General features: G+C 38.0%; 2 protein-coding genes across 2 annotated transcripts; one reads left to right on the top strand and one right to left on the bottom strand.

Moving 5' to 3' along the window:
* Positions 1-17,579: 17,579 nt before the first annotated feature.
* On the top strand, positions 17,580-28,034 carry LOC139739558 (mitochondrial import inner membrane translocase subunit Tim23-like). Its single transcript, XM_071650161.1, has 7 exons — positions 17,580-17,712; positions 22,255-22,319; positions 22,787-22,880; positions 23,402-23,483; positions 24,450-24,508; positions 25,342-25,452; positions 27,380-28,034. The coding sequence occupies exons 1-7, from the start codon at positions 17,628-17,630 to the stop codon at positions 27,499-27,501; spliced, it is 618 nt and encodes a 205-aa protein (XP_071506262.1). The 5' UTR covers positions 17,580-17,627; the 3' UTR covers positions 27,502-28,034.
* Positions 28,035-45,980: 17,946 nt separating this feature from the next.
* Positions 45,981-68,973, bottom strand: LOC139739577 (rhodopsin-like). The gene is made up of 4 exons (XM_071650181.1): positions 68,768-68,973; positions 50,217-50,350; positions 47,852-47,930; positions 45,981-46,998 (listed from the first exon to the last, which is right to left on the bottom strand). The coding sequence occupies exons 1-4, from the start codon at positions 68,971-68,973 to the stop codon at positions 45,981-45,983; spliced, it is 1,437 nt and encodes a 478-aa protein (XP_071506282.1).
* Positions 68,974-72,089: the final 3,116 nt, after the last annotated feature.

Here is a 72,089-nt window from a genome sequence, read left to right as displayed (position 1 = left end):
CGAACAGACCATACTGGCTAAGCTTGTTTACGCACGTCCACGTCTACTTACGAATACTGTAGAGAGCCACTCCATTATCGCAAGGGGACCGACCACTCATCAGAAATCTAGCGCGATGGACTTAACCACTTCAAAAATGTTGAATTCTAACTTACTAGTTCGCAGAGTTTGGCAAGTCTTTTTCATGCAGTGTATAACTAGTATCATTCTTATATGCTAGTAAGTTGAAAATTCACACTTTCTTTGCCACTTCATATTTTCTCTGGTCCCCCAATCGCGAATTTAACCACTCGCGAAAATGTGTGACAGCGGCAATTTGCGAAAATTTATGTACGCGAAAATTATAGCGTATACAGTACATGTATCACTATATAAAAATGAACAAGTTTGGAAATTTTTGAACACCAAGATCATCCTCTACATACGTACTGTACAGTCCATCATGCACATGCAAGGAGAAAACTGTTTAATGGATCACAAATTTTGCAAAACATGATGCAAAGCACAGCAGCTTCTGGAGCAGATCACCATCAACAGATCCCCGGCACGCTCTTCATGCTCCAACGAGTGGGCGGTCGTCACGTTTGTTTATGTTTTCACGTCGGCAATTAAAACTCCATGGAGAATTACCCCTGCCTACATTGTACACATCTACATGAGTGGAGAGCCACACTACCTTGATGAAAAGTGAAGCCTTACAACCAGTTTCTGGGTCAAAACCTTGTGCGTTAGCCTGAGTTTGGATGTTTTGCGCAATAAACTAGAAAGGTCACGAGGTAGAACACCCAAGAGACAACACCTGAAACATATTGTGCGCATTCCCTGAGCGTTTTTAATGCACAGTTCCATTGTTGTTGTTTCTGGTGGTGATGTGCACATTTTATGCATGGATAGACCGAGTACATGCTCTTACGACAAAATAGTTTGTTCATTGAAGAAACTGTGTTTTAAACCAAGCACTGACATTCAACCCTAGACATTGCTAGAAATTTTCAAATAACCTTATAATTCTGTTCTGACATTCTACACAACTGCATAAAAAAATGAGAAAAAAAATCCTACTTATACATTGCCTACGTTTCATCATGGAAAACATCAGGTTAACACATACAGTTTTATGAATCCAACCCCTTGTCTTTGGGTGTCGTAGGGTTAATCTGGAACCAAGCAGACCAGCACACATACCAGTATGCCAATCAGAAGAGGCAGAAGACCAAGGCTAGTGGAAAAGGGGGGGGGGGGGGGGTCTCAAATCAGTGCATCATTCCAATCTGACATTAGTGTCATTCAACAGACAAATCAATAGGATGTCAATCACAATCCAAATACCAAGATTTTTTGCGCATGTTCAGACCTACAGACAGTACCTTGATACATGTACTACCTCTCTATCAGTGCACTCAAAATGTATTACATGCAGTGTATGTCATGTTCATAAATCATTGTGTCATTTAGTCACCATGGAAGGTAGTTACCCTGGTGTCTCCATAGGTTAAGAGTTGTTATGTGTATAATTATCCCATATGTTTCTCTTGTCTTTTTTAAAATTGTTGCCAAATGTGTGTAAATAATGTGATTTTGATTTGATTTAATGAAACATATAAATAGAAAAAAAATGTTACGACCTACAGAAAGATCCCACTGATTCCTGATCACGATGATTTGCAGACCAAACTGTACATGCCCCAAATCTACCAAAATGGTGACCCCCGCCCATCCGTTTGTGTGCTGTTTTGAATGATGGGATAAAAAATTTCAAGATATTATACTCCAGCATTTATATGTACTGTACCAGGAACATGTACTCACCGCAGTACAAATTACAATTGTATCATGATAATTCTGAAATAATAGTAAGATATCTTGGAATTTTGATTGTAATGCTGATTGCACTATTTAGTGAGATTTTTATGTACAGACTGGCAAAATTCTAAAAGATTTGGATCGCGATGCAGATCTCCAGATTTGTATCCCGCTGATTTGTGTTCAGTGTGAATCCCACTATCGTATAGAAACAAATACACGGTAGGCAATGTATCATGATCAGTCACCCTAGAATAAACAACCTTGACCGAGGACAAGTTTTACAGGTTGCAGTATTTAAAGTGCATACTGCATACAAATGCATACTCGGTCAAGGAGACAGCTTTACATAAGACATCCCCATGGGCCTCCTCTGAGAGGCGTTCGGTCACCTAACTGAGTCAAGTCACATGCAACGCCGTGGATATGGCAAACTGGGCGTGGTCACTCCAAGGGGGGCATGTCAGCACTGCCCTGGTCAGAGGGATTAAAGATCATCCAACAAACTCTTGCAGACACCAGAGCTGTACAATATAGAGTCATACAGTATATGTCAAAGATGAGGGGGAAGTGTGAGATTATGGTCTTATGTCAGAACTTCTGAACGATTACAAGGGAAAGCATCATGGTTTTCCAACACTGCCACTTAACATCAGTACATCCAGAACACTCTCTGATAAACTTTCACTACTTTCACAGTCAAAGCAGTATTCTGTACAAATACAAGAACAGGTTTGCATTTGCTGGTACTTGAAAACAAAATATATTTGGCAGTGATCAATTACATAATACTCCAAGCTGTACTCATGTGTACATACAATTTCAAGCAAAACCAGTGATAAAAATAAAATAAATGTGCACTATTTATCTACAGATAACTGGCACTAAGTAAAATGCTGTTTCATCGTCATCATCATCATCAGTATATGCTGAAAATATGTGCATCTCTTTCTAAGTATGGTTAGCCTGATTCCTAGTCACATGCTACATGTAATTATGACACTTTCACCTTATAATCATGACGAACTAGAATGAAGCGGTATTTCTATTATAGACCCCTGCACATCTGAGACAAAATGCAATAAAAGAGTTCTACATGTTTTCCTTGCTTGTAAACAACCCTCTCATCTACATGCGACAAGAAACGTCTCAAACGCTCATCAATATGCAGGAGGCAAGGAATACCCCAAAGGATTACACATCTCCGCGTGATCCACCGACGGTGAGTGTATTCTCTCCCGCGCCCCGTCCGTGCCACGATAAACAAGCTTGCCGATTACTCGCGAATGAAGAAATCCTCCTCTCACGGATTCCAGGCTGCCTGCGCCACTGCCTTATCAAGTGAAGTGCAGCTCCCGCGGGAAATAAACATTGCAGTACTCGAGGAGTTTGAAACAAGAGGCGAAAATGATCCAGGGGGCAAAATAGTCCACAACTTTGTACAGCTCTTTCTAGCCTAGGCAGAGAACAGCAGTCACTCCTTCCGAAGACCCTGGGAATGATTCAAAGTCATTAACTCATTCAAGACCGCGTGCTAAAAAAATGCCATTGGCATTGTGTGCTTCAGGCTGGTCGTCACAAAGATACTGACGGACTTAAACTGCTTACCAGCACATGGTCACTACTCACTAGTAACTACTCACTACTCTTTTCTCAGCAACGCTGGGGGGTATAACTACACACATGTATGTAAGTCTTTGGAAAAACTTAAATTTCAGGGACAGGATTCAATTTCCTGAAAGTTGCTTTTTGTCTGTACCTTTTCTGATGGGAATAGGGTACCTATATTAAACATTTCTGAAAAGCATTTGATAGCTTTGACCTGCAAACGCCAACAACTGCCAACTACACATGTCTGCTCCTCGGGTCAAACTGCGCAATAGAAAGCGCTCTGCACAGTGACTAGGCCTCCCAACCGACTCATGACAGAGTTGATAAACGCAACAACTTGAGAAAGGCGATCCAAAAGGCATCTGCAAAAACTATGTTTTGATAGTGGGTCTTGAAACATGTTTCAAATATTAGAAAGTTGATAAAACATGTCTTGATAGCAGGCACTAAACGCTTTCAAAAATGAGAAAGTTGATAAATACAGCCCTAGACCAAAGACAATGAGAAATACAGTAGTTCATCACAATGGACCCATAGACAGGGCTGCCCACATTCGCTGATTAAAATAAGAGAGACTGCAGAGAGTAATCATGGAAAGACTCGCCCATTACGCATCTCAACATGGGCTGAATAATTCCTAAATCAAGGAGATTTTTACATTCTCTTATCAAGACATGAAGAAATGTTTACGTTTTCAGGAAGTCTCCTGTAAATTCAGGGAGATGGCAGCTCTGCACTGGATATATGCACATGCCCACTGTGAGCTTAAACTTGACAATTTATATTTGCCATCTTTTACAGTGTACGCTGAATGTTATCATCTGACAATTTAAAATACCATAGAGGAAAGTGGGACGCTCACGGTTAAAAAAAAAAAAAAAAAAAATGAGGGAGGGCTGTCTTTCACTACCGGTAGACGTGAACCATCGCTCCTTTCAGTTACCATAACAACATACAAGGCCATCTGGTAAGCTACTCAACTGGATGAACGCTTCGCTAATCATTCCCTAACAGCAAGAGGAAACATACAACAGCTTTATAAAAGGAGCGCTGAAAAGCCAAAGTCTCATCAGAGTTTGCTACCGAGGCCACGGCTCATCACAGCTCCGCAATAATCCCCGCTGCTGAGACAATATTTTGGCCGAGGATGATTAAACTATGAAGTCTCTTTACACCCAATAAACTTGCTAGTCTAATTAAGATACACTATTTGTAAGTTAAAGGCCATTATTAAATACTCCAATGTAAACACACTGAACACTGAGAATACCTGATTCTCAAGGACTCAGTTATATGCAATGTATTTTCATCAATAACGGAAAGTACTGTACCTTTGATTAAAATACAAACAAACAAACATACTATCATATCCACAAGTTTTCATAAACTAATTACAACCTAGTTGTATGATCTTACACCAGAAATTGTGAAAACTCCACAACCTGTATTAGTGGTTTAACAGAAGTTTGGACGTTTTCTACACATTATCACAGCATATGTCAAAGATAACACTTCCTCAAATTGGCCACAGAAGGGACAGACTGCAGATGAAAATTATAAAATTTGATTTAATAAGAACTTGCATCACTATGGAGGACTTTTTACAAAAGTTGACAACATTCCAACAGACATTTCTAAGTCATCAGCTCTCTCGCTTTTGTGATTTTATTGCAACCTACATTCAGCTCTACCAGTATGAGTGGTTCCCTTGACAACTCCAGTGTTATTGTTTTGTTTCATTTGTTACATTTGTACGTTGCAGAAAACACGTCAGAACTATTAAAGGCAATACATGGTTCATAGTAGAATTTTACTGAAAAATGGAGACATACTGTATGCATAAAATAAATGAAATAATGCTGTGATAACACAATTTCAGTTGGGTTACGACGAAAATGCAAAATAATGTATTACCTAAAAAGATATGCTGGAAGTATTGCAAATCTCAGAGCTTACTACCTGATTAGGGTTGCTACATATACAAAGTGTATGTTTAACATTCGATTACATTGATTATAGTACACTGACACTGTAGGAATACGAAAACGGAATATGGAATGCAGCGGCATGTTTACTGTGTACATGCAATTCAATACTACAACTACAGTTGTAGGGCACGTTTCACTCATCATGTGCTAGTAACATTTTACCAACCCACTGCTGAACAGGTTATAGGGTGTGTCAGGAACAAAAGTTGTGTACTTTGATCAAAATCATTTTACACTTTTGATCTCAAAATACTCCATTTCTTGGTATGTTTCCTTCCCTTACATTTTCATTTTTGTTTCTTCTAAATGTTAACAGACTGAGAAACTAGAGAAGAAGATGACAAATCACCCCCTCCCCAGCCCCATTCTGACCTTTTTCTTCTCCTTTTTTGTTTTCCAGGACACCACGACACAATTGGACATTTACACTCATCAACCATGCCAGCCTACATGTAGATACCAGTATTCTCTACAAATCCAAACCCCTGTCATAAATTCAGAAATCTCTTCTAGAGCATAAGGTTGTCTGTTTGATACTGTTCACGCTTCACACTCGTTAGTGACTTTGTCAGGTTAATCCAGGTGACATCATACTTGAGTGTCAATCAAGTAAAAATGGGTCATACATCACCAGGCAAAGGCCATCTCATGGTTTCATTTTGACCCTCCTCTTGTACCTCCCATTTACTGTAAAACCAGAAATATTCGCGGCATCAACGGCCCTTTTTGCGGCATGAAATTTTCGGGAATTGCCCCTGGAATTCAGTGCAAATAGTGCAGACAAGAACTTTCGCAGGCAGTTTAATTTCACAAATCTTTGACTCCTCGCAAAATTTGTGAAAATTTCATTCATGCGAAAATATCTGGGTTTTTTTAGTACCATACCCACATGTGTTCAAGACTTTCAGTCATGAGCAGGTAATGGTGATAAGTGCTGTGACATAGCAAGGGCCACCAAACTTTTGGTTTACGGAGCGTACTTGTAATCACTCTCCATGGATCTGTCTTGGTGAAACAGCCAGCATACCTGTTGCACTCTTGGGCAGCAAACCTGTCCACAATAATTTACCTTTTGCAGATGAAACACAAACCCAGCATTAATCAATTCTTTAAATTAGTTCTAACATATCAGTTAGGGATAGAAACAACCACTGTAAAAATTTGAATCCGTATAATCGATACTAAGTATTGTTAAATACACAAAATGTGAACAATAGTTACAACTGTATAACAAAAATGTTTCGAGACTAAACAGTCTACAGTTATGGTTTATTGAGAAAAATACTGAAATCTCCTTATATTTTAGGCTTTATTGCAAAAATTTTATATGGTAGGATGTTTTGTGATACGACAGACCTGCACATTCGATATGCATCAAATGTGATATCTTGAATTTTTTTTAAATCACTGCTCCCAAAGGTATAAAACAGGGCCTTTAAGAGGTATGGACAAGTACTTGTACCTGGGACATGGCTTCAAACACAAAGAAATATTGTGGAAATTCAAGAAGGCTTGCTTCATTCATACACACTTCTTCACACAGGTAAATGCGGCTACACATCCCTTGTGGTTCGCCCAAGATGACTTAGCAATAGTCAACAGGACGGTGCCAACTGGGTCTGTGACACATAAGAAGTGTCACAAACATTGTACACAGGTGTGACTGTTACCAACAAGACGGACCACACTTTGGCATGGTCCTGTCATAATATATTTCAGGCTCCAAAACTATAAAACTCCACAGGTTTTACACAGTGCACATGCATAGCACTCCTTTCCGAAGTGTGGTGTCAATATTTTTCATGTTAACCCAAATACATGTGTGGATTGAGTGAATGCAGCAATATTAGTAGTAACATTAGTGAAAGTTTGAGGAAAATCAGGACAATCCGTTCAAAAGTTACGAATTTTTAAAGTTTTTGTGTGGCCATTAGTGGATGAAAAGACTACTACAGTTTTCGATGTCATATATGAAGAATGATATAATGAAAATAAAAAGAACATACAATCTAAATATTTCCGGTGCTTTTTTCTGCGGCTCTCACCTCTCCATGCACGAATCAGTCCTATGAAGCTAAAGTCTGACATAATTTTACAAAGATTCGTAACGAGAAAAATAAAATCAGAACTAACCTGATCTTGTGCATATACATGTATTCCAAATTACTATTCCACACCAATAGAGAAGGTGGGTACTCAAATTTGTCAGCAAACTGATCACTTTGTAGGTATTACGGTTCACTTTCTTCATGAATTCCGATGTCCAAAGACTTTTGGCGCTTTGCCTGAAATCGTCCTGCTGCATCCAGCGCGGACAGCGCGCAAGCTACGAGATTTTCAGAGCGACCTTACGCACGCACGGGAGCATATACTAGGTGTTTCAAAAAACATTTCCCACTTTTGATTTTTAATAATTCAAAAACTATAATAATATCAGATAACACTGTCATTGATATGAGTGATAGCTGAATAGTGTACAATTTTGGTGGAGGTGGTTTAAATATGAAAGCATAAATCAGTTTCATGAAATCCATGATTAATTTCACAGTTAGGTTCAAGATTTTGCTCTATTTTCAACCCTCTGTACAAAACTTTCACTTTGCACAGGGGCCAAAGGGTGTGTGTATGGGAGTGTGTGGTTAACACCCTGACAATGGTCCTGATCATGAACAATGACCAGGGTTTGAATGCTTTCATGAGAAATTCCACTATCACAATCTAGTCTTTATTTCAGCCTCTGGAAGTATCTGTGTACAGTCAAACGCCTGCCACTACTGTTGTTGAGTCGCGACAGTGCTCTCCCTACTTCTGAAAAACAAAATTACAATGAATACCTTCTGTTCTGTCATAAACATGGTGACAGGAAGCAAAGAAAATCAATTACAGTATACACTTGTGTATAAGGAGCCTCAAATAAATCTACTGTGAAACAAAGTGCCCCAATGAAAAATGCTGCCGAACTCTTTACCAAAAATGATCTCTTTTTATCGAAAAAGTGACAAATTTGTCAAACTATTGTACTACATAGTAGACATTTAAAATGAAGAACTTAAGATCATTTACAATGTATGCTTAAATTTATATCCCAAATTTAGTGATATGTGAAGCAAAATTTGAAAATGATTGCCAGCTGGAATGAAATGTGATGTTTGCAAGCATATATCTATGGAAACATGTGCTTACTTTTTACATGTGCATGCATTTTACCCTTTACCGTGCATGAATTCAGACTAGCACTACCCAGGGCAATCCACATGAATTATTGATTAAGCATTCATGTGCCTGGGAGTGCAAGAGTGACGCCTAGTCAACAGGTGGTTCAGGCATGTCCATTGTTCAGGGCCATTGTCAGCACACACTCACATACACATCATTGGTTCCTGTGCAAAGTTCAGTTTTTGTACAGAGGGTTAAAATTTGACCAAAATCTGAAACCTTACTTCAAAATCAATCTTAGATTTAATGAAACTGATTTATGCTTTCACATTCAAATCACCTCCAACAAAATTGTACACTATTCAGCTATTACTCATATCAATGAAAGTTTTATCGGATGAATCATTTTTGAAATATTAATGATCAAAAGTGGGAAATGTTTTTTGAAACACCTAGTAGTTTGTATGCAAAACAATGCAGCTTGACCACGCATGTGTATTATGTACTCGCCTACTGGTTTTTATGGTAAGTTTTACAACACGGAAAAAAGAAAGGGGAAAATGTTCCCATTTTTTTTTAAACAGGGCATATATTGAAACAGAAAGATCTCTGTTATATCTCTAGGATGTCTTTTTTAGTCAGAGAATATTCACATTATTGCTTTGATGAAATAAGGTACGAATACAACGTCCACATGGAAAACATGAAAGAGTTTTATCTGTGCATTTTCTCGCCAGAACACATTCCATGGCTTGCATTTATTATCAAAATATCTCTCAATCGGACATTTCTCGCAAATCGCTTTGATAAGAATTTGTATTGGTTATGACTACATTGTCCACAACGGAAATAAAAAAGATTTCTGTCTACGCATTTTCTCGCCAGAACACATTCCAATCCCATGGCTTGGATTTATTATCAAAATATCTCTCAATCATATACATACATCATATACTCTCTTTGATTTTTTATTAAACTGGCCTGTCACTGCACAGCTGCATTGCGCAATTTGACCCGAGGAGAAGAGGTCATAAGGTGTGCATTGTTCATAACTGAAGTACAATATTACAAAGCCGTTTCAAAACAGCTTTGCGTTTATCAACTTCCAAAAGGCTTTTATAAACAGGTTTCTGAAAACCTGTTTAGGAAACCCGTTTGGATAGCCACAAATTTGGGGCTTTCGAAAAGGCTTTCCTAAAGGGCTTTCAAAACAGCTTTGCGTTTATCAATTCGTAAAAATTCCTTGAAAGCTGTTTGGATAATCTGTTTCTGCCGAGAAAGGAGAGTTGATAAACGCATCCTTTCGTAAAGGCTTTCCTAAAGGAAGCCTTTCAAAACAGCTTTGTGTTTATCAACTCATAAAGATTCCTTGAAAGCTGTTTGGATAATCTGTTTCTACCGAGAAAAGGAGTTGATAAACGCACCCTACGTCTACTGACTAAATTACATTGCTAAAACGTTTTTAGGACCGTAACGTTTATAGACCCGACTACTGGTCTATAACCCAATGGCAATACTTTTGGTAATCATGTAGAAATGTTACTATCCACAGATACATATTGTACTGGTGTACTCATACGTCAAATAGGCAATAGAGCCGTAAGCGTAATGTATTGAAGTTAGAGGTGAGAAAACGACGCTTTACTTGGCTTCTTGGCTTACCTAGAGAGACAGTCAGATGACTACACAGGAATTAATGTAGGTCTATTTCGAACAAAAAGATTCACATAACAAGTCGTCATCCCTCTGCAAGACCTTCCGTGTCGAGTTTGCAGACAATATTTTTCACACAAAATTATTGTGCGCTCTCTCGTCAGTTCCGCTCCACCATCACATCATCCTACACGATTCCACACTCCACAGCAGATACTAGTTATAGTAAACGCACGTGGGTTGTCGACCGGGTAGCGCTAACACTTCACGTGTACCTTCTCCGTGTTTTGTGGGTGCGATGCTGCCGCAGCCTCGCTAGTAGCTCCCCAGCGGTGTGATACAGCGGCCGTACGGGTTCTTCCCCACGTTTTACACGAGCATGAGAGATTGTTACTGGACCATGTGTTTACACACAGTCATGCCACCCTGCGCCTGACTACGCTCCGTCGCATGATTATTACGTAGATCACTCCGAGGTGCATCTCCCTGCATAGATTTCGCACGCGAGCGCGCCATTCGTGCGGTGATATCAGGCCGACTTCGTGAGTGACTCCACACGAGCAATGAGCGCAGGAAAAGATTCTTGAGCGCAATTATGAGGTGCGTCGCTGTTGCGCACAATCGACTGAAGCACCTCCCTGACTGAAGTTACTGTCTAAAAAACAGCGCAATTTCATCGCTCAAGGCATGGTACCATTTTGTCAGTGCCGTGGACTTGCGCCATCTTGTGTCAGAGTCAGAAGGAGATACTTTAGTGGCCTCACGCTCCTTTTCCGGGCTGCCATATAAACCTGTGTTAAATGCAGCATATTCCATGAATCATAAAAAATCAATCGAATCATAGAATTTTTTTTTTAAATTGAAGCAGATGAAGGGAAATTTTCTCTGCTTTCAAGCAAACAACATATTTTGGGATGTTGTCCAGCTCTAAAAAAAGTTAAAGGACAAGTTCACCTTCATAAACATAACGATTGAGAGAATGCAACAATATTAGTAGAACACATCAGTGAAAGTTTGAGGAAAATTGGACAATCGATGCAAAAGTTATGAATTTTTAAAATTTTTGTTTTGGAACCGCTGGATGAGGAGACTACTACAGCTTGTGAGTCATATGCGTACAACAGTATAAAGAAAATATAAAGAAAATTCAACATATTTTCACTTTTTTCGCATAATAAAAGAGCACTTGACTTGCCTCTTTCTAAAGGCAGGGGGAATAATATTACCCATAACATTTGTCGGTAACGAGTCGGGGGAATGTGTACTTTTTTCATAAGATGAAATTTTGTGAAATTCTCTTTATATTTTCCTTATATTGTTGTACGCATGTGACATCTAAGTTCTTCACACACTGCAGTAGTCTTCTCATCCAGCGGTTACTGCACAAAAACTTCAAAAATTCATAACTGTTGAACGGATTGTCCGATTTTCCTCAAACTTTCAATGATGTGTTCTACTAATATTGCTACATTCTCTCAATCCTTATGTTTATGAAGGTGAACTTGTCCTTTAAGAGCCTCCATACGAGACTAGTCATCCAGTCACTCTCAAAAATGATAAAAATAGCAAATTACCTCATACATCAATAAAAAAATTATTAAAAATACAAAAACCCTGATTCATTCAACTTCTTCATAATCTGCAGAAGCTCCTGTCCTCAAGCGATGTCAAACACTACCAAAAGTGGCAATTTTCCACTTGACTGATTTTTAATGATTTTTTTGGTAAAAAATAACATTACCTCATCTTTGTACTGCCTTCCCGGTAGGCAAGTTGAATTAGGAGCGTGAGGCCTAGTACTATTATTGATGACACGAGTAAGAAAAAATCTCTTTGCAATGAAGTACTAAGTAAACCAGTCTGCAACAACTGGTGTCGAATTCAAGTTGTATGATCTACTGATTAAGCACCCAACAATCTTAACCCGTGTTCTATAACCTGTTACCACAGCAACTTATGTCAGCCTTTAGCAGCATTCTCAAAATGACGCTGATTCAAACGTCTACCTCCTGACTGAAGTGTTCTTTCACTCAGGATAGAACAGGTTGTGAATGACGCAAACATTATAGTTAACAACAAAATTTTGGCTGCTATGGAGTCTTGTTTCACTTGTTCTAAGTTCTTTATTCATTAATCTCTTGTGTGTATGTGTGTGCGTGTGCTAGTGTGCGTGTGTGAGTGTGCTTGTGTGTGTGAATTCTTTTATGAGTGGTTGCGCTTATACATGGACGGCGGAACGGGGGGGGGGGGGGCTCGGCCCCCCACTTTTTGTGCACTATACATAGGAATACATAAGGTGTAATCACTTTGTGCCACCCCACTTTTTTCTACCTCTGAAGTACGTAAGTGGCACTAAAAAGAAATAGATAGAGATCTTGAAGTGTGAGCGCGGTAAAAATATGTTTTTACGCTGACGACCCCCCCCCCTTTTTTTTTTTTTGCTTGCCAGCTGAAGAAACCCGGAAGTGGAACTTGTGGAAGGAGAAAGATGAGCTGAAGACCCTTTTTCTTTTCTTTTCTTTTCTTTCTTTTTTGCTTGTTAGCTCATGAAACCCGGAAGTGGCCGCCCCCCCCCCCTCCCACTTTTGAAAACGCTCCGCCGGTCCTGGCTTATTAGGTAGTAAAATTGTAATGGGTAGGGGTAGGAAGGAAAGGATATGTAGTTATGTATGGGCGGAGTAGGTCTTTTATCTTTTTTTAGGGGGGGGTAGTTCATAGTAAAGCAGTATCATGGTTAGAAAGGGTAGTTAGGTTATTATAAGGAGAATTGTTTTTGGGATGTGTTTTATTTTAGATACAGTATAGGTGCCTACTTCCATTCTTTTTTCTTCAGTAATTGTCAGTACCATTCTATTTGTTGAATTGAAATATTTATTATGAAAATGCATTTTTATTTCAGTTATCCTAAAAACATATTGTCTTATGTTTGTAATGTACTACCGAAGTGAATTGATGCTTTTTGTAATGAATATATATCATTTGAACAAACAAGGTGTGTGTGGGGGGGTGTGCGTGTGTGTGTGCTGCAGTATGTGGCTGGTATTCTAAGACTTCAGAAGTTTACGAAGACACTGGACGCAGGGGCGGATCCAGGGAGGACCGCAACCGGCGCACGCCCCCCCCCCCCCTTTATTTTTTATGTGGAAACAAAAGAAATAAAAAGAAAAAATGGGGGGAGGGGTACGTGCGCCCCCCTTTAATTTTGTAAACGCGCCCCCTCTTTACGGAATTCCTGGATCCGCCCCTGGCACGGATTTTGTCATTGTCGTATACCAATTTGCCACGAACGATTCGTGTTCAGCCTTTTTTTTTTTTGGAAGCACACTGCTGTGTTGAGTAAACGCGTGTGAACTCATGAACGTTCTACAATATGTATCATAAGATCGAAACTTACCCACAAATTGAGAATGCCTATAGGTGATTATTATAGGCCTATTACCAAAATTACGCATACACAGAAAGAAGAGAGGTACAGTGGTAACACAGATTGGAGGGATCCATAGAAAGTCAATAACATATGCCATATTTATTATGGCTTACACAATACTATAGAATATCATTCAGGAGGGACCTAGAATACTGAGAAGGTGATTGAAGATCCATATTATGAACCAAGAAAATTGATGGAGGAGTATAGCTAAAAGAAAAGAAGTTCGAAAATGCATAGTGTCCTATCAGTATTGGAACCTGGGCCTATACGTACACATAATTATAGCAATGATAACATACCAGAACTAACAAAAGGAGGAAACTCACCCACCAATCAACATCCAAGCTCCTTAAATATTCATTGTTTATTAAAATAATTCCCTTCAGCGCGGGATGGTACAGTCGCCTCACCAGCTAGTCCCCGCCCCCGCTCTCTCACTCTCTCGGACTGCGCTTCTTCCAAACACACACAGTCCTCTTGAAGAATCAAGCATCATTATGTGTTTGGAAAGTAAAAGAAGCTCGGGACCTGATCGTATTGATAACGTCAATTTGAAAAAATATAAATGAGAATATTGTTGAACCTTTAACTTATATCTTTAATTTGTCATTAAGCAGTGGTGTTGTTCCATTACGAATGAAAATTGCCAAAGTAATCCCAATCTTTAAGAAAGGTAATAAGGAAGATATTCGTAATTATAGACCAATTTTATTGTTGTCATCGTTTTCAAAATTGTTAGAAAAAGTTGTTTATTCTAGACTCCTTAAATTTCTTTATTTTTATGATATCATTTTTCATTCACAAAAAATCCTGTAACTCTAAGAAAACTCCTCGCATGCCTTGGGTTACACGTTCTTTATTGAAATCAATATATAAGAAAAATAAGGGTTTTTTTATCAATATAAGTATAAAAAACACCAGAATCAAAGCAAAAGTATACCCGATATAGGAATATTCTTACTATTACTTTGCATAGTGCAAAGAAAGAGTTTTTTGTAACCAATTCAAAGCTATACATCTAATGACATGAAAGGAACTCGGGAAGTTCAACTCACAGGACCAACAAAACTTACGATTAATGGTCACCAAACTGGAGACAAATTCATTATTAGCGAGTCATTCAATGAATACTTTCTGAATGTAGGGAAAAGGTTGTCAGAAAATGTTCCAAACACCACAACGAATTTTTTTTGACTTTTTAGAAAGTCCGAATTCTGAAACATGTTTTTTTTTTTTTTTTTATTCCAGTTACGGAAGAGGAGGTAATTGATATTATCAGTAACTTCAAGACAAACAAGTCCCTAGGATGTGATGGCCTCACAAACAAACTAGTGAAGAAAGTCGCTGTATTTTTCGTGAAACCTCTCACTCACGTATTCAATTTATCTATTTTTAACGGTGATGTACCACAAAATATGAAAATTGCAAAAGTAGTATGTCGACCTATCTTCAAGAAAGGAGATCCTCAAGAAGTAGGTATTTACTACCGCCCTATTTCTTTGCTCACAACCTTTTCCAAAATCCTTGAAAAGCTCATTTATGTTCGTTTGATCAAATTTTTCAAAGCATACAACATCACATGCGATACTACATTTTATTGATAAGGTTGCCTCGGCAATTGAGAAGAACTTACATATTGTAGGTATATTTTAGACTATTCTAAAGCTTTTGATACCATTGATCATAATATCTTATTGTACAAACTATCCTATTATGGAATCAGGGGAAAGGCTTTGGAATGGTTTAGAAGTTACCTAACTAATAGAAAACAATTTGTTTCTTTAAATGGTGCGGAGTCTACTTTGCGATCTATTTCTTGTGGTGTTCCGCAGGGGTCACTGCTTGGTTCCCTACGTTTTATTTTGTATATAAACGATTTTCCCAAATCGTCACAACTTCTTTCTTTCATATTATTTGCCGACGATTCTAGTATTTTCTTCTCTCACAAAAATCCACACCAGCTATCCTGAATATTATAAATTCAGTACTGAAATCTGTAGTTACATGGATCCATGCAAACAAGTTATCTTTAAATCTTTTGAAAACCAACTATATGCTATTTAGCAATTCATTATCATCTTTACCAGGCCATATACTCTTTAATAATGTGCAAATAGACAAAGTCACGAATACAAAATTTCTTAGCCTACATATAGATGACAAATTGAATTGGAGAATGCATATATGCTATTTAAGTAAACTTCTTTCTAGAAATGTTGGCGTTATCAATAATATAAAATCTATATTTCCAAAGAATATAATAGAATATACTATACTCAACCCTTGTACTATACCCTATCTCAATTATGGCGTTCTTGCCTGGGGAAACTCAGCAAAATTATACTTGGATAAATTATTATTACTTCAAAAACGGGCAGTGAAAATTATTTCTGGTGCAACATCACGTTCTCACACTAATGAACTCTTCTATTAAAAATAAATTTCTAAAATGTCTAAAAGTACAGGATATATATTTTATAAATCTAGGATCCATTATGTATACAGCTCGAAGAATTCTGAATTTCCACAGGTTATTTCGTCACTTTTTGTAATGAATGAATAAGTGCACAATTACTGCACTCGGCAGTCTTCTTCTTACCACCTGCCATCCATTATAGAACCAACTTTAAACACAATACACTAAACTTGCTTTCGCTGGACCAAAATATTGGAATTCTTTAGCCTATTCTCTTCAACAAACCACAAGCCTCAAAACATTCAAATACAAATTAAAACTAAGTCTTCTGAGTAAATATGTTACGATGTAACTAGTTTTTATAATCCTATACCAGATATCTAAACATTTTTACCCTGTAATCTTATATCAATTTTACATGGTATATTATTCATGTGGAATTCCTTTTCATTTTAATGCCACTGATTATTTTTTCTCTTTCTTTCTTTCTTTCTTTCTTTCTTTCTTTCTTTCTTTTTCTTCCTCCTCTCTACCCCCTTCGGTTCTCACTTTATTTCCTCTATTTCTCTCGTTCTCTCGTTCTCTCCCTCTCTTTCTCATTCATGTTTACTACCTTTAAGATGTAAATATGTACAAGTTATGTAGATATGTTCCAGGAGTCTGTATATATGGAAGAGTTTTATCGGTTTTTGCGAACAAACTCCTCATGTTATGTTCTCAATTACTCTGTACATAATAATGAATATTACTCGTCATGGTGACCTACAAATTTTACACGCTATGCTTTTAGTTGGGTCACCCCATTTCCGTTTGTATGAGTACCGTATATTCTGTCAATACATGCTGATATATTACTGTAATATTATGTGTCAATATGTAAACAACAATGCAAAGTAAAAATTGATATGAAACGAATTTCGGGGTTAAAAAAAAGTTGGGGTGGGGCCCAAAGTGGTGACACCTTATGTACTCCTTTGTATGGCCCATGAAAGTTGCAGAACAGTGATTGAATTAATATATGTCATCTATCCAAAGACAATCATACATCTCCCGTTTGTCTTGCAAGGCTAACAATGTGGAGGTGTACGACAGCAGGTTGTCGCAGTCAAGAGATGATGCAAGTCATGCACATTCGAGGTTGGTAGCTTACTTCAGTTTTTTCTTTAATCCTTGTATTAGTTTAAAAATTCAGTTAGCTAGTCGGGTATTTGCACTAACTTGTGTCTTAATTTCATCTTTCTGAGGTCTAATGTACCTTGAAATATAGAAATTGGTGCTCAAAACACAATAAAAGGTATATATTTTGGTGTGTCTGCAAGAATTAGAATGATGATCATAATTTCTTAAGCACTTTACTTATTTTGGTCTGAATTTCAGACTAACTATTACATGCCGACTAAATGCCGACTAAGATTTGCGTAACACGACCTAGCTCATGCATTCTGTAATCCACTCCAGTATCGTGCATGTGCTATGTCACGTTCCCATTCCCTGCTTTTCACGTTGTGTTATACCCAGCCGGCGAAGTGCGAGTTTAGTTTGAGTAATTCTTACGCCGATTGCGGCCCAAATGGATCAAAATTCATTTCCATCATCTGGCCTCTTTGGCTCGTATGGGGCATATTCTAGCAGCGACCCATCTTTGCAAGTCCCAGGTAAGATGCCTTCTTCCACTTTGACACTCAAGAGACTTTTTCCAGACATCTAAACCTGATCTATGTTCCAAAGCAAAGCCACTACACACGTCATATAGAACTAACGTTGGCACTGCACTCCACGGACACGATCTACAATATGTCGATGTAGCCACTCGTATGTCTTCATCCGTAGACTGGAGTCATCAGTACTACAGAAGTCTAGTCTTCTGTACTATTAACTAGGCTAATAGTAAAGTATCGATAGATCTAGAAAATTAGACATATTTTCTACTAGAAGGGCATTATCCTGATCCTGAAATCGTCCACCACTCCATTCACTGACATTCATTTTGTCATAGCCGATGAGAACTACAGTCTACACAGTGACGGTCGGTCAGTACACGCAGGTGCACGTCTACCCTCTTGTAGTAAATGAGATTTTGATTTTGTCATTTTCAGCGGTGGATGTACGTTTCCTTCATGAATATCTTTATTTATTGTAGAAAACTAAAATATGAGGAATCCCCGTACACTTGTAGTCTATGATATTCATTCAATAATCGGTATATGCATTTTTTTTTTTAATTACATGTACCTCTATGTCAATAACCCACCGAAATCTGTGATTAAAATCAGGTCTGTAACAGCGTCCGTATTGCTTCACTCCTCATCTTCTGCGTGTTATTTGAATGGCAATCATTCTCGTATACTACAACGTAGCGAGTCGGAAAAGTTCATATGACCTTGTCAGAGCGGAAGTGATGACCTTGTCGGAGCGGAAGTGACCCGTGCAAAGGTCAAATCATGAGAGCAGCACGTGTGGAAATACATGTATGTAGCAGACGACAAGCTTTATGTAACACACAAAACACACGGGCGTACGTAAAATGTTACCACGGTACTTCTGTTTGAGCGTTCGTGGTAGTTCGTTGATTTTGTGAATCATCGCACAATCTACTCCGAAAAATTTAACACGCAGTGCAATGGGACTGAGTAACCAAAGCACACGTGACTCATTTCAGCGCTTCCTATCATTGGCTACATTCTTGAACCCATTTTATAATACTGCCCGCGCCGGGGTTACCATTGCCAGTGCAGTGGCATTGCCATGCATTAATTTTATGGCCTTCATACAAACAGTATGATTATGCACTGGAATATGTATTCAAACTAAGTTTACAATTTTAAGTTTACTTGAAGTTCAAGTAGATTCTAAACCTGAATTATATGCAAGATCTCACAATGTATCTTTTCATTACCTCCGCCAAGGAAGGAGGCCGGAGGTAGAGTGTCAACGACAGTCTAGATCTAGTGACTCTAACTTATGTTTTCTTTTTGGACTTCGGCGCTTGTTTGTTTGTTAGCATGTCTGTGTGCAAAATAACTCAAAAAGTTTTGAATGGATTTGAATGAAACTTACAGGAAAGGTGGAGAATGACACAAGGAACAGATGATTAGATTTGATAGTGGTCTAGGAATTTTTATGGATTTATATGAATGATATTTGATTTTTGGTAGGTATTAAAGGTCAATGAAGTTACGCACTTTTGAGGTTTGCATACAAATACATGCATGAAAGTGTGTGCTTTGCTCGCGCAAGGCGCTGCACAGCTGGAAGCTGATGATGTAACAAAAGGCTTCTATTTTGGGTACCGTAAACTGGGGGGACATTGGACAGGCGGGTGACTTTGGACAGTTCAGAAAAAAAAGATTGTTTCACTTCCATTTGTTTTGCTGTTGGTTTTTCTGAAAATATTTTTGTAGGTTATGAAAGGGGGATATGTGAATATTTTAATGACTGCACTTCTCTCGTATATCGCATTACCTTATATGTTTTTTGGGCTTTTCTTTGCAGGGTCCATGGAATGCTTAAATTTTGTGGCCGTCGAACTTTTGGTACTCTAGGAATACAGAACTATGGAAGCTCAAGCTTATTTGTTGGATAGTGAACATGAAGTGGTCATGAACCCACCTGTATACTCAGGATACCTGACCACCCTTACAAATTTCAAAATAGGTCATGTCCAATTTCACCCCTGGATTTGGGGTCACTTACGGGGTGACTTTGGACACCACAAAAGTACCAAATGTTCGACGGCTATGCAATGTTTTTTCTTTCTTTTACAGATGAAATAGTTAGTTAGGATGGGGAGATCATGTAAAAGATGATCTAGGTCAAGAGACTATAGAAACTCTTCAGAAGAAAGCATGAAAGATGCTGTGAAAGCTTGCAAAAATGGAATGTCGATCAGGAAAGCATGCGCAGAATTTAACGTTAAAAGAGGGGCTTTGTGTAACAGACTGAACAATTGGCACACAGGCACACAAGATTTCCAGTAGACATTGGTTTTCATTTTGTGAACCTAGGTCCAAGAATTTGAGCAAATATTTCCTGTATTTGGTTTTACTTTTGTGATTCCTAGGGCGAGGAAAAATTTGTATTTCCAGTAGACATTGGTTATAAATTTGTGATAACTAGGGCCAATAAAAACCTTGTGTTTCTAGGAGACAAAATTTTGTTCTTTCTTTCCAAAGGCATTTTGTTAAAAATAAAAATGTGTTATTTTGCAAACATTTCAAACTGACATAAAGTTACAATGAACAACATTCAAAGGAAATTACGAAATTTTCTTGTAGAACTACATACCCCGGTACTTGAATCTGGCCAACCTCAAGTGTACATGCATTTCTTGGGGTAAAACCCCAAATTATTCTCTAAAATGACATGAAAATGATCCATGACCCATTTAAATAGTAGTTTACCTCATTAACATCTGTAGAATTTGACAACTCAATGATGGTACATGTACATTTTACAATACCTCACTTATCCATGTGATCAAAGTTGCTTACTATCCTACATTGTAACTGCAAGAAATTTCATGCAGTGCCTTGTTTAAGTAGCATCCTTTTTCATTTTTGTTCTAAACTATAATAAATATTCAGGTTTTTTGAAAATTCAGATTTTCAAATGTAGGGGTACCAGTAATTCTAGTATTAGTATCTTGAAAAAAATTGTGCAAGCAAATATCTGTGAATGCCTCTTTAAACTGAAATTCTTCACATGTTCATTACTGCAGAATTTTGCTTACCATACACAATGTATAATTCATTAATGTGTATTTTGTAAATCATGTTTGCTGGTTGTTATGAAATATTTCAACATATTAGAGTTGTTAAAACTTTCTTAAAAACTTGTTAGTAGTCAAAACTACCCCCATAGGGAGTTTATCCTTGGACACTCGACAATCCTGCAGGGTATATTGACATGGTGTCTATAGTTGTCCAAAGTTGCCCCGAACCCCGGGGGCACTTTGGACAAACTTTGACCAAAAAAAATTAACATGAAATAGAATAAACTGAAGAAGTCTCTATATGGCATGATATCCTCTTTAGTAGTACTTGTTAATCCCCACATTAACCCCAGAATTCCTTTGTTCTTAATGAAGATATTAATAAAAATAGTTCAAATTTGTCCAAAGCCACCCCGGTTTATGGTACAACATGTAATTGGGTGATTTTCAGCATGCATGGTGCATGGTGGAAATCACTGATCTCTATGGAAGAACAAGATCAGTGGTGGAAATGAGCTGCTTGGCAGAGGTCTGCACTCTCAGAGTGCTTCTCTACCTCTACGTGTAGTTACCTCCACCAAGGGAGGAGGTTATGTTTTCATCAGCATTTTTGTTTGTTTGTTTGTCTGTGCACAAAATACACACCCAAATCAAAACGTTGTAAACAGATTTGGATGAAACTTACAGGGAAGGTTAAGAATGACACAATTAACAGATGATTAAATTTTGGTAGTAATCTGAGAATTTTTTGGGAATTTATGAAGGAGTTTTGATATTTTGGCAGACAGGGTCAATGAACTTTGGAGTTCAAACTGAACATTTTTTGAAGTGTGCATACGCGCACCAAAGTGCATGCTCTAGTTTCTGCTAGGGCGAGGCGTGTTACGCAGCTGGAAGTTGATGACAAATAACAGAAGGCTTCTATATCGGGAAATTGGGCAATTTTCAGCATGCATACGTAAGGGTGGAAATCATTGATCTCTATGGAAGAACAAGATCAGTGGTGGAAAGAGCTGCTGGGTAAAGGTTTGTGCTCTCAGAGTGCTTCTCACTTACTCTAGTTTTTTTTTCTGTGTGTGTGTTCTGACTATCCATCTGTCTCATATCTTGTTATATTGCATTTGCAATGTCTTGTAAAATTTGAATAGATTTCTTTTAAACACAATTGTGGGGACAGTACAAAATAGACCCAACAGTACAACAAGTACATGTATAATGTCACTTGTGATTTAAAGTCCCACCCTGCTACCCCCGGACAGTACAGTGATGAACAGAGAAAGGTACGTGCACACATTGCATTCCTGTCTGGATCAGAGTTAATATTTTTGTGTGTTGATAAATTCACAAAGAGCACCAGACTTGCAAAATTTGCAGAAAGATAAACCTGTTGAAATGCAATGTTGTATGGGCATGCAGTAGTTTGTGTGTGTGTTTTATACAAAATGATATGTCGTTACCTTGTTAATTCCTGTTATCTCATCTACAGTCACTGCTGGTACTGGAGGATCTCTGTCACCATTTCTGAATGTGGATCCAATATACCTGAACCAGGTGAGTCAGCTGCAAACAGACTTAGCCATCTTATCATGAATTTCCTCCAAACCCGTCTAGTGTACAGTATGATTATATTGTACATTTACAGTGTCTAATGCTAGGAGGATATTTGCTGAAATGTAATGCCAGTAAACAAGGAAAAGTGGGGAAATTTGACCTGTTGTTACCCGAGTTGAATGCTACCTTCGTCAAGGTCCTACTGCTGCTGCTTTGTAATTGGTAGATCATCATTGGACTAGCTGTGCATGTGAGCTAGGTTCTGTTATCAGTGTTTCAAAGGGAGTTTGCTTTTCTACTGTAACATGTCAGTATCCACCACACCCCCCCCCCCCCCATTTCCACAACTTTAGCAGCTTGAGCATTTCTGCTTTAAAATCACACCCGTTGAATTTGTACCTACTACCTCAAATTTGTTAAGAAAGCCAAAGAAGTCTGAAATGTTTCTTTCATTTCTGATCATTCAGGGAGATTCGCAGTTCATCATTCCAAATGGTCAGAACAGGACGAGAGGGAGGCTGGAGTTGGCCTTCTCACAGATTGGTGGTTCCTGTATGGCAGGTTAGTGCGTATCTCGCAGTAGTGTTATGATGATGATGATGATGATGATGATGATGATGATGATGATGATGATGATGATGATGTTGATGGTGGTGGTTGTTGTGATGGTGATAATGATGACAATGTAGTTAATAGTGATGATGGTGTTGATGGTAAGGCTGGTGTTGATGGTGATGAATTTTGTTATTTAATAAAAAAAATACATACTGGTAACCTTCTCTTCTCAAATATATTAGAACAGTGCTCAAGAGTACAAAAAAACAACAACAAGCAAACAAACAAACAAATGCTTGATGTGTCTGTTTTGCTGAATTTGGTTAATTTGGTTTGTGCTTTGCTTCCTGGTCCAAATGCAATGCCGCTTTGGAAAACCACAATAATTTTCATCATGTTTTCCTCAATTGAGGGTTAATTCTCTGGAAGTTTTGTTGCTATCATATGCACATTGCATAAATGTAGGGAGTAAAGAATGCAGAGTATGATACAATACCCATGTCTGGATCTTAACCTTTTCCCAACAGGTGCAATATATGGGGCACTCAATGGCCTGAGAATTTCAGGGCCTGAAACGAGAGAACTTGCAGGAAGAGTACGAATGTCACAGTAAGTTGACCAGCCATTCTAAGGTGCGGTAAACTCTGGTTTCAATGGAGCCAGGCGCTTAGACGTTTCCAGAATGAGTAATGACAATCTTTCCCTCATGCAGTGTTTTACTTTCTTTCATTTTTGATGATCTCGACATTTTGATTGAATAAGTCACATGTCAGAGTGAAAGGAGACATCTATCCTGGGGGCAAATACATCGTGTAATTGCAAAAAAAAAAAAAAAAAATCAAAATCAGGATCAAAGTTTCATATTATGTTTGATATACTTAAGCGTAGGAAATAGTGAAATGGTACAGATGAAAGTCAATGCACTGTCCTTCCAGAAAATTGCAAGGATGTTTCCTTTTCATTGTTTGCTGCCCGTAGTTTCTGGTTCTAAATATAGAAGTGCCTTTAGTGCCTTGAATTCAATGAGCATGAAATGTTTGTTGCTGTCTATGCAGAAAATTTCTGACTGAAAGACAAACTTGACAGTGATTGGTGCAATCCTGAAAAGAGGATCACAACATAAAGCTGCCAAGTATTGCTGGACTGGTGGCGTTGGAAGAACAGGCTTACTCTATCAAAGGGCCCAACATTAGCAGTGACCCGATGTCCAGGGGCCACCAGAAATAGATGCCAGGCCACCATCTTTTTTCTTTAGAAAAGATGTGTTAGTGGCCCAATTGGGCTACCAAATTTCATTGTTAGGCAACCAAAAGAAAAAGCTAGTGTAGGGCCTTGCTGTATCTCAGTGGAATTTTTCATCTTGTATTATGCCTTCTGTTGAAATCTGTGAGCATGGAGTGACATTGAGTGAAATTGTTGCCAGTGTATTTTAGTTTCATTTTCTTACAACTAAAACATGTGGTAGCTGATCAACTATTTCAGTTGATACAGATGTAAATACTACGAGCATCTAAGTTACGCCAAAACAGTGATGCAAATTCAACAATTTTTAACGTATTGCCTCTCTTCTTTCAGGATGATCACATTGGTTACGAAACAAGGGGCCTCCTCAGCAAACGCAATAGGTGTTGTCGGTAAGAAATATATGTCAAGTGCTGGAGTGTGGTTGTGTTGCAGCACAGTATTTCTTGAGACATCCAGAGTTGTTTGATTATGCAAATACCTGTGTATCATCTGTAACATGATGCAGCACAAGTTAAGCTACAATTTTTTCTCTGCAGACTAGGTCAAACTTACAGAATATTGCCATCCTTGATTTTGAGTGTGTGTGCTGAGCAAGTTTGCATGCAGTTATTTTTGTCCACTGAATATTCAGCATTGGCATTTTAGGATCTGTTGCTTGTTTGTTAATGTCCTAAACTTGTATGATCACATTTATTAGTGATGGCATTGGTGAAATTCTTATTTGATAACAGAGAAGCTTTAAGATGTGTTTATTCTTTGTCTTGCTCCCATAAACTGCAGGGGCTTGAAGAAAATCTGACTTTTCTTTTTAGTATTAAAGTTTTCTATTGGAGACCCTTATCTCTTAATTAAACATATTGAAAGAGACCCAATTTGTGGCAAATTACCATTCTTTGTGGCTGAATTTTGTGAATTTCACACCAATGCTGAAATTCCTTATGATTTTGAAATGGCATTTTGACTCTACACCTTCTTTTAAACAAAGTTTTTTTTTTTCATGTCTTGGTCATGAGGATGCATATGGTGTACTTTTTCTTTTTGACCAAATGGCTCAATGAGTGAAATTCATATTCCATCAGAATAAAAACATGAAAGGCAAAGGTAACCGTAGGTACATGTATTCCTGACGCAAGGAAAACATGAGGCATATCCGTGAAAATTCCAGGGGGAGCGATTTAAAAGACTGACGACAAGATTCTCTGTTTCATCATTGTGTCCGCAGCTCTGATGTACAGTATTCTCGGCGTTGGCCTGTCGTGGAGTAGAGGCACTGACGATGAAGTCAACACCATCGGTGCAGCGACTCTGACCGGCCTCCTCTACAAATCATCCGGTAAGATTGGCGGGAGGGGGTGGGGGTGGGAATGTCTGTTTGTGGTCATGCTGAAGAATCGGGATGCATCCGTAGCATTATACATATATCTTGCTCACCTTTTTTTTGGTCTCCAATAAAATTGCCATTTGTGATTGCAGTGACTCTAGTTTCTTTCAGGAGAAAGCATCCCTTGATAGAAAGGGGTTCTTGGTATAAAGCCAGATCTCTGATATCTGGTCCCATCTTCGGCAAGCATATCTTCCTTCACTCTGTTCCCCACTATTCATGTCAATTTGGAATGCACGAGACCTAATGGGCTTGCAAATTATTGATGGAGATGGAAAATTGTATGCTTGTAATCAATTAGCCAGGTTACCTCCAGAATGTACTTCCTCTTTGAGAGAGAGAGAGAGAGAGAGGAGTTGGATTTTCACTTGTTTGAGAGAGACGGTCGAGTAAAGAATGCAATATTGGCAATCGCCAAGCCATGGGGCGATGAGATGATGCAAGATGGAATAGATAGTATGTTAGGTTTGGGCATTGCTTACCTTTGTTTGTGTGTTACTATGTGTTCCCTCTTTAAAGAGGGAAGCACTCCAACCATAGGATATGACAAAAAAACAAAAACAACAACAAACAAAGAACAAATGAACAAACGAGCAAATACAGTAGGTCTCTTGCCTGAGTGAGGCACAACTTGGGCATGTAACTGATTCTACATCACTCCTCATTGCAGAGAGCAGGCTCAGTAGATAGGCCCAGACCAAACACATCCTGGAAGATGTGCAATAATGATGCCAACCCTTGTGTTTTGCCTCGGGGTGATTAGCAGTGGTCTGCAAACGGTATCACGTAGCATATTGGGCCATGTGAATGAATGAAATAAATATGCAGCCAGATCATACCAAGCTCTTGTTTAATGAGATACTGACTGATACGAGTTTCAGTGTAATGCTACGTATACTGTACACGCCATATATTTAGCAAATCTAAATTTTCGTGAATCAGGACTTCCAACGATTTCGCAAGTGGTTAGATTCGCGATTGTGGACTTCTGTACTGAACGGAGCAATGTATATGTGTGCGTCACATTCATATCGGAATCAGAGTCATTGTTTTCTTGTGTGCTTTAAAGGACAAGTTCACCTTCATAGACATGTGGGTTGAGTGAATTGAGCAACAGTAGTAGAACACATCAGTGAGAGTTTGGGGAAAATCGGACAATCCGTTCAAAAGTTATGAATTTTTGGCGTTTCTGCTCAGTCAAGGCTGGATGAAAAAACTATTATAGCTCGTGATGTCACATGTGTACATCGTTATAAAGAAAGAATAAAGAAAGTTCAACATATTTGGGGAAAATCGGACAATCCGTTCAAAAGTTATGAATTTTGAAGTTTCTGCTCAGTCAAGGCTGGATGAAAAGACTACTAGAGCTTGTGATGTCACATGTGTACAACGATATAAAGAAAGAATAAAGAAAGCTCAACTTATTTCCATTTTTCTCGCATAACAAAAGTACACTCGATTTCTCTCTTTCAGAAGAAGGGGGAATAATATTATCCTTAACATACATCAGTAACAAGTCGAAGAAATGGGCACTTTATTAAAAAAAGTAGAGTTCTGTGAAATTCTCTTTTTATTTTTCTTATGTCGTTGTACGCATGTGACATCATACGCTGTAGTAGTCTTCTCATCCAGCAGTGACTGCGCAGATACTTAAAGAAATCATATCTTTTGAACGGATTGTCCGATATTCCTCAAAATTTCACTGATGTGTTCTACTAATATTGCTGCATTCTCTCAATCCTTATCTATATGAAGGTGGACTTGTCCTTCAATTTCACGAATAGCACCTGACTCGCGAAATTTGCGATAAAAGCCTCGCGAAATATTCAGCATGTACAGTATTTACACTTTCCTCCCTTTTCTGTTTCTGTCTTCCCAGCGGGCCTCAAGACCATGGCGAGAGCAGGGGCAGTGGGGTTTGGCCTCTCTTCGTTATGGTGTCTTTACCACAACAAGGACAAGGTGAGGGCCATGATTGGAGTGGAACAGACCCAGTACTAGCCCCCCTTAGATGGTTTGTCGATGATACCGTGAAATCTTTGGGAGACTGACAGCTTTCTGTGTGTGCCATGGACATTACTGTAATGCTTGCTACAAATGTGCAGCCGGATTCGCGGGCAGAAAGGATTGTTCTTCAGTGGACTGCAAGACTGGACATTGCCATGAAAGGAATATATCAAGGTTATTTTTAACCATGTTAGTTTGATACTGAAGCTGACCACTGAATGTTCAAAGGCTGTGAAAATAGGAGAAAAATGGAATAGGTGGGATGTGTCTCACTTGATTATTATGGCAACCTGTTGCATTAATGTTGTCATTTATTTATGTCCTTGTAAATTCTCTACAAAAATGTTTTTTCAGACAATTTCCCCCAATATACTCTCATCTGAATCATTCAGGGAACTATCTCCTTTGCCCTTCTCTCTTATCTTTATGAGTTCAAAATCTTTATGGTAATATCAAAGGGGAACTCCAGTGCAGTTAAATTAGTTTGAATAGAAAGAGGAAAATCTTTCTCAGCACAGCAATGAAGATTTGATCGAAATTGGATGGAAAATGGTCCACTGCCAACAGACTCCGTCTGAACGAAGACAAGTCTGAACTCATCCATTTCTCATCACAGTTTAGGAGCACAGTTCCTCTACCAGATCTAACTACTCGGGATGGGATTATTAAGGTCTCTGACTGTGTTAGAGACCTTGGCTTTACTTTGGACAAACACTTAACTCTTAAACACCATATCACAAACATTTGTAAGTCTGCATCATGGGGTATTTTCAAAATAGGGAAGATCAGGCGTCTGCTTGATCAATCATCAGCTGAGCGGCTCGTCCATGCCTTCGTCTCCTCCTATCTGGACTACTGCAACTCCCTCCTTGCCGGCCTCCCTCTTTCTCACATATCCCCTCTCCAACGTATCCAAAATTCAGCCGCTAGATTAGTCTCCCTTAGTAGGAGACATGACCATATATCTCCTGTTCTCCGCTCACTACATTGGCTTCCAGTCCATTCCCGTATTACTTTCAAAATCCTACTTCTGACGTACAAAATCACACGTAATCTTGCACCCATATATCTTCAAAACCTAGTCTCTCTCCGCTCCTCCTCTTCTGCCAGACCCCTCCGTTCATCTTCCTCTCTCCAATTACTTCATGGCCCACGTACAAAAACCCGTTATGGTGACCGAGCCTTCTCTTCCATTGCTCCCACTCTTTGGAATAAACTCCCTCTGTATATTCAGAATGCCTCATCTGTCGGATCATTTAAAATTCTTCTTAAAACTCACCTGTTTAATCAGTTGTAATTTTTTTTTTTTTTTTCTCCTGGAGGCGCACACAGTTATCAATTATTGTACCATTGTATCACATGTATTTTTCTTTTCTTTTCTTTTCTTTCTTCTTCTTTTGTTACTGTTAATGCTGATTTTGTTAATGTTATTGTGTTTTCTAATCTATTTGTATGAGTAGCAAAGTGCGCTTAGAAACGTCAGTATGAAGCGCCATATAAATGCAATTATTATTATTATTATTATTATTAAAATAAGAAAGTTATGACATTTTTATGTTTTGCTAATTTTTCAGGAAACACTTGTTGAACAGTCATTACGAATGTGCACATGGTGTTGATGTCATCCCCTCACAACTTGCCACATATTTTGTACATAAAATTGTTTAGTTTCCAGTTTTTTATTCAAACACAATTACACCCCAGTCTCAAATCCTTGTATGTCTAACTGATCATTTTTCTGAAGTTATTTAGCCAGGAATAAGACGTCATAGTTTACACTTAAATAACAGAAAAATTCTTCCTTTTTTTTTCACAATCAATGGAAAATTGTGAGATGATGAGATCATTAGCTCACTCATTTGCATATTCATATAAACTGTACCAGAACTGTTCTGCAGAAATACCTGATAAGGGAAACTTCATAATTTCATTACTTCCTTATTTTTCATCTGAGTTTGATCAAAGTTATTTACCGTTGTACTATCAGACTAATTATGACTGGACTAGAATTCCTCTTTAAACTTAATGGCCCGAATTCACAACACTGGTTTAAACTTAGACCATGGTACAAATTTAGACCATGGTCTAAAATAAGTGTGAAATAGGCGTACCTTTGACATGCGCGTTTGCTACTGGACGTGTGCTGGCGTACGCAATCTGTCAATCGTATTTACACAGAAAAAATTTGTGTAAGCCATGGTTTAAACCATGGTGTCTATTGTACCACCTTTTTGAATTCGGGTCAATGAGATTTTCTGCACTTGTATGCAGCACTTCATCTGCAACTTCGAAGAACTATTGATGTGTGAAAAGACGGTAATTAACTAATATAGATTTTTTTCCCATACCAACAGAATACCTTACGAAGCAAAATGCAACATCTGGCTTTAAGCAAGATTCATGTGTATGTCATTGCGCTGTATCTTATGCTTATGCATTTCCCAGCTAGTTTGCATGTGTGCTTCTACTGCTAATACCCTATCAAGAATCTGTTTAATATTTTGTTCAAATGCAAACAGAGGGAAACTGACCAAAAATAAATATAATTTATTACAATAATATGTAGTAATATTTTGTTTGGTACAGTGCCATGGAGTTTGCATCTCGTGGGAGGTGATTTCGTCCAATTTTTTCCCCCCTGTTTATATCTGAGGGACTTACGATGTATCTTCGAGAAGCTGGTATATTTTTTACCTCTTGACTGGCTTGAAAGTAAGGAGAAGAAACCGCATCAGTTTACAAAATTTACTTAAACGAGGTGCGTGCTTCCTTTTACAAAACTTGTCCACAACAGGCATGAAACTTGCCCAAGGTATATGTGCATGCACTTGCCTCATGTAGCAACAGCTAATGAGACTTCTGGACACACACACACACAACAAAAAAGAGGGACAGATATAAAAGTTACAGTTGGTGGGAATAACTTCAATCATAAGGTTGTTTGGCTATCAACCACTCATAGATGTTTGTTTTGTTTTGTTTTGTTTTTTAATGAGTGGAACTAGACCATAGTATGGAGGGAAATAAATGGGTATATGCCAAACATAGTTGGTTATTTTTATAACATTGAAGTTATAAGTAACACCGAATCAAAAAACGTTATTACCAGGTATATGCCATCGTTCTGTCCAAGTCGTGTTTGCGTATATTTAGTCTTCTTGCTGAAAATCGGTAGTCGGACGGCTCATCTTTGAAGATGTATTCATACATCATTGGACTTGATTGAAAAATGGGTAATACTGTGGCATCATAATTCTAATAGAACTTTGTGATCAGGTAGACGAGGAGAGATCATCTACAAAATTGTTGGTGTTTTCTAATCAATGTTAATGTACAAGCCCCATCCTACCAGTCGATTGACCGTGTGAAATTTTCACATATTCAGCATAAGTATTTCTATCAGGTCTGCTACACAACTGACAGATTATATTAAATGATGTTAATTCTTATGTTTTCTTGTGTTTCAGCCCTCTTCTCAATGTATTTTGCCCTTGTGTATGTTCTCATATACAGCTTCAATCAGGGATGGTGGGGAGTTTTACTTTTGGCAACTAGGGATACATTTTGCACTGTGCAAGCCCACTTGTTCAGAGTAAACTACACGAATGTAGGTAAGACAAATGAAAGAGCGCCCTCTTCAGGTCCTTTGGGTACCTTGAGGGTATTATTGCTCCGTCTGTTTGACATAAAATTATTTAGTGCCTGCATTTAAACAAATGGTACTTTACACTTTTCAAATGAGGAAGCTCTAAATTTTCTTTACATATCCTTGATTATTGTGTATGCACCTGTACTCTACATGAAGCCTAATTTTTAACTAGCTGAACAGACTTTAGATACTAAAGTTGGTTGTTTGTTTTTTTTCATTTCAATTAGTCTGTGTTTTTCAGAAATAATGGAGTATTCCCAGTTGCCTTGAGCAAATAATCATTTCGACGGTTGAAGCATCTTACAAGAATGTTTGTCTGTGTGTGTCTGTGTGTGTGTGTGTGTGTGTGTGTGTGTGTGTGTGTGTGTGTGTGTGTCATGTATAGATATGGTAATGTAGAATTTTGTTGAATCTAGGAGATTCTCAGTATTGGTGGGGTTTTGGGTTTTTTTTTTTTTTTTTGGAGGGGGAGAGGGAGGGAGGTTGGTTGTTTTGTTTTGTTTTTTCACGCCATTTCACCAGATAGGTCCAAGAAACCATACTTGTATTTCTGTGGTTTGGCCCTGAATCTTTTTGTTGTGATTTCTTATCAATATCAGTGTTTCGAATGATAGAAGTAACATTATTTTTCATTAGAGCCATTTTCTTATGTTGATGCATATTTCTTATAATAGTTCTTTTTAAAGGATTCTTGATTATGCAAGTTAGAATTGACTGTTTTGGTGGCAACACATTTTAAAAGTTTCTTTATCTTCCTCAATTGCCATTAAAAAAAAAATGTTATGATATGGGGGAAATTTTGCTGAATTTAGGCGGATGCATTTCTTCAATATTAGATTCCATTTCATTTCATTTCTTTATTTAAGCACAACACATACTTCAGTCTGGGGACTGTTCTTCCGCAGGTCCGTACAAATAAAGTACTAGTACAACGTAAATGTAAAAAAAAAATGAAAGCAAAAAAACTCGTACATAAAAACAACACAAAAGAGAAACAGACAAACTCAGTGATGAAACTACTGCAAACATCGAAACAGAAACAAACATGATCAATCAAGGATATCCATACACAATTACTATACAAGTACATCGTCGTAGTTTGGAATGAAAGAGACGAAAACATAGGAGAGTTCAGGAGAGAGAGCAAGAGACAGAAAGAGAGAGAGAGAGATGAGGAGAGAAAAGTGCATGCAAAGAGAGCTGAGGGAAGTTACCCATATATGGTTTCGGTCCAGTGCATTTTTACAATTTGTAAACGTTGGTTTTTGTTTCAGCTCCAATGTTAACCTATTCCAATGTGTTTCTCCAGAATATGTTAAACTTTTATGTTGAAAACAGGTCTTAATCCGAGGTAGCACAAAATGTAACGATGAATTCCTTACTTTGTAACTGAAGCGTTTGAATTGAAACATAATCATCTAACATATTAAAGAAGAAGTTTGTGTGCAATTTTATACATAATGAGTCAAGTACAAGGTGTTACAAAAAACATTTCCCACTTTTGATCCTTAGTAGTTTCAAAAACTATACATCAGATAACACTGTCATTGATAAAAGTAATAGCTGAATAGTGTACAATTTAGTTGGAGGGGGTTTGAATAGGAGAGCATGAATCAGTTTTGTTAAATCCATGATTGATTCTAAAGTTAAGTTCCAGATTTTGGTCAAATTTGAACCCTCTGTACAAAATTGAACTTTACTCAAGAACCAATGATGTGTATGTGAATGCTGGCTTACGCAGTATGACCCTAAACAATAGACATGTATACTGCGAATACCACCTTTTCAGAGCTCTGCTGACTAGGCTTCTGGACTCCTGCTCCAAGGCACATGAATGCTTTATTAATAATTCATGTGGATTGCCCTGGGCACTGCTAGTCTGGGTAAAGGGCAAAATGCATGCACATGAAAAAGATAAGCATATGTTTTCATGTGCTTGCATACACTACATTTCAGGATGAATAAAGACTAACTGTAATAGTGGAATTTCTCATGAATTTGTAATAAGCATTCCAATCCTGGCTATTGTTCAGGACCATTGTCAGGGTGTTAAGCACACACTCCCATACACACCAATTGACCCCTGTGCAAAATTAAAATTTTGTACAGAGGTTGAAAACAGAGCAAAATCTGAAACCTAGCCTAGAAATAAATCTTGAATTTAATGAAACTGATTTATGTTATGATTTTTGAATTGCCTCCAACAAAATTGTACACTCTTCAGCTATTGCTCATATACATGTAAATGTCAGTGTTATCTGGTACAGCTGTATGTAGCAATTGAACTATTAAGGATCAAAAGTGGGAAATGTTTTTTGTAATACCTAGTATGTTCATTTCGTCTCTTATCTAGTTTATCAATGGATAATTTTGTGTATAAAAAGTTCAGTAGGGAACCTAGCTAAGCTTGTACGTGTAGTGCAGTATGCCGTGATCTACTAGTATTTTGAAGAATTTGAAGCCTTTGAATATTCTACTGTATTTGTATCTTCTCCCATACGACATCGCAATATTCTAGTTTACTTTGAATGATTGATTTGCAAAACTAAAGGGCAATGCAGTATCTTCCAAACATAGAAAAGAAAAAGAAGACCTAATTATTTTCAACAAATGTCATTTTTACGGTACTTTTGCACAGGTAATCAACATGTTAATTTCAGTCAGGGGATTAGTCAACATAAACGCCATGCAGCAAAATTCAGAGTTGACAATCTAATGAGGGCGAGACAATGATGTGTGAAGTAAAACTTCCTCAGGATTTGGTGGGTTATTTGGGGATGCTGGATCATACCATTTATTCAGATTATTTACTTGCCTCCAATCCTTTACTCTTTCTTCTTGTTTATTTAATTCTGATATAGGCCTCAGTACTGAGTATTCGATCATTTTCTCATATTACGAGTACCTACTTCTGCATTTGTAATAACAATGGTTCTCTCTCTATAGGCCTATATGTATATTATCTACACACACAGATATATATATATATATATATATATATATATATATATATATATATATATATATATATATATATATATGTGTGTGTGTGTGTGTGTGTGTGTGTGTGTGTGTACACAGCAAAAAAGAAAGTAAACACTTTTTCCAGTACATGTTTTTCATAGAAGATTTTGATAAAAATCATTGTGTCATGTACCATATTAAAGGTTTTTACTTGGCTATCAACATGGTAGGTCTATACAGAGGGGAAGTTTATGCATGAGTAAACACATTTGTTCTTGTCCTCCAAGGCACAAAAATAAAAATCGCAGGAATTGATATAATGAACTTAATATGCAAATGCCCTTCAAGATAACAATGATAACAAAAGACAAATTTAACGCAATGAGACACATGAATGAAATAGCAGATATGTTTTCATTACCTTGTTTCTCTTTATATTCTCAAACAAAACATAGTGTGAAAACTGAAGGGGGAACATAATAATTTTCTGTCAACTTAAAGTTAAAATGACGTACGGAGTAAGCCGCAAAGGGGATAGAAATATAATGGACAGAATTTCTTCATTTCCTTTTTTAATTAAGAAATTTAAGAATTCATTGGTCAAATTCAAGAACCAAATTATTATTACAGATTTTCTTAATTTCGAATAACATTTCAAATTTTTACCATTTCTGTTACCATTGATTCTTCTCTTATGTCTTTTGAATATGGATTTGACAGAAGATTCGTCATTTTCTTCCATTATTTTTTACTTTTCTTTATCTTTGGAGGGTTACAGAGACATTATAGAGATCATAGGTTGATTTTTGCAAATAAATTTGTATTTCTTATTGTGTATCTGTATCTTTTATTTCATTGTTATATGGAAAAGCACATACGCTTGAATAACAACTTGTCCATTTTTGCAATTTTTACTTTGTGCCTTGGAAGTGAAAACGAATGTGTTCATTCATGCGTAAAGTTTCCCTTTTCATTGACCTACTAAGTTGATGGCCAATTAAATTACCTTTAGCATGGTGTATAAAACATTACTATTAGCCGAATAATTCATAAAAAAAGATGAACTTAAAAAGTGTTTGCTTTCTTCTTCTTTTTTTGCTGAGTGTATATATGTATATGTATATGTATATATATATATATATATATATGTATATATATAATATATCCCATATACATATGTCATGTATGACGTAAAACAGCATAATTTTATAACCTCTCGAGTCGGACTGTGAATAATTATTATTGCAATCGTTCATCCATGGTACAAATGGGCGTTATCCTCATCAACTCGCTGGACTTTGGATCTTCAGCATCTTCCGGGCCCCAATTCATAAAAACACGACTTGATAGCAACTCTTGCTGGAACGGCAATTGTCATGGTAACGACAAGAATCCAGCTTCCTGATTGGCAGTTACTGTAATCCTTATGGGAAGTTGTCCAGAAAGAGATGCTATAGTTTACATCCTAACATCTTTTATGAAATGGGGCACTGGTAATCCTCCAAGGTGAAGTCCGCACTAGACAGGATGTCAATATCCATGGGGGCATTTCATGAAGCATTTTGTCCGACAAAGTTGTCGGACAAATTTGCTTTCAGCCATTCAGATGCAAGAAATTCAGTAGCTTGCAACAGTTAGTCAGAAAAATGTCCGACCAAATGTCACCAAACTGCTTCATGAAATGCCCCCAGGTTGTCATTTAATGATTTTCTTTGAAAGATTTAAAGCACATGCACACACGCACGAGCGCGCGCGCATGCACACACACACACACACTACACACACACACACACGCACACACACGCACACACACGCACACACACGCACACACACACTCACACACACACACACACACACACACACGCACACACACGCACACACACACTCACCCACACACATGCACACACATTCGCGAAGAGAAGACACGGTAAAATCCAAACAAGTAAGATACAAGGTCCATTAAACCGATTACACCAACATTTATTGCACATCTCTCTTCGGACACCTGAACGCAACAGAATAGCACATTTTGCTTTGACAGTTTCATTTCGCATGAGTAAGTATTAGGCACTTGGAATAATGAAATAACTAGGGAGCAAGTTGACAATGTCAGCAACGATAATTATGGCTGCTGTACAGACGTAGTGCTCGAGCTTCGCAGATTAAGTTTGAGCAGACGACCAAGCTATCTAATATGCGAGCGTCGGTATAATCTCGCTCCAAATACCGTGGCTTAGCGGAATCCTGTACTGATTTGATAGAACGTGAACCCATGCCGAATTCCGGCCGTGCGTGCGATGAACGTCCCCGGGCAAAGTTCGTGAGAAACAAGACGCAACACCGCACCGCGTCATTTGGGATCCATGCACTACCTGTCGGGTTCAATCCGCATTAAGCACATCCCAAAGCGGGAAAAATTGAAATTTGATCTCAAAGGATAATACAAGAAGGGGAAAAAATTACAGACCAGATTGTCATTCCGAATAATTCATAATGGATACACATCAAAGTAGAAGTCTGCTCATGGTCAACTATAGAAGGTGATAACTATTCTGGTCGTCATGTTGTGAATGTATGCTTTTGTGGGATGTTTAACGGGATATTTTGTTAATGTAGATATTAAGAGAGTTACATTGCGATGTTTGTTAAGGCAGGAATTAAGTGATCTCCATACATTGTCTCATCTTGATCGTTTACTATCAACTTCATATTAAGTTATTGCCATCGCTTATTGTATGACATAATCATCAGCATCACACGTATTCATCGTGATCATTGTTATCGTCATTTTGTTTTTTGTCGAACCGTTAGGGCATTTTCAGTGAAAGTAGGGGTTAAAGTGATATGAAATGAAAAATAGTCAGTAGGCCTACAATGTAGTAGTAGTTGTAGTATTTGAAGTAGTAGAAGTAGTAGTAGTAACAGTGGTAATACGTAGTATAACCACGAAATATACCATCACATGGTCATCATTTAAACAAGACAGCATAAAGCGGTTTAATTCTTCTTTTTTAGGGCCACGATTCACTAGAATGAGTATGTCAATAAAAAGCTGCAATTTCGTGTTGGGCCTAATTTTCTTTCTGTCAATGGATTGTTATGCATAGCTACTTCGAAAGGACATCGACTTATTGAGTATGAGTGCATAATTATTCGAATGCTCTATCTCGACACAACTACACCACAATTGATAAGTTTTAATCATTATTGATATTGGATTGAACAAGGAGGACATTTTGCCAACAGAAATTGTTATACGAGGTGAAGTTACTTAATTCGTGTACAGCACTGTCTGTGGGTACACTTTTACACGAGGTGAAGTTACTTAATTCGTGTACAGTACTGTGGGTACATTGTTTACACGAGGTGGAAGTTACTTAATTCGTGTAGAGCACTGTGGGTACACTGTGGTATAGCGCGATAATACTCTTGACTTTGAAATAGAGGTTTCGCGTTCGGAATTCCGTTAAGTGCTTACTTCCGACGGTCCTTCGACAAGTTTGTCCCTCTCAAACCCAGGCGTAAAAAAATTGCTATATGGCTACATTTGGGGTGATAATAATGGCAGGGGCCTCTCTGGAAGTACAATGCTAACACTGTAGAAGTTACCATATGTAAAATAAGACTGTTAGTTATTATTGTCATAGTTGTAGCTGTAGATCGTAATAGTCATATCAAAAATAAAAACTTTGGTTACCATGTGAAGAAACAGCTGAAACGTCAGAGAGTGGAATATGGTGAGATTGATGAGATTCACGGGGTCAATCGGATCCCACAAAATCCATTGTACAATGAGATCGCTGAAAGTAGCATTACATTGGATATTAAGAAAAGACAATCACGACAGGATATGAGTTCGGAAAAAAAAAAATCGTAATAGCAGCAAGATATTCTTCACTTTGTTGCAAAAAATATCTAATTTTTTTTATCCGATTAAGTAATTACTTTGCAAGATGTTTTCCCATCGACTTTGAATTGCTTTGTTAAGGGCATTGCATTTCAAATCAACTCGTCAGAACAACAAAAACAAACATAAAAATATGTAAGTCACCATCAAAATTGCGACCTTTTTAAACTATTGCAAAATATCTCACCAAAAACTGAAAAGAAAGTGTAAACAAGAACATAACATTTCATTTCCGAGTAGACTCGCTGTAGTTTTTTTTTTTGTGGGTGGTTTTCTTGCTTATAATACATGCACCAAGATTTCTACTGACATGAATTGTAAAGTTATTCTAGGCTAAAAGTTACTGTTAAGTGTTGTAATATTCTGACCGTCAGAGTGTAGGGTTAACGCTACAACGAAACAATGCATGTAATATACAATTACTCCTACGCCACAAAGTAAACGCTGTATACACTGTTTCAAGCAGATAAAAATGTTTTTCAATAAAAAAATATTGCCGAATTCATCATGAATCAAATTGTATTTCACAACAGCTCATCTCTCAAGCCAATCAAAAAAAGAAAAGGTAACAAGGAGGAGAAGGAGAAAAAAGAAAGAAAAAGGGAAGAAAGAGAGGAGGAAGGGAAAAACAATATAAAAAAGGAGATTATAATTATAAGGAAATAAAAAAAGCGGATAAGGAAAACACGTGAGGATGAAAAAATGGAAGAAATGAGAAATACTAACAAGAGAGAGAATGAAAAGAAAGAAGGAAATGAAGAATTAGAGGAAGAAAGAAAAGAAGATAGAGAAATAAAAAAAAGGGGAGGAAGACGAAAGGAAAAAAAAAAGAGGGAAAAGATGAAAGCGGAATGGTTTTACACCACTCGGATTGAGGAACTTTATTGTTGATGTACTAGAAATCATTACTTTTTGAATATATGTAGTAAGAACAAAACAAGAGATTCGAGGAGCAGCGTGAGGCGGAATAGACCATTTTATATTTATATGTATGAGAAGAGTTTTGATACGAAAAGATAGATGAACATGATATTAGACAATTTTTCTTCGATATCCCTGTTTATACCGACGGAAAGACGGCAGACGGGCGTGGTGTCGAATATCATTTACATTGCCTCAAGGATACAAAAATGAATTTTCATGTTATTTTTGTTGTTTTCCGTTGTGCATCCCATAATCAATAAATATCTATACCTGACAGAGCATTTTTAATAACACATTATCAATATTGTTGATGACTTCATTCCATAGGAGGGTGTGTGGTTGTAGAGAGAAAGGATAGGGTGACTGTACCAGGGCAAACTGACACTAATCCTTTCGGTATCAATGGCCCCGAATTCACGAAGGTGGTACAAATGAAAACCATGGTTTTAAAACCGTGGGACAAAAAACCATGGAGCGCCAAGTGTCCACACGGAATATTTTCGTTTACGAAATTACTTTATTTCGTCGGACAAAATGACCGTTTTCGTTAACGAAAATTATCATTTTCGTGGGACGAAAATGTTTCATTTTCGTTTACAAAATAATTAATTTCATCGACGAAAATGACTGATTTTCGTAACGAAAATATTCGGGGGTGGACACTTTGGCGCTCCATGGTTTTTTTGTCCATGGTTTTAAACCATGGATTCATTTTGTACCACCTTTCGTGAATTCGGGGCCAATGAGTCGAATGTGCATAAATCTGACGCACATAATATTATACGAATGGGAAAATCAACGTGGCACAGAGGTTTTAAAGCTATAAGATCATAAAATAATATCCCCTTCTCCGTAAACCTGAGCCCTCTTGCTATACAAGAACAAAAAAAAAGTATTCACATTTTTCGCAAACCGAAGGCCGAGAAACAAAGCTTATCCCACCACTCCGAGACGCCACTCTTTTGCAAATATTGTAGTGTTTTTTGGAAAGGCGCTCCTTCTATGGAAAGTGGTTCCAGGCCTAGTTTTATTCTTTTCAGACTTCGAGTAGGACTATTTACAAACACGCTCATACCTCAAGTTATGATGAGTGAATCTCCCTCACTTTTTCACTATGATGATTATGAATATTCTCTCTCCATTCTCTCCCTCACACACACACACACACGCACACACAACACACACACACACACACACACACACACACACACACACACACACACATACACAAAGTACTTGAGGTCCACCTTGGTTTTTTTTTGTTGTTTTTTTTGTTGTTTTTTTTGGCAAGTGTTTTTATGATCTGATTACAACACTATTCAGATAACGTACTATAGCTAGGACCATAGCTTGAATGTTCTAAAGACAATGTTATACGCAAAAAAAAAAGCCTTGAAGCAGGAGCAGGGGGAAGGGAGGGGGGGAGGAGGGCTCCATTACCATTGACCCGCGGCAGCCCCCCCCCCCCCTTCTCTTAAAAACCGTTCTGGGTCTCCTGCATAAGTCACATCACAAACGGTGATATGTGTGGGTACGGGTCGACTAAAATTATAAACTGGTCAATTTCTAGGGGAGACTCACTTTCTAAATGTCATCTGGTGTACACGATTACTGCAAAGTGACTGCTATTAAACTTTGCCCTTTTGTGGATTTCAGAGAATTGTCGTCTTCGTACGTCGGCTCAAAAGAGTCACAAGACAGATAAAGGAAACCTGCATGCACGGTTTACCTAGGAATGCTATGTATAGCGGGAAAACAATCACACAAAATATCTCTAGCTTTGCTCAATTGCACGTATAGTTCACCTTTATGAACCTTTTTCTTTTCTTTTCTGTTTCTTTCGTCCTGGCGATAATTCCGGCGCGTGATCAAAATATTCACCGCAATCAGAGGATTCGCGCCATCTCTCGTTCTGTCGCGAACGTGAAATATCGCACCCACAGATATGAAAATAGGTACGGCACCCAGACGGTATGCTTTATCTTCCGTGGTGTAATCCCAGAAGCATCAGTTTACGAGGGATAACTCAGTTAAGTATAAAACTGGCGACACACTGTCCTCTGCCGGTTGAAATAGACATAAAGCGATTTCGGCCAGCTGGAGTTCACAACTCAGAGCAATGCACGCCAGTGCCTTCCATTTCGAGTGTGCGCCAGTGACGTATTTCGAACGTCGCCGCCAGAATGATGCAGCCACATCTTCTCGAGTCCACCTAGGGTAACCTTTGCGATGCTTGCCCGCCAAATCAAGACACGCATCTGGTAATATGACTTCTATTTGAACCACGTTTGCTCCGTTTCTGATTATGTTGTTTTTCTCTTGTTTTTCTTTCACGTTTTCTCCACTGCGCAAACATAGAAGATATACAAAACTGCAACGACTTAAAAATATCAACTTGATAATATATGTATTATTGTTCGCTGGTTTGCTTAGATATGTACAGACAAGTAGTGGAGATATAAATAAAGAGTTTCCTACCAGGTTTATTATACAAAACGCAAATTTCATATTTTATATAGTGTTTCACCACGCGAACGCATTCATTGGAGAAGATAAGGTAAGCCTTAGTTTCACTACATTCAATTAAGATGTATTCACCACGGAGAGAAAAAAAAAGGAAAAAGTATATAGGGGGCAGACGAGAAAGGAGAAAAATACTCGAAAGTATTAAAAGCGTATGTTAGGTTACACCAGAGCAAAAGGAGGAATACGCCATTACATTACCAGGTGGCCTTAGCAGACACGACAATTGAATACCACAACTAACGCATCACTTCACATCCAAGAACACTCCGATGTGACAGGGAGGGAGATGGGTTATTAAAATTCGGCGGACGGCGGGATTATTCCTCGCAGTTTGCAGAGAGGTGACGAAATCTAGGTCTCGTTCTCTCACCCTCCGAATCCACCTTCCATTTCTTCTCCCCCTCCTACCCCCCCCCCCCTCTCTCTCTCTCTCTCTCTGCCTACAAGCACGTCTATATCTACCTTTCTATCTATCTCCGCACCTTCGATTGGTTAGCTATTATGGTGCCTCAATCACGCATTGGCTCTGAAACCGGCCCGCGCGCCGAAAATAAGTCTTGTGAAGCTTAGAACGGAAGAAAGAATGCCTGATAGTTAATTGGTGACCTTGCATGTGGATTGACACTGGAAGTCGTGGTTATGGGGGAAAAAAGTGGTTGTGTGATTTAGTGTATGTTAATTCGTGTGTGTCCGTTTGGGAAGGAATGCATGAGATATACACATTGATTGGTGTCAACACTGAGCCAGTTAATTGACCGCTGTTGGATTTGTGGCGGAAATAATGAAGGTTTAAATTTCTCATGCAATTTACTCTGGGAAAGAAGGTAAGTTTATACAGCGCTGAAGTTCTACATTGACAGAAGTAGATCAAATATTTGATAGTTATGATGATAATCATGATGATGTGACCTATTTTCTTTCTTTATTGCTGCGATGAGAACTATATGACAGTTCATTTTTCATTTGCTAATAGGTGCAAAGAAGAAGTAATCTTTTATTTATGGAATCGTTGATGCCGGACACGTCACTACACGGTGCGCTTGAGTTAAACGTGGCATCATGATGATGTATATGATCACCTCTTAGCTGACTATGTCAACGGTTTGCTTTCAAAATTTCTAGGCCACGACTTTGTCTAAAGACAGGTGCTGTATTCTTTCGTGATGAAAGCAAGTTAACTTTTATTACAAACAAACGTTATCACGATTTACACCAGAAGAATTCCTGGTAAAAACAAATAATACATTGAATTAAGAATGAAAGATATAAAGGTCTCCTTAAAAAAAAACGAACTAAATTTTCATTTTAAACTATACGAGGAAAAGGAAACAAATTCTCTTCTTTGAGTCTCCCCTCCACCCCCGAATGTTTTAACCTTTTCATGACCTTACTCTATGTACTGCCACTGACGACACATTGCAGTATGTGATTGTCATCAGTAGTACTGATGGGATTCAAGTCACCATGGCACGTGGCAAGTTTTAGCACCAAATGACGTCACTACCATCGCGTTCCTTAAAGGGGGGGGGGGGTGGGGCAGAGGGGAAAGATGACTGTGTCCCATGTGTGTATCTAATGAATTACGCAGTCATTAAGGTATCATTACATAGTTGTCGGGGAAAAACACACAAACAGACACACACGCACACACACAAAGACACACACACGCACACACAAATGAATACTTTCATGATATTGGCAAACATATTCCGGAAGATTTCTGTCTCTTTTGACGTCAGACAGATGCTAACAAACCCCTAGAAGATAAACAGCTACCTTAACTTGTAAACTAGCGTAAATATAACACACACACATACCTGCACAAAGTAAACTAATTGTACACAATAGGATACATGTGTACTAAACAGTCCTTGGGCTACTCTATGTAATACTTATCCAAATGAAAAGATAATTTTTCCGCCACGAGATATTAGTCTTCATTTCTGAGTACTATAAATTCAAAAGACGAGTATAATGAATATCGGTATACTGCAGAAATGGCATTGCATTATAATACAATTTTCTTGACCGAACTTAAGTTTCAAACAAATTGATATCAAAATAAAAAGTGATAACCTTAATAGACTTAACAGATGTCTTTTCCCGAATATAATTTTTCTCAATTTCTATTCCAAGAAGAAAGAAACAACAACAACCAAACAAATACATGACTTCTTTCCCCATTACTCTTATATGTAAAGCCAACTTTTTTTTATCTTGCCATGCCAGTCAAGCCATGCAGATCTTAGAAAAGATAATGTTGTTTAATGGGCAGATGGCGCGATTGTCATGTTCGCTAATTCAACATCTACTGAAGATTTTCGTTCAAGAGAATTTACAGGCAATCAACCAAACACAGCGTAAAACCTCAACAACAACAACACTATTTCATTTTCCTCGAATCTACAAAGTTAACAAACTTTTCCTCTTTTACCACTTTCGACATGCAAGGTATCGTCAACGACATTACGAAAATAGGTGTATCCTTTTCCGCGATGTATTCTTCCCCTTTGCGGCCCTCACATTCCTTATATACCAATGAGATGGACATCATTTAAAATGCAACGATTCCCTGACTATCTCGCGTTGAATCTCTGTTGGCACATCAGCTGTGTCAGCGGCACTGGATTAGAGCAGATCTGTGCAGACACGTTAACCGATGAAACAAAAACAAAAAAGAACAACAAACAAAACAAACCCACTCCAAACACCAGGTACTGGTGATCTGAGACACCCCTAAAAGCACCTTCGTACGGAGATATTCTCTCCGTGTGTGCGTCAACAACAGCAACAGTAATGATTTTGACTAACCTAAGAGTTTCCTCGGCTTGGTCAGCGTAGTGGCATTTTTTCGTTCATGGACATGATGTGTTTGTAATCTGTCACACCAGAGTATCTGCATACTAGTATTCAATTCAATGCAATTCATTTATATAAGTATTTCCATGAAAATGCATGTCCTTCACCTGAACATTTCTACCGCGGACAGACAAGAAAACGAAGGAACTGACAAACCAAGTTGTTCCCGTAAAACTCCAGTCACTTTCTCAGTCTTTCGCGAGAATGAGATATCCGATAGTGTAAAAAGCAAAACAAAAACCGTACATTGACTCGATAGAAATCACCCGCAGTAGACCTGATAAGAGCAAAGGCTTGAGTCCAAAGAGGATTACATGATTATGAAATGGTTAACAGGTATCCGCAGTTTTCCCTGACAACATCCTTTGCCTTAACAGCTACCCGTCATACATCTTGAATATGTTTGGAAACGAAAACAAGTTGTTTACCCTTTCTAAGGAACATGCAAAGATGATGGAGCCGGAGGCATATCTTTTCAATAATATACCGGTAATATCATCCTTTCCGCATGTCTAAACTGAATAAAATACGATTGTGTAAGTTTTCTCAACTATGCAATATGAGTATTTAACCCGAGTTATATACGCTTGAAAATTTCTCAAAGTGACGTGAACAACATGTACATTGGCTCAATGAATCGTTTAGTGAAGCCAGATTTCAGTGGTGAAATTTGATGAGAAATATGTAAGAATAAAATTTCGGCATTAATTGAAATATGAAACTACTTTCACGACTGACGTGCTCCAGGCCGACCATGATTACAAGTTACTTTCACATCATAAACGGTCGCCCAAATATGGAGATGACTGAAATTGAGCCTTCCAAACGCCAATTATATAAGCAATAAACATCGTACATATCTCTTCATAATATATATAACTTTAGAGTGATATCATTTGATAATCATGAATATGCTAACATGAAATAGTTTTTATTTTAATGAAAAGCTGTCTCAGTGGTACGTCACCTTACCCATACGCGTGTGTGAATCATAATAAATCCTAATAAGTCAAAACAAATAAGTAAATAAATACCACGAGCATTATAGACATCGGATTTTAATCTGGCTTGATCCAGGAGATCCGGTAGACAGATCCAGCCGTCTACTTCGCTGTTACCTATTTACAAGGCTGTGAGCTGTTTTTCCGATGCATGTACTATCTAATTCTATGGTCAAATTCAACCTCGTCGCAGACTCTTTACATAATGTTCGCAAAATCAAATTGTTTCGAGCTCTAAGTGTATGCGTATAATACCACATTTTTATTTATTTTCTTTTTGATCCGATGAATTGTTGCATTTTGAACGCACAGGTTAGCTATAGCAGCAAACTGCCTTGAAGCTAGGCAACAATGAAATCCACGTTGTTGCATCCTGAAGCACAGGTAAACTAAGTATCAGCGATTGACCATCTCTGCAGTATAGTTGAATACAGACAGTATTCTCTCCCTCGAAGAAGTTCTGGGGACAACGTCATGCACATTGCTGAACTTCTCAACGAATGAACCGATAGTGACGATTTCCTTCTGAAGTGGTTTTGCATTGCACCAATGACCCCCAGACATGAACCTGCAGAACCCGCTTAGATCGAGGGTATGTACTTTGTGTTGCTGGCCTCCATTATCAAAATTACCTGTGCACAGTTTACATTTTGGTGAGGTACTCCTTGTCATTTACACCCGGCTGCAGGCCACTGGGTGCGTTTACTCGATCGTCACCGTGGCCCTGATCCCCTTTCGCCCTTTTTTTGCCTTCAGGCATTTCGATTTCAACGCTGACGTCCTGGTTGTAGGTGGCGTCCCCGGGCTCCCTCCGATACGTCCCTCCCTCGTCGCTTTTTTCCTGCTGAGCCCTGGTAGCCTTGGCTTCTCCGGGTCCCTGTTGTCTGTCCTTCAACTCCATGGCGTCCTGCTCGACCGTACTCGAGACAGACGACTCCGAAATGGTGGAGGAATACTGGCGGGAAATTCCACGTCGTCCTACGACGGAGGATTCAGCGGAGCCCGTGCTTCGGTGTCCCTTGGGCGGGGGCTTCATGCCGCACATGGACATGAAATGCTCCTTCATGGCCTCGTTGAATTTCTGGTGGGAAATGGCGTAGACCAGCGGGTTCCAGATGGCAGAACACTTGGCAAAGATGACAGGAACAAGCGACCCTAGTGGTGTCAGGTAGTCGGGATTAAAATACTGACCGATGATGGCGACGATGGCATATGGCATCCAGGACAGGCAAAACAAGACGGTTACCATGATCCCGACTTTAGCGATCTGAAATTCTGTCTTGGCGCGGTCTGCCCGGCGGATGGAAGCCTTGTGCTTTTTGTCCTTTTCCTCAGTGATGCGCGCCCTCACCTGGTTCAACTCGTGGCGGTGCTTGCGGACCGCCAAGGCAATCTGCACGTAGCAGGAGATGATGATCAGAATGGGCACGATGAAGCTGCTGGCAAAGAGGAAGCTGACGTGCAGGTAGTGGTTCATGTCTTGCGTCATGAAGTCGAATGTACAGCCGAGATCGTAGCCTTCCATGACGTAGGACCCCACACCAAAGAAGGGCGGCACTGACCAAAAGATGGCGTAGAGCCAGACGATCATAATGATGATGAGTGAGCGACGGTGAGTAACCGACTTCACCGCCTCAAGGGACCAGCATATCACGTAGTACCTGGAATTTGAACCAAAGAGAGTGGAATATCTGTTCGGAGTTGAAATGAAGATTACACTCACAGCGAAATCGGAAAACTTATATTCGATGCTTGTTACCGACCCCCATCCTTTCCCTACAGGGTCATCCCAAGAGCCCGACAAACACTCGAGTCATAAAGTCCGCGAGCTCGACATTAAAAATCAGGCCCATGAGTCATTCAGCCAGTGAGCTCGACACTCGGTAAATAGGGCCCAAGAGTCCGACATTAGGCTAAGAAGGCCTCCGAGTCAGAAACTAGGCAAAATACACACACACACACACACGTACACACACACACAACAACAACAACAACAACAACAACAACAAGAACAACAACAAATAAACAAAACACGAGACCGAAACTGTGTACGCTAAGCCTCGTGACATAATGAGTGTTGGGCTCGTGGGCCTTGTTTGCCTAATGTCGGACTCCTGAGCCTATCTTGCCAAGTGTCGGACACATGGGTCTTTTTTTGCCTAGTATTGGACTCATGAGCCTTATTTGCTTATTGTCGAGTTGTGGGCTGTATGACTCGTGGTTGACGGACTCTTGACGTGCACCCATTCCTCCACGTAAATGACGATACAAGAAAAGATTTTTCTTTTTCATGAGACGTACAAATTGCGTGTATTGACCTTATGATTTCTTGTCAGGAAAGACTGTTCGACAATGCAAAATGTAGCCAGATTTTCACCGAGTCAAACTCTTCTGTTTCTGTGACGGACATGTGCTCGATTCTTGCACAAGAACTTGAGACCTCACTGAAGAGATTGCATTTCAAGCATACGGTGATGTGTGTTAAATTTTCGGTGAAAATGTGAGCAGTTTTACCTGTCGAGGGCGATTGCTGTCATGTTGGTGATGGACATGATTCCGAACAGGGCTCCACAAAATGCGTAAAACTGACAACCTGGATAACGGGGAAAAGGCAGTTGGTCCATCTTGAGAAGTGACTCATTATAAGCCAAAATATCAACATACGAATTGGCATATTATTGTGGGTATCCTACGGCATATGGAATATGAAAGATTTATCATTTTTTTCTTCTATTTTCACCTACAGAATTCAGAAGGAAAGATAATTATCTATCCTTGAGTATTGACATATTTGACAATTACAGGTTAACTGTGTTCAAAGAATAACTAATTTACGTTGCAGCTATGTTACCATACTACCAAGCCGAAAATTCACCACCAAATCTGCACGACATTAGTTCATGATACTGAGATTGAGAAGCCTTACGAGTACCACGTGTAAGATAATGTCACCTCGAGGGATTTCTCATTTCCATATTCTCTCGATTTTGCTTTGAAAGTAGCCTCATATTTCGAGGACGGTCAACGCACGGTGAAGCACGTCCCCCCCCCCCCCCCCCCCCCCCATCGTAAGTCCTCAATTAGCTGCATGATACGTGACACTAACCACTTTCTAAGGATTCAATCAAGGAAGACCAGATCACAAGTGACCACGAAGTTGTGAGTACAAGCGGCGAAGGTAGATGGGGTAAAACGATGCCAGTTAACAAGAGTTGTATTTAGGTTAATGAATTTTGGCAGATAATTGCCCCTCGACATATAATCTCACGGTAACTGAAGACCATCTCTTATGGCAGATTACTGACAGTATATATTGCGCTTGCTGAAAGCACCTGACATCGTTCAGTTGCAAACAAAATAAAACGTGAATGGAGCAACAAACCAAATTCACTGAAAGTCAATCAATTTTCTATAAAAGATACTCAGTATTCAATTAGGTGTAATGATTAGGAGACCATGGTTGGTAAACTGATATGGCAGTAGCTGTCAATATATATCTATGTATATACATATATACACATAATGCTTACTTTTATTTAACTTTATGGGAAATTTGTCCTGGAAACCTAATTCATCTGATTGCCTTATGACGTCTACACAGGTGTTATGATAATAGCCAAAATCAATTTGTGGGGATTTTTGTTATATTTCTTGTAAAATTATTTGCTAAAAAAATGACTGACCTACTTTCTAATGAAATCGGTATATTTGAAATAACGACTTACACTCGTATTCAATCAGATTATTTATGTGATTACTGAAAAACACGCACTTCCAATTGTCAGGTTGCTGTTATTCACCTTTCACTCTAAATAATACATTCTATATATTCATATAGACATTATGCATGTACAAACATCGTGTTAAAGTGGCAGCCTAGACGATTTATATAATTTCATTGCATGTAGGCCATTAATCGATAGTGTCATGAATAGATATGTACAATCTATTGTGGTCCTTGAGCAGACTAAAATCTGAAACACCCACAGCATTCGGAACAAGGATGATGACGTAGGAGCTAGGCTGCAGTAAGTAGCAATGTAATTCCGTTACAACATCACGTACATGTACTCGCGATTAGTTTACCTTTGTAGAAATTATGCATGTTTTCTTCTTTTGTTCTGCTTCTTTAACACCCAATCATGCATTCTTATGTGAAGCTACTTTGTCGTCATCCTCGTTCATTGTAATTTGTTACAAATTTTGAGACCATTCTCATTTCCCCACCCAATAATCCTAAATTCTGAAATTCTGTACCCAGCATAACTGATTTACAGACGTTCAAGTCTGGAAATCATCTGGAAGTCTCCTATAACTAACTATACATGTACCGTATGTCCCACCCTCCCCCCCCCCCCAAAAAAAAAAAGAAAAAGAAAAAAAGAAAGAAAAAGAAAATACAACGGGACCTTCCGCAACGATAACTTTTGAAATATTGAATTAATCTAAACACAATTTCAGGGTATTAAATTGTAACTTATCATCCACATCTTGCAGAAAACTCCATCCGATTTGCTTCAGTAGTCAAAGAGAAATGAGGATGTCAGGAATCTCTTCCCTTCAAGTTCTGTACATTGTGTTCACACATTAATATGCAGTTCAAAAAGCATCCAAGTGCTAAACCTGGAAGAAATATACCCATGACATGCTTTACAGCAATCCACATTTCTTTGTGCCCACTTAACTGAATTGAATGGGGTTTTCTGCAAAATATAGGTAAGATGTTGTATTTTTAAACCCTGAAAGAACATTCGGATAGTCTAATAGAAAGTTATTGATGCAGAAATCCGATTGCATTTTTTTTTTTTTTTGGGGGGGGGGGTACATATTATATTGTCATGCTACATCATCCAAGACTTCCTCGCGCTGAACACCTTACCGATATCAAAGAAAAGCCACCTATTGTAGATAGTGGAGATAAACATGAGCGGGAAGTTGGTGACGACCATTCCCAGGTCGCTCAGGGCCAGATTGACAATCAGCATGTTGGGCGGTGTTCTCAACGACTTCGTCCTGTTCAGAGAAAAAGAACGATGAAGAGTAAGGAGAAATTTGTCATCCATATTCAAAAAGACATACTTGCAAGAGATGTAATGATGGTACTATGTTGACAGTGTTACACAATGATTGGCACTCTAGGATTTAACATGACGTATGATAATGATACAGGACTATATATATATATATATATATATATATAAATACATGTATATACATATATACATATATATATATATATATATTAATATATATATACATATATATATATATATATATATATATATATATATATATATACCATATCATAAACTGAGTGCATGACAACCGAATAGCTAATATGATAGACAATGACAGCACGTATTCATATATAGTTAGTACACGTTCAGTCTCATTTCCGTAAAGGCCGGCCGCCGAGGAACAGAACACTTTTTGATAAGAGGTTCAATTGTAGAGTTGAAGTGCATTGATGATATCTTTATAGGTGTAAAGTGCATGTGCCATTATTGATTCACTCTGAGGGACATGCATACGTTGTTAAACACAAATTCCTTCGAACAATACACAATACGTCGCATAGTGCCAACACTACCAATCACGCACCATGTTATTGTCTCAAAATGTGTCTTGTAAGAAAAAAATAAATAAATGAAACTCAAACTAGAAGATCGTGTTAAGTATTTTGGTCAATGAGTGTTCATTTTCAAAAGGTTGTTTCACTATAATCTTCATCGTTTTTGTTGCCATAACACTATGCACAATGGTAAGACTGGCAGGGGAGGATTTAGCTCTTTGCTATAAAAAAAGGGGGTACCCAATGACGAGGCGAAGCCCGAGCTTATAATACATATTGAAATAATACATAAACATAAATCTCACTTTCTTCAGTGACAGAAATAATACATGTAAATTTGTACAGAGAAAATAATAATTGAAAAACTTTCAGTAGGGATATTCCAACATTGGATATTGGACCCACTAAAAAGACAAACTTGTACAGTGTGGGCCCCTCTTGGATAAAAGTTCGATGCAGAGATTGATTGAAAAAAGCAACATAGCAGCACAGAAGGTTTGGGAGCCCACTGGGAGACAGACAGAGAGACAAACAGTTACACACAAAACAACAACGAACAAACTAATGAACATGAGACAAGATTGGGACAGCAACAGGATTACTTGACGAGACGACTTGACGAGACGACAAAATGTAATGAGAGGTGCATAGTTGTATGAAAAGTGTTTTTTTTTTTCAAATATGTATGTATGTATATATATATATATATATATATATATATATATAATATATATATATAATATGTATATACATATATTATATATTATATATATATATAATATATATATATATTATATATATATATATATATATATATATATATATATATATATATATATATATATATATATATACTGTATACAACCAGCAAGCTGTTTGAATGCAATGCCCCCCCTTTTTTTTTGAGATGTTGATTCTCGAAGGCCTGGGGTAATTTCGACTTTCAGAATGTCTGATTAATTAGGTGCTATAAATCATGAAATGAAAATTAGTCCACCCAAAAGCATGGTAGGTAGACAGAAGTGCGCTCGCAGTTATGTAATCAAAGTTTCCTCAGCTGTGAAGCGTTGATTAAACCGCTACATAATCATAAATGAAGTGCGAATACTGGACACAGTATTTAAACCACTGCCATTCTCCAATTCGTCCTCCTTTTTCGTTTCCCTCCTCCTTATCTTGCTTTTTTCAAGACATATCTTTGGATTTTCCTTTTTTTCTTCACAATATTCTAAAAGCCCCCTGGCGTCCATTTGTGGTTATGCATATTGTGTCCATGATGGTTTTTCTGCCGACGTGAATAGGTATTCACATCACAACTTCAGGTTTTGCTTGATTGAAATAATGCAGCAAATTATTGTTATCATTAGTTGCTCTTTCATACAAATGCAGTCAGTATATAGAAGTCAAAGTCAATATGTGATGGATGTCAGGGAACATAAACGAAACGAAATGAAACATTAAAGGGGCATTCAAGACGATTTTTATAATTTCACATCATGTACTAGTAGTACAAATTTAAAATAGACAGCTTCATGTATAGATTTGTGGAATTTATTGTGATTCTTGAGCAGAGAAACTAATACTCTGAAAAATCTTTTAAAAATTACACTGAACAGCGTTGCTGACATAGGAGCCTCACATAATCCAGAAATACATAGCAGTGTAATTTAACTACAATACCGCTTGCTTGCAAGTTCACCTGTGTATAATCTGTTCATGCCTTTTCTCTTGTTCTGCTTCCTTTAGCCCAAACTCATGCATTCTTAAGGTGGGGCTGCCATGTTATCGTCCTTTTCATTGCAATTTGTTATATATTTTGCAAACGTTCTTATTCCTCTTCCCAATCACCATAAATTCTGAAACTCTATACTCAGTATAACTAATTTATAGTGGTTCAAATGTAAACGTCTGAAAATCATCCGGAGGTCTCCTTTAAAGATGCCAGTCTTTTGACTGCCATTAATAAAGAACAACTCCGATGGTTGAACGTTATTGTAGCCATTGTAGTTGTAGTGATAAATTACACGTCCTGGAATACCAATATGTAAAGGTCGTGATAGTGATGTGTCCCCCTGTGCCCATAGAACGACGATGCCATCATTTCAATGGGTTTCCTATATGCACACCACTACTAATGCTTGTTTCTTTGTAATATTTTCCTCTCTGTATAGTAATCTCGTTCACCCTCCTTTCGTTCAAATCATTTATATTTTATGCACACTGCGAGTGTCAATATCGTCTCGAATACACTTACAGTATTCGATATATTTGTAGTCGGAGAAAGAAATAAGCCGCTTCTTGTTCCCAGTTTGGACACTCAAGTCCATCGCACTTAAAGGCGTACGTCAAGCATCATTAGGGGTGAATCCAGGGAGGACCGCAACCGGCGCACGCCCCCCCCCCTTTATTTTTTATTTTTTGTTGAAACAAAAGAAATAAAAAGAAAAAATGGGGGAGGGGTGCGTGCGCCCCCTTTAACTTTGTAAACGCGCCCCCTCTTTCATACGGAATTCCTGGATCCGCCCCTGATCATCCTTTGATTTTTAAAAGTGAAAATTTGAATGTCACATTTATACTTGCTGGCACTCTCACTCGTGATACTTCTGAACAGCCAGCTTGCGTTTTTTATTTAAGGATAAGTTGAAGGCATACATAATATTAAGGAAGTGATCGATATTCTTCGTGAAAGGTTGAAACCTGAAATTTTCTTGACTATGCATTATGATTTTCTTGTCGAAACACGGCTCAAAGAATAGTGTCTGTGCCGTAACATTTATCTCATTTCAAGTCTGTCTGACTGCCATACTGAGGATTGTATAGAATTGGTGGAGATAAGAATTGGGACGTCTTTACTTTTTGTGAGATACCAAGAAACCGCTATTAGTGCAGAGCATACTATTTTAAGAGGAATTCAAAGTTTATTAGATGAAAATCGGTTTTGGAATCGCTGAGACATCCAAATACAAAGTAAAACAAAGCGATCCTGATAAAAGGTGGGTCCCGCTTTTTATTAGGAATGCTCTTTTTGGATATCTCAGCCATTTTAAAACCGATTTTCATCAAATGAATGTTGAATCCCTCTTAGAATTGCATGCTCTTTCATACTTCACGAGAGATTTCTCATTATCTCACCAAATATATATCAGAAACCTGAAGTTAAGGTATATAGTAAAGGCACGTTTGTTATTTTAGCACGTCACCACGTGCAGGCCTGGTTTTACAGGGGGGCATTTCATGAAGCATTTTGTCTGACAAAGTTGTCGGACAAATTTGCTCTCAGCCAATCATATGCAAGGATTTCAGTAGCTTGTAACAGTTTGTCAGAAAAATATGCGACCAAAATGCTTCATGAAATGCCCCCCTGGTTTTATCTAATGAGGGAAAACACAATTTTGTCACTCGATAAAACAGTGCCTGCTTCAAGTCTATATAAACTGCATGATATTTCATTCCTCGAGATTATTTGCTTATAGTTTAGAAATGAAGCAATAAAATGAGAATGAATGCCAAATGCTTCAAAAAGTTAAAATCTGTAGGAATTCGACGAAGTTTGAATTGAACCACAACAATGGTAACAGTGTTATGAAACCCATAGCTTTCCTCTTAACTTCTGGTGCTGTATATATGCATGAAAGCAATAATCGTAAAAAACCCAATGTTCACACCACAGAGACATATCATGATTCACATTCTCACTCCACATACCGTCTCCTCCAAATATCAAAATATGATTTTTTTTTCAAATTTGAACCAATTCAAAAAAAAAAAATCACTACAACTGACCGTTCTCATTTTCACTCGAAATTAACTCTTCATTGAAACATGCATAACCTTACGTTTAACGATTAACACATTCACAACAGTTGAATGAGAACTCTGTCAATATCAGACATTGTACCTATTCTTGATTGTTGAAAGTGGCTACCCCACCCCCTCCCCTCCCCTCCCCCCCCCCTCCAAAAAAAAGGGGGGGGGTTGCGCAAGTTACAGATGACAAACTTTTTATATGCATTCCCAGAACGTAGGAAGATATTTCCGTCCCAGGCATCAAGAAATCTAATCATTTTTCCATTTTCTCCTGTATTAATTATCCTAGCACAGTGCCATGAATTTCGATTTCCCGTTTTCAAATTATCTATGCATATCTGTCTAGATCTTATGGATAAAGCGAAAAACCAAGAATATTGCAAACGCTTCCACATCTACATAGGAATACTGTTATAGTTTCTTTAGTATGCAAACCGCTCAATATTTCAGCCAACTCAAGCAATAAATAATCTTGATCGTTTTACCACAATGCATGTCATTTGTGCGTGTATCGCGCACCTCATCTTTATAAACTGTCTTCAGACCACTTCCCAATTATTGCCCACACAGTTTTTTTTCTTTAAACCCTGTTATTGTAAGCAGTATAGGTTTTCTCTAACTTTACCAACTAGAGTATTATAAATGATATGAATAAGAGAGAAAAAAATTGTTAACAACTTATGTTTATGTATGGTATCAACAATGTAGGTCCTATGCACACACGTACATGTGTGTGCATGTACAATGATAATACAGAAACCGATAAATCAGATCAAATCAAATCAGCTCGAATCAGAAAGCGTGGTAATTTGTATCAGTTGCAAATGCTGATGATAAATTTGAAAAAAAAAAACCTACAATAATGACTAATGCTGTATACTTTTCATATGGAGGTTAAAAGAAATACTCCAAAATATACACGAGCAAAGACACAAGAATTTCGGAGGTTTCCAACCCTCTATCACTATAGATGAACAACAAAAATCAGATCTAAATCAAGTAAAACAAAACAATGACACGCTTCTGCTAATTTATTTTCATCATTACAAGTATCTTGCCATGTATAAAGAGCAAATTAACACAAAGCACGGTGACGCGAGTGTCGATATTTGGTCCCCTGCTGCTGAGTCTATATATTACCTTCTGACCCTTTCATTTTCGTCCATGTATTTGACAAGTATGTGTGCTTTGTTTCGCATTGTTTTGCACTCTTTTGTTTTTGTTGCTGCGGCTGTTGTTTTAAACTTAGTCTCTGTGGTATATACACTATAATGCGCCATCAAGGATTAGTCTCTTCACATCAGCTCTGTGAGTAGAGCGACAATGACATTCAAGCGGTTTGCTTGCAAGCCAAGCAAAAAAGCTTAAGCAGCTTATCTACTGCCTAGTGGAAAGGCCGTGATGGTCTCACAAAAAAAGGAGGGGGAGAAGAAAAAGAATACAAAGGCTACATTACGATTGTCTGAATATCTTGTTCGTTTGATTGTTTATTTGTTTATTTTTTAAGACTTTGTGTACTTTCAGTGCCGATTTGCAGAAGACCCCGAAGCGTTGTCCAAAGTTTCTGGCACAGAAAGGGTTAATCTGGAATGTTCCTCTTCAATGATGAAGTAAGCCGGAGTGCCGCATGCATTTTGGGATTACACCGCGTAGTCGCCATGCTCTCAGCGGAGGGAAGCGTTTTGCAAGTACTTACAGACTCGTCGCAGTGCAAGCAGATAATACATGGGGCCCTCATCAAACACGGAGAGAAAAAAAAAAAACCCACACACAAAATAATGTAGAAATAAATGTCAAAGCCAACACAAACGAAAAAGCATATTAAAAAAGAGAAAGGAATAAAACCCAGATAGAAAGGAGAAATCTGCTCCCGTGACATCGCTTTAGTAATTATCTCTGTCTGAAATCACTCACCCACATTAAACAGACAATCAAACTGAAAAACACACACACACGAGGGAGTCAAGGAAGGACACACAGACCCTTAAAAGCGGAATCATAAAGAAAGGGTTTAGAGAAAAAAAAACTTTTTGGGGTTTGAATATAATATAGGGAATGTCAAAGGCGTAAGCAATCTACTTCACATTAGAGATCTATACATGTATCACATCATGCATAAATAATATTCATGTATGATGCTTGTTTCTTCCTATTTCTCTGATACAAAGCATTGGCCTGTGAATCCATAGAGTGTAACGTGTTAGGTCAAGCAACCCAACGTTTCTGGCAACGAGCGCCAAACCGTCATTCTTACATCTTACAGTGCACTCTTTTGCTCTTCACTTTTTAGAAGTTACAGTTATTGAGTTGTCAAGATACATTTTCAATATTCTTTTCCGTGAAGGAAGGAATGATATGACTCTCCAAATCAGATGCGATTACGCGCTAGCGTGAAAACAAAAAAGCTCCAGTACGTCCGAATGTGTCCATCAACTCCAACTTCAATTTGCAATTCACGCGGAGACAGCGAGTAATACCGCTCGTGGTCTTTGGACAATTCATGAGGAGTACATTTCGCTTCAAGTGAGCTAATTGCGACGGATAATCTTGAATATGGATACGACAGAATAGTCCGGGTCTTCGCCTTACAAGGCGTCGAGAGCATTAAAAGGACAGTTTCACGCTCCCCTAAAAAGAAAGAAAAAAATCCCAACAACTGAAACATGCACATTTTTGTATGTTTTCGAGGAAAATATGATGCTTAGGGGCCGTTCAACTCAGAGCTAGGAGAGTTCGCTGGCACCTTTGATTCCCCACAGAATTATACATATTTTAAGATAAAGAAGAAACCTACGAAAAGACGAAAGTAAGCATGCAGCCTATATAATAATGTCGCGACACGCAATATTGAATGAATTAAAATTGGAATATATATTCACTATTCAAACTATTCAAAAAGTTTATGAATGCATAGCTTAGATAGATAGAAAGATAAAGTGATAATCATGAATAAATAAGGGAATGATACTTGATAAGACCCCGTATTTCGCACTTTATGATACGCCATGTTTAATAATACTCCAGTTTTCGTACATTACACACTGTTCGCTTAGATGTTACAATGATTAGTATTCATTTTGCCTTCCCCCCCCCCCCCCCATAGTATTCTTGGCTATAGCGTGTTCAGGTAACCGCTAAGTTGCAGTCATTCTGCGTAATTTCTTAGTTAATTTGATATTGTGATATAGATTTTGTCAATGTGATTTGTGTACTAACATATTCATATTCTTCGAATCATGTACATTGTATATTGACTTTCTGTTATATCATTGAAAAGAATTTTGACTTACATGTGAAATTATGTTGAAAATACAGTGTAGATAAAAATCAAACAAACAAACATATGATAAAATTTCTCTAATGTATATGTTCATGTCACAATATACACAGTACTTACAAGAAAAAGAAAGTGATATATGAATATTGATTTATGAATCAAAATAAGATATGAATTGAGTTGAAAATAAGATAACAATGTTTATGATGATAGCTATTTAAAGTGATATCTTTTTGATAGTGATATCTTAATGCTAATGACATTAACCATGCACTGGACAGAATGCGGTACTAGTCAGCATTAAACATAATAAGATTAATACCTTAGATTCAAGTAAGTTACTAATGCGAGAAGGACAAAACATAATTTTTCCTGCGGACATTATCAGTCTTCGGCACGAAATCGATGTTCAAAAAGCAAAGCAACTGTGTCGTTTTAATTGCGAATATTTCATCACCAAAATGTGGGTTTCAAGTGAGTTTCTTTCTTGTATTTCGGCGTATTCAACTATCATCAGTCGACTTTCACTTAGTATAGGTTTTCCCCGGCCAATTTCGCACTTTTGTCAGTCCAGTTCGTTATTGATGCATTCAATTTACCAAATTTAACGTAGATGACATGTTCGGTCGTTCAATTTTATGATCTCTTCATTCAAATTCATTTTGGAGCATTCAAATTACCTCTAACCTCATTCTAATTAACACTTTTTCAACTGAAATTCGTAAGACAAGCACCATTTCGTTATTCGTTCATTCAATTTAGAATGATTATAGTCACGTATATGCTGCGCTCGTTCACTTGAATTCATTTTTGGGCATCCAATTTAACATATTCTGTCGTCAATTTAGCACACATGCTTATGCTTTGGTTTTTTTCTTAATCTTTTTTCATCATATAGTTATTGTTTTGTTAGCATTATTGCATTTAATATCTTAGTATTCAATATAGAGATTTTGACAAGTTTTTTTTTTCGATGTACTTATTGAGTCTCCCAGTCCGAAGAAAGTGCATGTGGCCACAACTTATCTGGCCGTTGAACGCTTTTTCTCAGTGTGTCGGCCAGTTCTAGGAAGTGAAGGTTATGATCCTCAAATGTTTCTATAATTCTTTCTCTGTCTTCTTGAGATATACGTCTGTATCTAACTTGTGCTGTCATGAATAGATGAAGTTAATCTGTAGTACTGGTACATGTACGTAGGCATATAATGACATGTATGAAAGAAAGGGGGCGTTACAGAACAACTCGAGTTATATAGGGGCAAAAATATGATACTTTTACTGCTTAACAGTCTGAGGATAAAAAAGCCACATAGAAATACACGTTTATATGTTCTCACCTTTTCAAAAAAGAAATAACATGACGTAAATTTGAGCAAAAATGTTTGGAATTTGACTGCCCATTCGCGAAAATGAATGACTCAAATACCCTTTTCGGCGAGTGATGGCGAATTTGAATGAACGTAGAGTATCAGCCAATTGAATGCCCTTTCTACGAATTTGGAAGCCACATAAGCAAATTTCATTGATCGAAGTACTAAATTGAACGCACAAGTTTCAATTTTGAAAGAGAGACTGTGCGATAACGAGGGTTTTTGCTAAATTGAATGAACCTTCTGTCAATTGGACTGACAAAAGTGCGAAATTGACCGGAAAACCTATAATTGCATTACTGTACTGCTCTCCTCTTTCCTCTCTTCTTCTCCCTTACCCACCCCTCCCCCCCCCCCGCAAAATAAAAGTGAAATAGTCCTGTAGGAATATCAAATCATCATTGAACTACCTTAACGTAAATTCTGCGATGGTCATCTTGTAGAGACTTTTATCTACGTTATATCTAATTCCATTTAGATTCAGGCAGATCATCGGAAAGACAACCACTGATCCCACTCTCATAGGATAAACCTTAAGAGTGAGTGTGGAGTTTTAAACTTTTCACCACCTTCGATATAATTGTCTGAAGGTTCAAGGTCCGTACTATATAGCAACTCTTATTTTGTCGTTGGAAGTATTGATATGAAAAGAAATTTGAAAAGTGTTATGCTTCGGGAATTTTTGGTCGACTGAAATATAGGTTTTCTCTGTCAATTTCATACTTTTGTTATGCTGCGGGAATTTTCGGTCGATTGAAATATAGGTTTTCTCGGTCAATTTCATACTTTTGTCATTCAAGTTCCTGTCCCGAGCATTCAATTTCACGCATTCCACACTCGCAGCACTGAATCAGCGATCAAATTCATAATTCGGTCATTCAAATTCACTATTGGAGCAATCAATGATTCATTTGCGTCATTCAAATTCAAGATAGGAGCATGCATTTCAGCAATGAGCATTCGAATTCATTTCAAGCCGACGACGGAATCTCGTCGGTCATTCAAATTCATGAAAAGGCAACCATGTTCCAAATAAGCACACTCAATTTACAAGAAGTCTTACATTATTTCAGTTTAAAAAGCTTGGGATCGTGTATGCGTGTCTTTTTCACTTAGCTTATTGTAGATTGGGCTTCATGATGTGGATAATGTATTTTGCCGTATAATGTTCACCTCTTCATTCTGACATTAATCTAACTTTACGAGGATGACGAAGGTAAAATGACAGCAATATAAAGGCACATCAGGCACTGTATCCAAACGGACATAATAGGGGAGGTTGATTGACACCTTCGAGAAAAAAAAAACAATTGCGACTACACTGAAAATGATGACACGAATATTGTATACGTCTTGTCGTTGTTTACTGATCTTGTTGGTTTACTTTTGCAGAACTTTGTGAGATCATAGTGTGCGTCAGTTTGTCTTTAAATTGATACATCGTGTGGATAGTGTTGCCCTTTTGTGCCATCAACGACTTTGTTTAAATTGTTGTGTGGTTTGGATACACCGCTGATTGGACCTAATAATTCAAAATTTCTTGATACGAAAAATCAAAAGTACATGAACACAAGTCAATTTGAATACAGAAGCATTAAACATAATTAAATACATATAACCCTGGGTTGCGTATACCTCTTTGCTTGCTTTATGAGAAACTTTCGCCCCCTTCTGCCCTCATCCTAACTCCATTGCCAAGAAGATTACTCCATTCTTCAAAAAATCTATCCTATTTCCTTCATTAAATGATTGCACGAAGTGGGAAATTGATAGTCTGAAAATGAAATTGAATTCGCCAGACAAGCTCATCGGAACTACCGCGTGAATTTGAATGCACGAGCAGGAAATCCAGTGCTCGCATCTGGAAATTGAACGCACATGCGTGAATTTGATTTGACGAAAACGAAATAGAGCTCCCATAAATGAAATCGATCGCTCCGATTCTGAATTTGAATGCCCGAATATAAATAGCGTGCGTGCGCTGTGTGAATTTGAATGCACATTTTTGGAATGACAAAAGTATGACATTGACCGGGGAAACATATAATAGTAATAATCAGTAATTTGGTAAACGCTGTTCCCCCCCCCCCCCAAAAAAAAAAATAAATAAATAAATAAATAAATAAAAAAATAGAAAAATCACAGCGCCTTACAAAAAGGTGGTTATTAACATATAATCATGAGTATGAACTGATAATCTTACACAAACCCACATACACGCACACACATACGCACACAGATGCAGACATTCACGAAAACAACAACACCCAAACCGATTTGTAGGGAATAAACATGTCAATTAGATATGGTGATATGGTTTTAAAATTGAAAATCAATACATTCAGAGAGAGGGAACCGATAGAGTTTGATGAAGAGGGGTAAAACATGTGGTATACGTCCCGGGGGTGGGGGTAGGGGTGGGTAGAACCTGCAGGTGCTGTACGATTTTGCATGGACTCCATGTTTAAATATCCTATAGGCTGAAAAGCTATATACTTTATGAGTGCCAATAAAGCAAGAGATAGCAAGTCTTCATGTTTATATACTTACGGATGCGCAATTTTTTTCTTTTGGAGTGGAAATTGCATGTGCAAAAAAAAATGTGAGGCTCGTGGGTAGACAATATTATTATTTACAGAAAATGTCCAAGGCCACACCACGAACAGTCTTCACATCACCACAGAGGCGGGGGATGGTTTCATCGCTAACTCATTGCTATTGTACGTCACACAAAATGAGGAAATGATGCATAGCAGCACACTCATCGGAGGCGATTTAATAATCATTGACCATATATCTTATTCATCAATGTCGTGCTTTACAGAAGATATCAACCCAAGGACTGTGTCGCTGTAATCTTGAACCACCGGAGATTCGGCGTGCACTATATGCCTACGCTATTTTTGGAGGAATTCATACCTTAAGCATGAAGCCGATGAGGATTTCGAGAAAGCAACAAAATAGGAATAACACCAACGAACAAACAAACGAGAAAATCTGTAGCCCAAGGTCACACAAAAGGCCTAAGTTGAAGACTGATCGTCGACCTTTCTACAACATCTGAAACCACTGATCGGTAGTTGGTTTTGGAAAGTTGTAAACATGTTTTCATGAATTTTGCAGCGTATCGCGATTCATCAGCGACAAGTATAAAAGGTCGACGAGAGGTTTTCGGTGTCGCAACGAAAACCTTTTGCCGAAGAAATTAATCAATTTTATGGCCAAGGCTGCCTAAAAAAAATAATGTATATATGTAATATATATTTGTATATATATTAGTTTGAATCTTCGAGTTTAGTGTACAGAATACGAGGCCTATAAAGACTTCTCTCACCTTCTCAGACCAATGATCTAAAGCTGTGGCCATATTCAATTTTAAACAAGGTTGTTCTCGTATCTGTGTTTAACGACGATTGGGGAATGTAACGAGCAGAAGAAATAATAACGAGAACAGATGGCCCTGACTCAAAATAGGAGAGGGGATTGGAAGTGGTAGGAGCTGTTGGAGGAAGGGAATCTAGTAGTGGGAAGTTTGCCTAAAAGAAGAAAATGACACTATGAAAGAAACAGGCAGATACGTGAGACAGCGTGTTCCCCTCGGGTGAAATGATCGGCGAAGCCGTGACCCCGACAATGAAAGTAGGGTATGAGCTTGGCGTATAGACCCACGACACCTCGCACGCGGTGGCAAACAAATAAGCGCAAAACAACGAAACAAACTCCATCCGTGATCCAGTGATACTTCGCGCAACTAAGACACAGTGAGTCAGCATCTACCGAAGAAGGAATTCATCCGCCCATACAAGCGGATATTATTTTGATTTATTCAGACAGGTGCACCTGAGTCCGAGCACAGTGGAAAAAAAAAAGACACAAAATAATTTAGAGGGGATATTCGACCCGATAGAAAAGGTGTCTCCAGGCAAAGACATATGTGTAAGCAAATTGATTTTGTCTACTATGAAATACATTATGTTGGCCTAAATATTTGACAGCATGTCAAAGATTTGAACACACACCTATACGTTTAAACAAACATATTCTACATCATACAATGCATCTACTTTACATGCGCGTTCATGGGTTGTGTGTTTGTGCATGTGTTATTTGTTAGAAGGGTTTAAAATGTACTAGTATTGTATTCATTAGATGGTTTAGTGAAATGGGGGAATACGGAGGAGCATACCACTTATCAACAACAGATTTGTTACCGTGAGTATTGGAGTGGAGAGTGATGTAAAAGACAAGATTTCCCGAAGATTTGGATCCGTTTGCCCCCCCCCACCCCAACCTCCACCCCTATGCGGAGGCAGGTCTATACGCTCTACTGTGGAATTTTCTGCCCAAGTCGCGATGCCAAGCAGTAAGGCGTATAAAGGGATCAAACACAAAGTTCACGTTTGTTCCTCTGGGGTTTTTTTTCGGTTCTTATCAAAATGCTAATGAAGGGAAACGAATTTCTCCTACCCACGCTAGTAGACGACTTATGCCGTGACTTATCCTTGCTCTTGTCGTCTCCTTGCTTTCGAATTGTACTTATGTAGAAACGTCTCCAAAAAGCACATGTCAGGAGTTACGACAGGGTGTATTGTAAGCTGTACTGTATTTGAAAGATCTTAGAATCCTCAGTAATGTTTTTTTTTTTACTGGCAATTTTACAGCGTCCTGTGATTAATCTCTGCATTCCATATCATATCCTAAATTTTTAGAATAGCTGTAGTTTCATAATCCCTTTCCGTTTATTAAGAAATGGTTCAATATTGGTCATGACGATTTTTCTGCCAGGTTTTTGATATGTTGTAGCTGACACTTTGGGCTCTCTTGTTGAAGTGTGCCTTCCATTTTCTGACTGATGTCGGGATCATGTCAAACACTTGGTTGAAATTGAAACTTGGGCTTCAACTTAGGGAGATTTTGTGCAATACGTATCATATTATGAGCAGAACCTGTAGTTTATCGTCTGCGGGATATAGGTTCGAATCCTGGAGCGGGATTTTTTTTTTTCAAATCTGTTCTTTGATGAGCATCTCAAAAGTTCTCTTTAGCCAATCACCCAAATCACGGATTGAATGGATAACCTAATTTTTCAGTCTTTTTGCGAATTGTCCAAATCTAGTAATTGTTCATCAAACATCATTATCACCATATCAAGAAACAGACATCAGAGAGGCAGTGCAACTGTTTGGAAATGATGTACCTTTATCGGAAGTGATGCATCCCTTCATTTTTTTTTTTCAAAAACGACTCTAACGTAATCTTATGACTTGACGATCAAGAATGTGACATAAGATGAGATACATATAATCCGGTCGAGCGTTACCTTACGAACTGCCATATCATTTATCAACAACCATACACAGTGTGCTTGCCCATGTAATTCCATGTCAGTGGTGATCCATCACTTCCATCGATTCACCACAGTCTCATGAAACATTCATGGTCGACATGTTTGTTGTCGCTCATTATGATGATATGAGTCGACGACGCTGTAGATTACATGTCATAATCATAATCCTTTCATTTTACACTCAGTGTACCATGACAGGCACGGCGCCTATAATTACTGTTTTCAACAAAATAAGAATAAATGGTCCTGAAATGAGAAACTTGGCATCGTTCAACAATAACTTGTCAGTTGCTAGGTATGTATCTATGATACTATGTAGTCTGATCGATTTCAGTAGAATTAGGGAATAGGTCATGAGAGACAAAATCTGTTCTTAATATCTTTTCTTTCTGCATTGTTGGTCTTGTTTTGGGGCTTGGGGTTGGGAGGGGCATGACGCCAGAGATTAGAAATGCAAAATTTAATTCCGCAATAAATTTTCAGTATCAAACACTTTTGCTCTACATTCTTTGATGTAGGAATCTTCTTGTGAAGGTTGACCAATAACTGTATTTGCGCGGAATAGACATATTGACTGGATTAATATAAAATCAAATAATGCTGCGTTTACGTAATTTACTTAAAAAGCAACCAAAAAAAAAAACACACACTTCCTAATTACCGTAAACAAACACTACTTCAAACATCAAAGTGCGAAGAGATGTTACATAATTCTGACAAAATAATGGCATAACTGTGTACGATGGAAGTTTTAATTAATTTACCTTAAAGTAAACCAATTTCGGTGAATTTGGTTACATGCTATAGAACAAAACTGGAAGCAATTAGGATGAAATTTTTTTTTGGTATTTTCACATCAATTCCTTGTCTCACAGCGTCAGCAAACGAAATGATATCATGTCGGCATTATCTTATTAAATCCTTAGTCTTCTAACACTTTCCCACATTAACATTTTGATTTGTCCATTTGGGTTGACTTTGGATATGTTCTCCTAAATTCATTCAACTGCAAACAAGTCATTTGCCTACGAAAGAGCAGATATTGTACTCTCGGAATGAATTTTAAACTGGCAATTTGGTATTCTATAATGTCACAGAAAGGATGGTTTTTGAAGGTTTTCATCACATTTTTTAAAACGACTCGATGCACAATTTCAGCACAAAAAATATTGTTCAGTGCCGTCGATGGTATTCCTATGAAAATAAAACTCCTCCCTTTATATTTGTCCTGCTCTTCTAACAATCTGTTACTCGTTAGATTAAAAAAAAAAAAATATTAACAGTGTTACAAAAGAGATGCAGACAAAAAGAAGAAGAAGAAATCATATTCTGAGCGCTAATATGAACTTTCTACATAATTACGTTACTTGAATTAATTGAAGGGAAAGCTTCGTGTCGCCTTTCTCTTGATATCTCTCCCCTCCCCCATCCAGCACACTTGATTAATAAATTCTGACGCTGTTTGGCCCGACCGCTGTAGTTTTTTATTAACTTTGTACGCAATGCAACTGTTCATTGTCGATAATGTCGTGATTTTATGTAATGTTTGTCGTGATTAGAATTTTAATTATGTCAAATTCTACCCACACTTTTAGAGACATATACAAGGTGGTTTTAACCAGAAAAACAACAACAACAATGACATCTTATTTGTAAAATTCATCTGCATTTCTTCTCATAGCGTCTGCATATGCAGTCAGTGAGTTGGTGTGCATTGAACATCGGCGCGAGTGAAAGACGGCGTTCGGGCCGCGGCCCGGCCACGCAGAGAACGTCTATTGTAGCACCCCTTCTTATTTCCCCATAGAGAAATTAAACGGGAGCTACATGCTTGCGGGAGGTCAGGATACTAATACTTGTCCCGTAAGGCAATGGAATAGTTAGTTTTCTTAAATAGAGCGTTGAGCGCGGAGAAATTCGCTCTGCAGGCTTGAATAAACGCACAAACGTCTAATCAACCCATACTTAACGCAACTATGAAGGGCCACAGTATAAAACGAGGAGCAGAAATTAATGAATTCACTTTCATGGGCGATTGCGTCGTAGACGGCCACCACTCACGCTTGTCGAGGCCTAATGTTTCGTAGGCGAGTAACTTCACACTTTGTGATGACGATTGGTTTAGAGCAACGCCGCACCTGGTTAAAGTGCTAGGCACTGTATGCCGTTGTGATAACAGGAGATGACGTTATCAGACAGTGCTATATAAGTTTGACGGTCTTATAATGTAAAAAAAAAAAAATAGAAAATTCATTTAACTAGTACGTTGTGATAATAATTATTTGCTTATCTTCATACATTTGATTTTATATTGTGGCATAGGGTTTGATCACCCCAATATTATCATTTTCACATCCTCACGACAATAACAGTCTTTCCTGCATCCTCGATTAAAGCAATGTATATTCAATTACGCTGCCATTATTGTCGATTTGACTTCGAAAGGCGTAAGCCATAATCAACTAAAGCAATTTGATTTTATATTTCCTCTTACATTATGATTCTAAATGAATAAACAATGAAAGCATGGATGATATGCTCTTTATGGTAAAGCGTCCCTAATTTTCTCATTCTTATTTAGAATTTGCCGCGCTGATACGCGGCCATTGTTTACACGACCGGACGTTTGGTTAAGTGTTTTTAATCACGTTTAACTTCGTACGACATTCTATTCATAAAGTAATATCGCGTACAAGCGAATGCGGACATACATTCTGACAAAGATCAAACTCGCAAGAACGTTACAACAATATGTCAACCATAGCACCGTGATTGTTATCACACTACTCTAGAGCTCTTAACGTGATGTCACACCTTACTGATTATGACATCATTGAATGGACAGAAGTGAACTCAAAGAGCACCTTAAAACATCAAAAAAGTAAGTACGGATGAAGAATAGAGACCTCTCTTCTTCTTTCTTTCTCTGTTCCTTTTCTCTTTTCTTTTTTTGTCATTAAATATGTTGCGATGTCAATTTCTCTTTGTTCTTGCAATAATTTTTTTTTTAGTTTACGTGTGCATTTTTTTCTTTCTTGCATGACCAACTGTGTGTGTGAATATATGTATGTATGAATTGTTTTTGCTACCGCATTTTTTCCTCTTGCAGAAGGCTCAATGAATAGTGTCTATTCCATATTAGTGACATCTTATTTTACATTCGTATTTCTTGTGTATACTAATCTAACGTTGTTGACAGAATGCCTTTATCGTACCAGTAAACAAATGCTCTAGCAGCTCTGCATGGATGAATTTTAGATGAATTTTAGATGAATATGTTATTTGCATATTGTTTATGCAGTGATTCCTGTCTTACAAACTCTGTTTTCAGTGGATCACTATCTTTCATGCATCGTTCCTCTTATACTATGGACATTCATTTTGTACACAAACAGTAAATGAATTGGACGTCTTTACTTCTTTCATTGTATACTTTGAATTATGTATCATCTTTTCTTCGATGGAGATAAAGTAATCAGATTGGGAAGAAAAAATACATGATCAAGCAATTGCGGTGTCTTCCAGAAAGAACCCAAAAAAAAAAGAAAGAAAAGATTAAGCAATAGATAACATTCTTAGAAATCTTTTTATAAAGTATTAACTCGCACTTTTGTACTATAATTGATAATCGCACGTTGTCACAGCCAGTGTTACTTATGATCTTGAAATGATCACTAGAGCGCAATATTTATGTTCGCACCTAAGATCTTACCGGCACAGCATAATGACATCGAGGGGGAATGCTCGTTACAATTCTCACATGGCAGCTCTGCCGAAGTAGATCATAAGAGGGAAAAAAATCTTGCTTCTGTTAAATTTCAGTTGGTAAATCAAAGTAAGAATCATTGTTTCATTTTTTCCTATTTACTCGTATTCCGCTACAGATATTCTTATCGACAAAATATAAGTTCAAGTACTTGCTTAATGAAAAGATGAATGACCGTGGCATACTGTAAGTTCAAGTACTAATTTAACAAAAATACAGTATGAATGACCGTGGCCTACCGTAAGTTCAAGTACTGAATGGCCGTGGCATACTGTAAGTTCAGGTACTTACTTAATGAAAAGGTGAATGGCTGTGGCATTTCCCCCCACACCGAAGATGAAGGCAAAAATGAGAACGATAGAAAGACCGTGGTCCAAAAAGGGCGGCAAGGATTCCGCCGTTGTCGACACCATGGTCGATGACGCGTTCGTCGTCATCATCATCGTGTTCGAATCCTGCCCCGTCCAGACCGATAAAGTGGTGGTGAAGTTATCCATGACCGATCTGATGTGGCTGCAGTCACGTGGCTTGTGCTCAACGCCGGATCGATTCCGGGGCTACCGGTAGGCTGACTGGACGATTCCCCAACGTCCTGGGCAATACTCAGGGCAAAATAGGTATCACCTGTCCTTACTATTATGGGAGAGTACCTGGTTACGTACGTTTTAATAACTCCCTATGGGGGCCAACGAGACCTGTGTTTTAACGAGCGAATGCCGCTAGTCACGAATCTGAACCAGATGGCGCGAGCACTGCCAGCTAGGAATCCCAATGCTAACAGAAAACGTCCGTATAGCAGCGGCCTCTGGCTTGTCCGAGATGCAATGACGACTACCGTTTAAGGTGTATAGTAGGGATACAGTTTCGCAACATTTAACGTGTACTCGATTTCTTTCTTTTTTTTCTTCCTCTCTTGGAAGGCCCTTTTCGTAATATTAGTGGAGTGAGGGGAAATGATACGACGTTGTCCAAGCTTAGGTTTAGATGACTATATGATTTCGTAGAGAAAGTAACATGCACCGCTGTTTTATCGCTAAGCCCGCCATTCAGATAAATCTTGGTCTTTTGAGCGAGAGAATAGAGTAAAGATCTGACGAGAATCGATTGATATAAGTTGTCTTTAGCACACACGAGACTCGAGGAATCTTACTTGGTCGCTCACACACAGACACACACATACACGAAGGAGACGTGTGTAGCAAACGGCTACTCTTGCGACGACTGAAGTTGTAATCTAGCTTCTCGCCACTTCAGCATTTTACGACCGACGCTCCGATATGAAAGTGTCGGCGAGAAGATAACAACTAAATTCATATGATGGCTAAATGCACCTTCAGAGATGACACGAATTCAGCATCACCCTCAATAAAGCGTGACGAAAAAATGATGCGGGGGAAAAATCCTGTCGTGATATTCGTAAGCGCAAGCGTACTCATTGGATCATCACATATTTCTGGATTTGAGAAAGCACAAACGCACACGCCCATCACTTATTGGTGGTCTCGCACTCTCTCTCTCTCTCTCTCTCCCTTTTTCTTTTAGCGTGCCCTCTACGTCTCCTCTCTCCCTCCCTCTCTTTCTTGCTCGCGCTCTCTCGAAATTTGGGACAGTTCTCATACTTCGCAGAAGCTAAGTTTGCAAAAAAAAAGTAAAACAAAATAAAGATAATCATTAAACCGAGATCCATATATCTTACATCATCATTCTTTGGGGAGCCTGGATAAAGTTTTTAAAACTTTTTTTTTCTAGCCACAGATCAAAATGCTACCGAGGCCCCTTTTCGTAAAACTTGTTATCAATAACAATTAGATAACGATATTTATTTCAAGCTACTGAAATCCTTGCACCTGATTTGCTGAGAGCAAATTTGTCGTAGAAATGTGGCAATTGATACTGATAATAAGTTTTATGAAACGGGACCCAGCTCTTGACTTACGGTTGAGATGATTACAATAATCCATCACTCCACTACCGCCAATTACTTTGTATATTCCCCCTTCGGATTAAGCAGTCTGAACTTATCAGCGTGAACGTTACGATAATTATGCTTTGTGTGTCTGAAGTACATAAAGTCGCAAGAGAATTACAGAAAAAAAAGAGCTGTACTGTATTAATATACGGCTTCATAGACTTGTTATACCTATCAACACCTTTATACATGAATACACTGACAGAGGTGTACGCTATTGTATTTTACACATACACACAGTAATTGATTTCACATGAGACATTTCTGCATGAAATATCTGTCAGAAAAAAAAATGGCTAATGACAAACGATAAACCCAGGCTCTCATATCCCAAGGGGTGTTGTCTGAACGAAAGATTGGATGCGGTGATGTCATCATAATACAATAATTCCTTTGCTGAATAATGATGTCTTGAGATCTCCTACTTAAGATTTTTTTTGTACACCATACTTTGAAGTTGAACACTGCAGCTCAGCATGATCTAATGCACTACTGCTGAAAAAAAAAATGATCACACGTACATTTATGATCTCTTACTTAGGTCATTCAGTATTGAGTATTGTTACATATTTAAAGGATGTCTTCTTATCAATTCATGACTGGACTAATTCGACAGTGACAAAGCTGTTACGGAGTACGCGCATGTTGTAACAATGTAAATCACTGTATTATACTTCAAATGATAATCAGGCTGTTAGGAAGTTAGGAAGGGTAGTTTAATGTAAAGTTATGTTTGCCAGAGCAAACCATTCTCTCACCCCTGTCCCTCTTTCTGTAGTATACATGTACAAACATATTTATTCATGATATTGTCACGTACACTAACATACATTAACACGGATACGCATTTATGCACACATAACATATATTTCACATTTTGATATTTTCACTATAATCATTGTGACACTATCTTTTTTTTTTGTGTAGTGTTTAGGTGGTAAAGAGAAGATAATTTATCACGGGACCTGCGGCTGTACAAGCTTGCTTTAACGCAGGCCCCATCATATTTCTCGCATTATGACCGTAACTCAACTCTTATGTATACATTCCGGTGAAGTTTCATCTAATTGATGTTTTGTATAATTCTCGTATTGTATAGTAGTACTTTTTTTGTGCTATGTGTGAGAAATATGAAAATGAATTGAAAGTGAAATTGAAATTGAAATTAAAATGATCGCTCTCTCTCTCCTTATATATATATATATATATATATATATACTTATTTATTTATTTATATCTTAGCCGAAGACACACAGACACAGACAGACAGACAGACAGACACACACACACACAAACACACAAACACACACATACATACACACATAATCATATAAGTATCATTATCTGATATTTAACCACATCGTCATACATACACTCTGTACTTTTTAATGTAGAGGATGTCCATAGTATATCTGTTTTGTTGCGTGTGAATGGGACAAAGGGAAAGTAGTACCTTCTTAGAAATTGTTTTGATGGGAATGCATATTGCAATCCCTGCTTTTTACCTTCCTCTCCATTATCAACATTATTATGTAAATATCATCAAACTTTGCTTTACATCGTAATATATTGCAATTAATTGACAAATTACCCTACATCGACGTAAATAAGCATAGATTGTTTGAGTACCAGCCATGACAAAAA

This window comes from Diadema antillarum, unplaced genomic scaffold (genome assembly GCF_040938485.1).
Source record: "Diadema antillarum isolate AM-2024a unplaced genomic scaffold, OU_Dant_1.0 seq00000807_RagTag, whole genome shotgun sequence".
Lineage (NCBI taxonomy): Eukaryota > Metazoa > Echinodermata > Echinoidea > Diadematoida > Diadematidae > Diadema > Diadema antillarum.
Note: the sequence above shows the minus strand (reverse complement) of the source record. Positions and strands in the feature narration are given on the sequence as shown.

Coding starts and splice junctions, on each gene's coding strand:
- LOC139739558 (XM_071650161.1), top strand. CDS start 17,628: ATGGATCAAAATTCATTTCCATCATCTGGCCTCTTTGGCTCGTATGGG. Junction 22,881..23,401: donor TGGTGGTTCCTGTATGGCAG/GTTAGTGCGTAT, acceptor TTTTCCCAACAG/GTGCAATATATGGGGCACTC. Junction 23,484..24,449: donor GGAAGAGTACGAATGTCACA/GTAAGTTGACCA, acceptor CTCTTCTTTCAG/GATGATCACATTGGTTACGA.
- LOC139739577 (XM_071650181.1), bottom strand. CDS start 68,973: ATGGATAACTTCACCACCACTTTATCGGTCTGGACGGGGCAGGATTCG. Junction 50,351..68,767: donor GCCATTCACCTTTTCATTAA/GTAAGTACCTGA, acceptor TTCTCTGAACAG/GACGAAGTCGTTGAGAACAC. Junction 47,931..50,216: donor GTGGCTTTTCTTTGATATCG/GTAAGGTGTTCA, acceptor CCCGTTATCCAG/GTTGTCAGTTTTACGCATTT.